The 70,916-nt window shown below is 37.0% G+C and overlaps 5 protein-coding genes across 11 annotated transcripts; 2 read left to right on the top strand and 3 right to left on the bottom strand.

Annotated features, from left to right (window-relative positions):
- Positions 1–213: 213 nt before the first annotated feature.
- Positions 214–7,100, bottom strand: LOC109067907 (ubiquitin carboxyl-terminal hydrolase 44). Its single transcript, XM_042743221.1, has 7 exons — positions 6,969–7,100; positions 4,804–5,065; positions 3,405–4,673; positions 2,290–2,485; positions 1,677–1,785; positions 1,389–1,594; positions 214–1,202 (listed from the first exon to the last, which is right to left on the bottom strand). Exons 2-7 carry the CDS (start codon positions 4,978–4,980, stop codon positions 1,072–1,074), a joined length of 2,088 nt encoding a protein of 695 aa, XP_042599155.1. The 5' UTR covers positions 4,981–5,065; positions 6,969–7,100; the 3' UTR covers positions 214–1,071.
- On the top strand, positions 7,049–14,806 carry depdc4 (DEP domain containing 4). Of its 3 annotated transcripts, none has more exons than XM_042743238.1 (9): positions 7,049–7,181; positions 8,611–9,010; positions 9,080–9,231; positions 11,111–11,303; positions 11,388–11,614; positions 11,716–11,858; positions 12,576–12,701; positions 12,787–12,865; positions 13,745–14,806. In XM_042743238.1, the coding sequence occupies exons 1-9, from the start codon at positions 7,151–7,153 to the stop codon at positions 13,942–13,944; spliced, it is 1,551 nt and encodes a 516-aa protein (XP_042599172.1). In that variant the 5' UTR covers positions 7,049–7,150; the 3' UTR covers positions 13,945–14,806. The 3 variants fall into 3 exon arrangements, with proteins under 3 accessions (XP_042599172.1, XP_042599164.1, XP_042599181.1); XM_042743230.1 differs by lacking the exon at positions 7,049–7,181 and adding an exon at positions 7,501–7,837 and having other exon boundaries at positions 13,745–14,803; XM_042743247.1 differs by lacking the exon at positions 7,049–7,181 and adding an exon at positions 7,868–7,963 and having other exon boundaries at positions 13,745–14,803.
- Positions 14,807–15,175: 369 nt separating this feature from the next.
- scyl2 (SCY1 like pseudokinase 2) lies at positions 15,176–31,796 on the top strand. Of its 3 annotated transcripts, none has more exons than XM_042743268.1 (19): positions 15,176–15,260; positions 17,821–18,016; positions 18,996–19,153; positions 21,317–21,461; positions 21,953–22,102; positions 22,252–22,473; positions 22,629–22,745; positions 22,894–23,019; positions 23,313–23,489; positions 23,931–23,942; positions 24,517–24,639; positions 24,820–24,933; positions 25,063–25,195; positions 26,876–26,994; positions 27,132–27,232; positions 27,368–27,446; positions 27,552–27,641; positions 27,773–27,892; positions 29,114–31,796. In XM_042743268.1, exons 2-19 carry the CDS (start codon positions 17,840–17,842, stop codon positions 29,753–29,755), a joined length of 2,805 nt encoding a protein of 934 aa, XP_042599202.1. In that variant the 5' UTR covers positions 15,176–15,260; positions 17,821–17,839; the 3' UTR covers positions 29,756–31,796. The 3 variants fall into 3 exon arrangements, with proteins under 3 accessions (XP_042599202.1, XP_042599192.1, XP_042599210.1); XM_042743258.1 differs by having other exon boundaries at positions 15,178–15,325; XM_042743276.1 differs by lacking the exon at positions 23,931–23,942 and having other exon boundaries at positions 15,178–15,325.
- Positions 31,797–32,632: 836 nt separating this feature from the next.
- Positions 32,633–40,237, bottom strand: si:ch211-244b2.3 (uncharacterized protein LOC557230 homolog). 3 transcript variants are annotated; one of them, XM_019084786.2, is made up of 13 exons: positions 39,956–40,233; positions 39,305–39,373; positions 38,286–38,329; positions 37,987–38,116; positions 37,689–37,839; positions 37,457–37,577; positions 37,229–37,328; positions 35,575–35,680; positions 35,329–35,434; positions 35,043–35,121; positions 34,390–34,453; positions 33,944–34,064; positions 32,633–33,865 (listed from the first exon to the last, which is right to left on the bottom strand). In XM_019084786.2, the coding sequence occupies exons 3-13, from the start codon at positions 38,293–38,295 to the stop codon at positions 33,804–33,806; spliced, it is 1,050 nt and encodes a 349-aa protein (XP_018940331.1). In that variant the 5' UTR covers positions 38,296–38,329; positions 39,305–39,373; positions 39,956–40,233; the 3' UTR covers positions 32,633–33,803. The 3 variants fall into 3 exon arrangements, with proteins under 3 accessions (XP_018940331.1, XP_018940332.1, XP_042599220.1); XM_019084787.2 differs by lacking the exon at positions 39,956–40,233 and adding an exon at positions 39,835–39,955; XM_042743286.1 differs by lacking the exon at positions 39,305–39,373 and having other exon boundaries at positions 39,956–40,237.
- A 446-nt stretch (positions 40,238–40,683) lies between these two features.
- On the bottom strand, positions 40,684–46,566 carry si:ch211-244b2.4 (uncharacterized protein LOC541512 homolog). The gene is made up of 10 exons (XM_042743307.1): positions 46,416–46,566; positions 45,553–45,680; positions 45,226–45,403; positions 44,021–44,171; positions 43,642–43,777; positions 43,341–43,452; positions 43,168–43,249; positions 42,746–42,854; positions 41,691–41,796; positions 40,684–41,513 (listed from the first exon to the last, which is right to left on the bottom strand). The coding sequence occupies exons 1-10, from the start codon at positions 46,447–46,449 to the stop codon at positions 41,452–41,454; spliced, it is 1,098 nt and encodes a 365-aa protein (XP_042599241.1). The 5' UTR covers positions 46,450–46,566; the 3' UTR covers positions 40,684–41,451.
- Between the last annotated feature and the right edge of the window lie 24,350 nt (positions 46,567–70,916).

Below are 70,916 nucleotides of genomic sequence, written 5' to 3' on the forward strand. Positions count from 1 at the left end.
ACAATTAAGTACAATGCAGCAGTTTTTACACAACAGTTTTATGAAGGATTTACACATTGAATGCAACAATTATGTAGGAATGGTTTACAAACGAGAAATTCAATCTGCTAATGTTTTATGAATAAATCCTTGTTTTCGGTTGTTCAAAAAATTATATCAAGACATGCAAATTACACTAAACCAAAAACCATAAAGAAAACAGTTGACGAGTTGTTTAGAAAAATGCAAAAATATTCTCCTTTTATTGAGGTAAATTTCTTTATGAATTGAGGTAACAATTTGCATAGTTTTACATCTATACCTGCTTGAAAGCGGAGGAGGAAAATGGATTTGAACAAACAAGATGTGGAAACATATGATATCCAAGCAAGTGTGTAAATTACACAAACATCCGATAAAGTGTACAGTCTACAGAGAACAGTCTTTAACGCCACACACAGACAGGGGAGAATATACAGCATACATTGGCTTTTGCTGGTGAAGAAATCTTTTACATTTTCCTGTAAAATGGGAAAAAAAATTGTCTACCCAAATACCAGGTATAAAGCTACATTCTGAGAAGGTGACAAAAAAATTCCTGAATCGAGTCTTGTTTAAAAGTCTCAACATCTTTAACCTGATCTGACTTGGCAGAGCACTTTAAAAATCTGGTTGAAGATATTAAAACACTTGTGATATGAAGAGAAAAAAAACATCCGTTTCTTACACCTTCTTTCAAACTGAAGCTACAAACATTTCAGGCTCGTTACACATTCACAACTCAACTTTGGTTTGTGGAAAACAATTGGGGATACATACAGACACTGACGAGAGTGTCATTAATGCTTCCGACTTGGACCAACTTCACTCTCTTCGTACACTCGCACAAACGATTGCTACAATCACTGCAAGAATGCCTCCTACCAAAATCTGTCAGTTGTAAAACTGTAAGGCATAAGTGTGCGTGACAAAAACATACACTCCACATTTGCTGTACACTAGAAAAAGGAGAAACACTAACCGTCTCAAAACTATATTAACAGAATGTACAAAACAAACAGTCTTTGTGGTTGACGGGGTATTTAGAAGGGGTCAGAGGTCACTGGCTTTGCTTTTGTCCTGAGAGTTTCTCTGTGTGTAGAAGAGAATGTAGGCCTGGGCCTTACACACTTCCTCCACGGCACACACACTCAGTTTGGAGTCGTTACAGTGCACCCAAAACCCTGAAAAGACAGAGGATAATGTGGTTTAGGATAGTTATGTCATGCCCTCTTCTGGTATCCTTAAACAAATCCTGCAAAAGTACTGTTTACACCTTTTTTATCTTCTAATAATGTATCTACTGCATTCAAAACCGATTGACAGACTAGGATATTCAGAAGTGGCAGAAGAAAAGAAGAATGTTTTACCTCCTTCTGTATTATAACAAAAGGCAGTGTAGTGGCCAGAGCCAAATCCCTTCCCATGATGCATGACGACAGCAGAGAGTTGGTAGAGGAAGTGTTGAGGGTGGGGTAAGTTACTGGAGTCTTTGCAGCAGTAGGGTTCCATGTTCAGCTCCTGCTCAAACTGAACATGGACGCCAATCTTCTCCCTGTGGTTTCGCCCCGACCACCTAAACATACACGCGTATGCATTAACATTTGGATGATTACAGCAAGCTCAAGCAGTTCAAGGTCATGTAAACGTGTGGATACCTGAAGCGTTTGAGGTGCAGCCTGAGAACATGAGGCAGTTTGTGAACCATCAGCTGTTTTTGAGCTTCAGTCAAGACCACCTGCTTTGAACAGAATCGCCGTCGTTTGCCTAAAGGGAGCCAAATGAAAACTTCAGTGCATCAAAGCATTTTTAAAGTGTGGGATTAACTCCTCGGGAGGAGCTTTGAAGCTTTGAGGTGAAACTTAAAAGTAAGGTGTGTTCTTCTGATTTTGTAGTGCTTTCTTTTAAGCCAGTTTAATGTTTAGACAACAATATATCAGCCATTAAAGTGCTAATACCCTGAAGAGTGTAAACACTGTGACGCTTTTAAAAATATTGCTGTCTTTGTTTGAGCAGCTTGACAACAACTTTAGGCTCAGCCAATGATGTGAGTTTCGGTGTCATCTGTTTGTCTGGCCAATCAACAGATGGGCACTGGTTAGTAACAGTGCTTTGGAAAAACAACAACAAAACCAACATTTACTGGTCACTACTTGTGCAGAAATAACACGCTTCACCTTTGAGTGCCATGATATCCCCTTCAAATCCCAGGCTATTTACTATCCTAGAGGTTTTCTAACAATATTGCATGTTAGTGTGTTTCCAACTCACTGTTGCAGTGGTCGCAAGCATATATCGCTCCCTCCAGAGCCTCGGTTTCTGTAAACTTGGCCAGCATCTCGGTCAATCCACACGAAACCTGTGCAGCATCCTTGCTGTTGCTGTGGTAACGTTCCGGGAATTCCAAAGAAAGATCCCAGAAGGGCTCTATTGTGTTTGAGCGATGGTCACATGCTAAACACCTCACCTAACAGAAAGAGGATTTTTAGAAAAACTGTATATGCGAAAAGTGATTAAGGAAAAAACACTCTACTAAGTATGTGAATGCAAATTAAATCAACCTTGCATATGCAGAAGCATGTGAAATTTGTTAGAATGCAAGCACATGGCTTTTTCAGTGTTGGCACAAAGGCACTGTAGTACCCTATACAGCACCCCTTGTGGCAACACTGAGAATGCAACATCCAGTGTGTACATTGTTCTGCTGTCGATTTTTTTTTGGCCCTGTCCCAAATGCCACCCTAATCCTTTGCTGACCTTCATTATTTCATGTAGACTTTTGAGTAATTGTTGTTCCTGTGCACTTTTGCCGAGCCTGCACTGACATGAGCTCCACAAAAGTGGAGCCTATAGCAGCTTCAAAGGGAGACACTTCTGAGCACCCTTCTGAAACCTAGAAATGTCAAATGGGACACCCCTATGGTAAGGGTGTCCAATCCTTCTTCTGGAGGACCATGTCCTGAAGATTTTAGCTCCAACCCCAAATAAAACACCCGAACCTGAACTTTCAGGCGGGTGTATTGGAGCACGGTGGAGCTAATCTCTGCACACCTTTGGCCCTTCAGGAGCAGAAGTGGACATCCCTGCCCTACTGTCTTTTTAGAATTCACAGGTACACCATTTGGGACAGAGCCTTTCAGGTGAACTACAGACAAGTCAGAAGCACAGATTTAAGGTTATGCTGACATTTGAATGTAATCAACCCCTTGAGAATGAAGGTTTGTTACCGCCACAGCAACGCAATGATATTTGTTAAGTATGTACAACAAGACTGCACCCTTGTAATCCATTGGCCAAGTCTGTGTACTTTTCATAGAGTTTGTTGATAACCTAATGTTTACATGCTAATCAGCTAATGTCATTGTGTGTGCATACAAAATCATTACCTGACTGAGGAGCTGGCCATGAAAGATTGTGTTGACCACGCTGAGCACCTGTTTGATAAGGTGTCTCTGATTGGCCGGAACAGTGGCAGGTGTCAGCGTTCTGGTCCCTTCCAGCTCATGCTGTACTTTATCTAAGAGTTCGCAAAGAAATTCCTGCGCATCCTGCTGCGCATAACCCCGGAACGCCGGGATCAGCTGCCACACAGAGTGCAGCATTGCAAACGGAGACACCAGAGCCCACTTGCCTGACCACATCACCTGGAACAGTGTGTGTAACTCGTGACAAAGCGAGATGTGTTTGGAGCTGGGCTCCTTGGGCTGTATGAGCTCCATGTTGCGTGAACGGGAGGCCCCTCCGCTGAGCCCTGGCCCCTGATTGGAGCATTTGGGCTGGGTCACGCGCTGAGTAGAGAGTCCTAACTTGCGACTGACCGCAGAGGCTAGCAGCTCCAGTGCTTGGTTCAGATCCAGCCTCAAAAAGCACTCCCGGAATACATGCAAGTGACTCAGAACCTGCAATATTGAGTTCATGTAGCAAGTATTGCCAAGGTTGCGCAAACCCGTGACTCCTGGAGTTACAGTGGGTCGCCGTTTGATAGGCGAATCCCCTGTTTTAGGAGGTGGGGCCCGGGGCCTTTTGGCCTTGGGTTGTGGACGGGGCCTCTTTTGAGGCGTTCTCTCTCTAGGAGCTCGTGGAGTAGGGGCGGAGACGCGAGCAGGAGCAGACCTACGCCTCACAGCTTTGATGCTTTTGGTTGACACTGCTGTGGTATCTGCAGAAGCTACCATTAGGCTCTGCCGACGAATGCGATGGCTCTTCCTCGGAGGTGCGCTTTCCAGCTCCTCCTTGAGCTGCCGTTTGAGTTGCCGCCTTCTTTCCCGTGCCTCCCGCTTCCTCTCCTCCTCTTCCTCCTGTTGCCGCTCCTCTTCCAGCTGCTTCCTCCCCCTTTCTGTTTGTGCAAACCACAAGTGGAACACACGGCCAATCAGGGCACGACGGCGGTGCCACAGTGCCGTGAACATGCGGTCCTCGTCGCGCAACTGCAGCTCCTGCGTGCTAGGTGACATCTGGTCTCCTGCGGCGGAGGACGAGCGCAAAGTGCGGCCACTGCGCGTAGTGACTTCATAGCATTGGCTCTTAATGGCACTTAGCGTGCTACGCAGCAGCTTCAAGTCACCCGTCGCATTATCATTCAGCACGTAGTCATCGCATAAGTAGCAGTATACATACAATTCATTCACCTCCAGGGCCAATGGGTGGTGCTGCTCCTACGAAACAATAAACTTCAGCGTGAATACAACATCGGAGAAACAGTCTTATAAAATTAGACACAATAGGGTAGATCATTTTTATGGATATTCACATGTTTATATCAACTAACTCCTCATTTAAACATACCTTAAAGTGCTGAAGCGCATGTTCTTCGATGTAGCGTCCACACGCTACATGCGAACAGCTGAGACATGCCCACACCGACTCGGTGGTGTTGCAGTCCACACAGTGCCATTTCTGCGGGTTCAGGATCGAGTGGTCCTGCGCGAGCCTTAAGCGACCCACGTGCTTACACCTGTCCATCACAGTCAGTCACCGCCCTCTTCACATCACCATGGTGACGGCAGCCAGCAGTGAAACCAGCTCCTCCCAAGGCATGATGGTTAATCTGCAGAAGAACAAAAAAAGTGCTTTTTTGCAGACGTATGCTTCATTTGTGACATTACATCTAGTCATAAAAATGTATAACAAGTACACAACTGTTCAAAAGTATAATTTTGATTAAGACTTTTTTTTAAAGGTATGGTAAAGACTTTTACATTGGTTAAAAATTCTAATAACTGCTGTTTGTTTGAACTTTTTATTCATCAAAGAACACAAACAATGTACTGTGGTTTCCACATGCAAATCGGCGCATTAGTATAATTTCTGAAGGATCATGTGACAGTAAGTAATGATGATGAAAATTCAGCTTTGCATCACAGGAATAAATTAAATTTAATAATACATTCAAATAGAAAACAGTTCTTTTAAATTGTGATATTATATTTTACAATATTTTTATACTGTTTTTATCAAATAAATGTAGCATTGGTGAGCATGAGAGACTTGTCTTATTTCAAAAACATTAAAAAGTCTTGCCACAAACTTTTAAACGGTAGTGTGTGTGTGTGTCATTGTTTACAGTGTATTCAGTGTTTTGTGAAACAGCAATCCCCTATCAAATGAACAATGAGATACACACAATGTACCTGAAGATATATTACAACAGCAGTTTAATAGAGCCATCATAAAACTATTGCGCAAGAACACGGTTGAGCCAATACTACAGGAGGAAGAATCTATTCCCGCCAAGCTCACACTCACACACAGACACAATAAGAGTGATCACATAATAAAAAAATTATCTCTGTACTTCTCCAACACAGTAATACCATGGTAAGGTGAAGTACACCATGATACTGAGTGACTACTGTATCCAGGTACTTCAAAGCAATTCAAAGAGTTTAATGGTATGTCCTATATATATATGATATATATATATATTATATATATATATATATATATATATATATATATATATATATATATATATATATATATGCATGCATGCACTACACACACACAAATGTAGTATCAAAAGTAATACCATGACACTACCATGGTGCATAACCAAATGAAATTACCACACTCCCACAGCGAATTATCACATTCAAATAACATGGTATTTTTTTCGTCACTCCTAACATATGTACCACAGTATTTACATGACATGCCAGGGTTTTTAGACATTTACCATGGTGCTGTGTCTACAAAACACGACAGTATCATGCTGCTTTAAAGAATAACGTTACCTGTAAATTAAATCTAAACCAAGGCATCGATTTCAAACCTGTAAACAGCAACTAATTAGATTAGCATGTAACCAACCTGGCTTAAGCAAATGTATGTCCCTTATTGGGCTCCATAGACGCCTGGTTATCTGTGTCACTACCATGATAGCAACCCGCTCTCTCTGGGCCCCACGTGTTTAACAGAAACAAACTAGCAGTCATTCTAGAAATACACCTTTGTTGACATCAGCCTTGTTTAGGAGGTTAAATACGCGAATAGCACACCGCTATTGTAAATGGCTTTGTAGAAGCTGTTAATGCACAGCCATGGCTTGTCTTTATCGCTCATGGTTTTATTCGAATTCGAGTCTGGGACTGTATTTAACCGAGGATGGACAAGCATATTGATCTCGTTCCACTAGCGTTAGTTAAAAACTATCGGTTTGACTTTGAAGGTGTTTAGGCGCGCGAATGGTGAATGAACTACCTCCTTCGTCACCTAGTTTGAAAGCCGACCGGGTCAGCGGCTGAGCTCAGAGCGGCTCAGCTAGTTTAGTGTCTCTAATCAGCCTGTTATAGAGGAAAGTTAGATGCTAGTGCGCTAATGCTAAAATCACACAGCAGTGAACTGAGGCTGAGGTGCTGGGCGGTTGAAATACGCTGATCGAGATTGATTTCCGCCGCTGGCGTGATCGCGATCGGATCGGAGCTGTTTGAGATCCGTGATATGTCCCTCACCTGATTTTTCGTCAAGCGCTGGTCACTTCTGTGGCACATTAGCACGCGCCATCTTGTCTACACTTGTCGCGTGGAGTGTCCCTCCGTGACGTCACGCCCGAGAGCGGGGACACGCGAGTCACTTTCACACAGTATCTTAAAATAAAGCTTAAGATATGATAAGAGAGTTCGGAAACACGTGAATGCTGCGAACCAGTTTAAACAGTGTCAGTGGTGAGTGATGTTTAGTCGGAGTCACCGAAACACTTCCACCATCATCTCAAATCTCACTCGTGTGGAAACGAAAGTGCAGTAAAAACAAACAAACTAAAAAAAAAAGAATCCACGTAATATGGGGGAAAAATCATCTCTCTACATTTTTTTTTTTTGTAAAATATTGTATTGTAAAAAAAAAATAAAAAATCCTTCTATTTCGCATATGTTAAAAAAAAGTAGATGATGAATGCATTGCGCAATGTAAATAATACTGCTAGTTATTTTGATAACTGTAGCATGGGAATTATTCATTCGTTTACATTTAAATTTGATAAATAATTATTCAACTAAATACTATTGTATTGTATTCTTAGGCTTGGTGGGCGTTATCATCTTATTTTTCCACTTTCCTCATAAATTATAACTGCGTTGTACACGGGAGGCGTAGTGGAAGAACAGGGTTCTAGGATCAGATGAATTCAAACAACGCACAGAACACGAGTTCAGTCTCAATGAACCGCGGCTGATCTCAGATCAGAGCACAGTCGCACCGATGTGCGTCACAGGATGGGCGTGTGACGCCATTTCCGATGCCGCGATGGCGGTGGATTTGACTCCGCGGTTCAGAAGACTGAACAGTCAAACCTGTTTTAGAGAGAATAAACAACTTTCAGGTACAAACAGATGGTTATATGAAGTCCGTATGTTTACATAGACAGTGAATTTTGTTAGTTAACTGCATGTTTCCGCTATTTTGATAACGAGCTAAAGTACGCCAAACGAATCAAGATCCTTATCAGGTTATTCAGTTGAGCTAACGTAGTGTGTTTTACTGCGCTTTTCGTTGTTTATTATGTTTTATTTATGAGTGTGGTCCTTCAACATAGTTTTAATATACCTAATTTATCTGAATGTAAATGAACCGAGTCCCTTTTGTGCTTGCTGGTCAAATATAGTTCATGTGGTGACATATCGAGTTATATATTTATTGGTAATGCAAATATTTAGCAAAATACAAACAATTCATAACACTGTCTATTTGCCAGCTCGGTTTTTATGGTTTTCTGTGTTTTTGGAGACTCGAATAAGCATAAATCTAGCAGAATATTGGATAAGTTTTACATTAAAAATGATAAAGTAAAAACAGAGTTTAGTGTATACAATATATTGGTTTATTTATAGTTCACTGAGTCTGTTTTTTAATATTTTTGTTTAAACGGGATATTTCTGAGTCCTTATTAACCCTGTAAAGACTAACGTATTGTAATATTCAATTACAATATATTTAGAAGCCTGAGAGAGGAATGTATCAAATATAATGCAGTAGGTTTGTAGTATGATTGTATTTAAAAGGTTACAGCAATATATCAGATGGTGGTACAATGGTGTATTGGTGCTTTTTTGTTAGTGTTTGAAGACTCTCTCGTTTTGTCCTGATGCATGTCAGGTTTCTCTGGGCCCTTCAGGGCCACTCAGTTGTGGCAGAACATCATCGAGGCTCTGCGGACGCAGGTGGAGCTCCGACCCCACAGACAGCACCTACGCGTCTATCAAGACTGCTTCACCGGCTCTGAAGCGGTGGATGTAGTTCTGAGCCACCTCATGCAGAACATCTACTTCTGCTCCAGCGAAGTGTCCCGTCTCAAAGCTGCCAGGCTCTGCCAGGCCTTAATGGAGTCTAGAGTGTTCGAAGCCATCGGTATGAAGCTCTTCAGACGAGACAAAGAATTGACCTTTGAGGACTCCAGCTGCAGCCTCTACCGCTTCCTGGACGGATCGACCAAAAAGACATACAGTGAGAACCAGACTCCAGACAAACAAACTGGAAAGAGGAAGACCACTTCGAGGTAATTACATTTGTATCATCGGCACATCCGAAAGTTTACTTTGCAGAACTTAAGGTTGTATCTTTGTAGGTTTGGAGAAATGCAGACCATCTCCAACCCCTTGGTTCATGGATCATCAGATAGAAGAGTAGAGAGACTACTGAAGAATATAAACCTGCACCCATCTGTGCCCTCTGATCTAAATCGTGCTGCAATTTCCAACAGCTTCCTCTCAAAAAAAGGTAAAACTCCACATAATTTAGATTTTTAAAGGGTTACTCCATCCCAAAATAAAAATTTTGTCATTAATCACTTACCCTCATGTCGTTCCAAACCTGTAAAAGCTTTGTTCGTCTTCGGAACACAATTTAAGATATTTTGGATGAAAACCGAGAGGCCTGTGACTGTCCCATAGACTGCCAAGTAAATAACAGTGTCAAGGTCCATAAAAGGTATTAGAGTTGTCATCAGAATACTCCATCTGCCATCAGACGTGCAATCTGGGTTATATGAAGCGACGGGAACACTTTTTATAAGCGAAGAAAACAAAAATATCTACTTTATTCAATAATTCCTTTGTCAACAGTCTGCTCTGTGTCTCTCCATATCACCGTATGCTGTGTATGCTCTTCTGTATCATCTGCGCCATAAGGATGCGCTGTTTCTACGTGTATTTAGCTTTGATTTGAAATAAAACAGCGCATCCTTGTGGCACGGATGATACAGAAGAGTATACACAGCATACGGTGATATGGAGAGACACAGAGGAGACTGTTAACAAAGGAATTATTGAATAAAGTCGTTATTTTTGTTTTCTTCGCTTATAAAAAGTGTTCCCGTCGCTTCATATAACCCAGATTGCACGTCTGATGGCAGATGGAGTATTCTGTATGACTTTCATACCTTTTATGGACCTTGACACTGTTATTTACTTGGCAGTCTATGGGACAGTCACAGGCCTCCCGGTTTTCATCCAAAATATCTTAAATTGTGTTCCGAAGATGAACTGAGCTTTTACGGGTTTGGAAAGACATGGGGGTAAGTGATTAATGAAAAAATTTTCATTTTGGGGTGGAGTATCCCTTTAATGAACATAAGTTCTGCCTTTCATTCCATTTATATTTAAATAATTTTGAACATACAAAATACACTTTCCCCATTATATTATATGTAAATAAGTTTAGAGTTTGGTTTATTAAAAGATGTGGCCTTATTATGTTACATCACAGGGCAACACAATAGCTGTTTTTAGGGTTCTGATGTAGTCTATTGTGGTTTAATGTCTGATGTGGTCTCTGATGACATCTAAATGGGTCTAAAGAGGTTCATACAGAGTCTGATGAGTTTGTAATGGATTTTCAGGCTTTCTGAGGTAGTCTATTGTGGTCTAACGGAGTCTGATTTGGTCTCTGATGAGATCTAAATTGTTTGGAATAGGTTTAAATAGAGTCTGGAGTGGTTTCTTGAAGGTCTGATGTAGTGTAATGGGTTCTAAAGGGGTTTAATATGGTTTCCTTTTTGATGTTGTCTATTGTGTTCTAATAGAGTTAAATACTTATATTAAAATACTATATCTTTTTTTTTTTTTTGCTATGTTACTGAAATTGGTTCTGAAAATTGTTGTAATGTATATTTAAGAGCTCATATTAAAGAGCTGATTTTTTAGTTAAGTCATGACCATTAAACTGTATGTTGTTAAAGACTTATGTATAGGAATATTTTACTTTAGGGCGTGATCCTTGTCTTTTATCCCTGCTGTAATTAAAATTAAAAATGTCCTGGAAAATGATCACTGAGAAAGAGTGGGAACCCTGTTTGAGGTTTAATGGGGTCTGTCTGCTTTTATCATTGTATTGTGTTTATCGTTCATAAAAGAACTGCAGGTTTGTGTAAAGAAATGCATATAATTATTTTCGATTAAAATAAATTATTTAAAGATAAAAACAGTCAAATATAACATTTAAGAAGATTGATTTTTTTTTTTTTTTTTTATTTTTGTTCCATTTACAAGATGAGTTTTAGCCATTGACAAGCCATTAGACAACAGTGCAGAAGGATGCAAGAACATGCCATTTGTGAACAGCCTTTACTAGCTCTCTTCTCTTCTTGTGTTTGTCTCAGTGGTACGGGACGTTTGGAGGCAGCAGGCGTTACTTCAGTTGCTACAGGTGGTTGAGATCTCTATGCTAGACTGTATTCTGACCTCACCTGCCAAACTGGAGCCCCTGCGCTCGTCTCTACGCAACCATAGCGACCTGGTCATCTCCAACACCTGCCTGGATCGTGAAGTGTCAGAAAGTCTCAGCCTGCCTGAGTCAGTGCACAGCACTCGATACCACCACATTCAGATCCGTGGTTCCTGTGTGGGTTCACCTCTGTGTCATTTCTCTCTTTGAAGGTTGGACTCTTGGCTGATGGCAGCAGTGGACTGTCTTGATCTGTTCCCAGATCAGTTAATCGTTGTTGCCAGTGAGCAGCTCGTCCAGCAGAATGCAGCATCCGGGGAGGAGAAGCATAAGAGACTGCTGTTCGACACCATCGCCAAATATTATAACAGCCCCGAGAGACCTCCACTACTGTTAGGCCGCTACACAGACATCCAGACTGGGATCCTAAATCTTTTGGGTAAATGTAAAATCCAGTGGGCTTATGGGATACTAAAGGTGCTTGAAATCATTTGTGTTGGTGGCTGTTTGTTCTTTATAATGATGTGCATCCTTCATTAGATTGTGGGAGAGGTGAGGATGCCCTGAGAGCAGCTCAGCTCTGTCTGCAGCTGCTGGAGTCCACAAGCAGAGACGAGTTACGCAGACTGTTGGGTTTTATGGCAGCCGCTGCGGATAATGAAGCTTTCAGGCTGCACAAGCAGGTAAACAAGAGTTCTATACGTATAAACAATTCATTTTTTGTTTTTGGTGAAACAGTGGATATTATTCCCTTTTTAAATAAAATAAAAAATTACTGTAATTTTTTTTTGTATGAGCATAGAAATAGTTAAAGATAAATGTAGTTCTCTGATTAAGTTCTCCTTTAATCAATTTAGGAATCTTTTATAAATTTATGTATTTACACAAAAATAGTTAATGAACTATCAGAATTGATCCTTTAATATCTCTCAGACTTACCAAGGTTGTGTAGTTCTGTATTTTAAATTGTCACATAATCCTTCAGAAATTAATATAATAAGCTGATTAGCTACTCAAGAAACATCTTTCATATCATTATCAGTGCTGAAAACAGTTGGACTGCTTAGTTGAGTGGAAACCACTGTATTTAACCACTGTGTTTAGTATATTTTCTGGATTCTTTAAGGAATATACAGTTGCATTTATTTGAATTAGAATTTTCCTTGTAACAATGTAAGATTTTTCTGTCACCTTTGATCAGTTTGATTCATCCTTGCTGAATAAAAGTGTAGTTAAGAATGAAATATGTTGTACTGACCTCAAACTTTTGAACTAGTGTAAAAGTTTCTAATAGCTGTAAATGTAAATCATGTCTTGGCCAGTTTTTTTTTTTTTAACATGATTGATTTTAGGAAAAAATTTTAAATGAATAATATAAATGCACATTTGTGTTGAAACAGATTGAGAACCGGGCTTTGGTTAGCAAGACGTTTGTGAAGGCTGTGATCCAGAGTAAAGAAATGACTCGTGTCCAATGTGAGCAACTGCTGCTGTTCCTCATGGATAATCACACACAACTCTTTAAGGTATGTCCCTTTTTTACTTCTACATGGTCTCTTAAAGTTATATGCAACTCATGGAATATTATTCATTTTTCTTTCATATATCCAGACACCGCCGTCATTAATTGAAGCTGTGAGGAAGACACTACAAACCTTGCAGCAAGGGAGGGATCTAGATAATGTAGCATGTAAGTTCACTTCCAATCTCCCTATAAAACTGATTTCTGCATTGATTTGATTTAAAGGGATACCCCACACCAAAATGAAAATTTTTGATACCTCCATGTCGTTCCAAACCCGTAAAAGCTCAGTTTGTCTTCGGAACATAATTTAAGATATTTTGGATGAAACTGAACCTCTTGTGACTGTCCCATAGACGGCCAAATAAATAACAGTGTCAAGGTCCATAAAAGGTATGAAAGTCGTCGTCAGAATACTTCATCTGCCATCAGACCTGCAATCTGGGTTATATGAAGCGACGGGAACACTTTTTGTAAGCGAAGAACGCAAAAATAACTACTTCAATAATTCCTTAGTCAACAGTCTCCTCTGTGTCTCTCCATATCACCGTATGCGGCGTATGCTCCTCTGTATCATCTGCGCCACAAGGATGCTGTTTCTACATGTATTTAGCTTTGATTTCAAATGAAAGAGAAACAGCGCATGAGGCTTGAGACACAAAAGAGCATACACAGCATACGGTGAAATGGATAGATACAGAAGAGACTGTTGAAAAAGGAATAGTTGAATAAAGTCGTTATTTTTGCTTTCTTTGCTTATAAAAGTTGTTTGTTTTGCTTCATATAACCCAGATTGCACGTCTGATGGCAGATGGAGTATTCTGACGACGACTTTCATACCTTTCCTGGACCTTGACACTGTTATTTATTTGGCAGTCTATGGGATAATCACAGGCCTCCCGGTTATTATCCAAAATATCTTAAATTGTGTTCTGAAGATGAACGGAACCTTTACAGGTTTTGAAGGACATGGGGGTAAGTGATTCATGAAAAAAATTCATTTTGGGGTGGAGTATACCTTTAACATCTCCTTTTTTGCCTTTGCAGTGTTCACATTCTGCCAGCAGGTGTCGCTTCAGCAGTATGAGGACAACAAAGATAAGGCCACTCTTGATAGTTTAAAGCAGTTAATGCATCATATCGCTCACAGTGACGGACTGTCCGTCAAACAGAAGAGACGACTGGCCAAACAGTTCCGGAAACATCACCCAGGGATTTTCCTCCAGCACTTCTTTTCTTCATTCTAGAAAGCCACGAACACTGGATAAAAACACGAAAGTCATGAAAGTTAGTGTTTTATTAATCTGGGAGTTGTTTGTTAGTTGAAAGGATTTCGACACTCATCTGAGTGGCTTCATCAGTTATAGGACTGTGAGAATGTTCCCGCATTTTTATAGAAATCCACAGATTAGAAAATTGTTCCTAAAGTCATAGGACTGAGTTTGTAGATAGATGACTTCATTTGCAATTAGACTTTGATTTATACAAGCAGAACTGTTATTAGAAGTATTAATATAATCAAGAAACTGCTAATCACTACTGTACACTACATAGATTTCTTCAGGTGAGTCAATATGCTGTTTTCATGAGCGTTGAAAAGGCAGCATCATCTTGAACATCTCGGTGTAGAATTACTTGAATTGTGTGATTTGCTCAGGTTTTTAAAAGCTATTAGAAATAGTTTTAGCTGCACTTGAAATTGAGAAATGGATAACTTTGCCTTAAAGGTAGAGTTTTCAAATGATGCCGTTTTCAGGTGAAAGATCACTTATTATAATTTTTTTTTATTTTTTTGGCAATGACTGAGCACAAATTATTTTAATGAATATTGACCTCATATATTACTGTGCTCTGTGATTTTACTGTACTTTTGATTTTCAAGTGGATTTGTATTGAAAGATGTAGCATAGCATGGTGTTACTATGTATGTATAAGGCATTATTATTCAGAAAGACAAAGGGAAGTTTAATTGCTGCAATTATTTTAACTCCACAAATGCATGGATGCACTGGATTAATTGTAGTGTTGCATATTAATGGTATTTATTCATTAAAAATTGAGCAGAAAGTAAATTGCATATTGGTACATTGACTAATCATTGTAATTGCATTAGATTGATTTTTTTTTTTAGATGCACTTTAATTTTCTGATATTTTAAACTCATTAAAATGCATTCAAAACTCACATTCTGACTCTTGTTTTTCTTTAAACTCATTAAAATGACTCACATTCTGACTCTTGTTTTTCTTGTTTTCTTTTTATTGTTTGATTTCAAGATAATCCGTCTACTAAGTTTTCATTAGGGAAAGGGGCAAATAATAGCTTTATTATTATTATTCTTATTATGACATACGGTATTTGGGTCCCAAACAGAAATCAAATAAATCTCAGCAAAAGGTGAAAGTGATTCCGTATATAGATAATATTTTGAAAAGCAGGACTTTTATCATCGCTGTTTCTGCGGCGGAAGCGTCGAGTTTTTCCTCCGGCTTCACACCGCGGAATCTCTCAGGTGTTTTGATGAAGTGTCATGGAGGCTGTTAGGCACCAGCACTGCTGACGGGTTTGTCACTGTCTAAATCCTGCTTCTAATCTCTCAATCTCACTGTCAGCTCCTCTAGTGTAAAGGTAAGGCTGAAGTCTCCGTGTTTATGATCTGGATACTGATCCTGAAACTCTTTTCGAGTATGAATCAGTTCTGTGTAGCGACGCTTCACTCCATTAGCATTAGCCTGTCGTGCTTTACTATTACACCGTGAAGGAATTAATATGTTTCTGTTTTAGCGGATTTCTCATTGATATTCGATACATAAGTGGCACTTTGAGGTTCTGTTGCTTTGTGAAACATGTAATGTAATGTTTACATTGGTAGCTGTTGTCTGCTGACTGTCTACCTTGACAGCGTTTTAGGCTTCATATATAATTCAAGCTATTTTTCTGTAGGAGCTTGTTTGGTGAAAAGCTGGTGTGAGCTAGATTTTGAGTGTAAACGGAAGTTTATTGTGTCAGTAATGAATGGAGTCTTGTTGACTTGTTTCATTGAGTCTCCACCTGTCAGGCGCTCATTCATTAAATATGTTTCACACCTCACACCCTTCCTTATGACGCCACTCCGTCTAACAATCACAGAAATTAATAATAATAATAATCACAATAATAAAAGTATATATCAGTAAGATTACAAACATTCATAATAATTCAGTCTCATATGATGCCCTGGTGTTTATTATTTAAGGGTTTAATTTCAGTCTAGTTTGTTAATATATGTGGTGATACTGTACCTTATGTAGTATAGTTAGTGTTATTTTAGTATAATTGATATACTGTTTTAGTTTTGTACATGTTGTTGATTATTACCGGTATATATTTGTGTAATTACACTGTAACAAGGAAATCTTATGTCCTGAAGCTTAACTCTAAATGTAATTTTAGTTTTAATTATAGAGCTTTCATTTTTATTTTATTATTATTTATTTTTATTTTAAGTTATTATTGGTATCACTATTTTACATTTTTTTTATGTGTTTTATTAGATTTTTTTTATTTTTATTGTACATTTTAAAGTGTTTTTTTTTTTTTTTTCAATTTAACTTTTTAAGTGGTTGTTAATGTAGGGGTGTGTAAGTATAATATTAATAATAATAGATGTTGATTTATTATTTAGTATGCAGAAGTTGTTTTTAATTTAGCTTAGTTTTTATGTTACTGTTTTATTAGTTTTGGGTTTTCTGCTTAGAATCCAGCCAACTAAATCCAGAGCCAAATTAAAGCAACCATTACAAGAGACTGTTTCACACCTGCAGCTGACAGAACAGTGGTTTTCTTATTTCTCGTCTCCTGCAGACTCTCTGAGATGCTGTCAGCGTGAATACTCGGTTTATTTTGAGCCTGGGACACTTGGACCCTGCTGAAAATCCGCAGTGACAGATTTTCAGATGTGTTTAGGCCCAAACTTGTCATTTTATTTCAGCAGTAGTCTACTAGTCTGTATAAAGAAATGTATCAGGTTTAAAATGGGTCGTTATCTTTGAGTTGTTCTCAGAGTGAACATTTAGAGTGAATAAAGCCTGTTAAGACTTCTGCTCGGCTGTCAATCAAGCGGACCTCTGGACAGTTCAGAGGTTTGTCAAAAGATCAACACAGATCTCTGTTTTGGTGGACTGATATTTCATTTTTAAAGCATCAGTTCACCTCAAATGATTTTTTTTTATTCACTTGTTACAAAGCACTATGCGTTTCTTCTGCGGAACACAAAAAATTATTATTGAAAAGTGTTTTAGTTTGGTTTGTACATAGAACAATATTCAGTGGGTTTTAAAATGTGCATCTCTTTGCTTTGTACAGATATTTTTGTGATTTGAACAAACTCTTCCATAAATAATCCAGTGTACCAGATTACTGGTACATAAATCATCCAGTGTTATTTTAGTATTATTTACATACTATTATAGTTTTTATTAATATTTCCAATTAGCTGTTGTTCTTATACTTCATTTTACTCTACTAAAGCATAAAAATACCATAATATGTTTTCAGATATTTAAAAACATGCTAAGTTAACATATTTGTTTATCTGAAAAACAATGCTACAGTCAGTTATTCTCCTTCGAAAATGTGCGTTCCGGAATCTCAGACTTTGTTTTGGTTTGTGAAACCTTCCCACGTATTTAATTTCATTCATCATCAAGTGCACTCGTTCCTGTTTGTGTCGTCAATCTGGCAACCTGCGTGTGCGTCAAGTCTGAGGAGGAGGGGCCGGGGTGAAAAAAACCTTCTCCAATATTTTGAATTTGGACTGCAATACCTAGTTCAACCACTCGGTGACAATTCTACATACAGCATCTTTAGTGATTTATTATACTATTCAGTATTTAAATATATATATATATTTCCCATTATTAGACTAGTTTATTTAATTCTCATTAGTAGTTGTAGTGCTTCAACCTAAACTAAGTGAAAAGTGTAAAAAAAAAAAAAAATGTTAACAAAAATGTTTTAATACTGTAGTATTAGTTCCTAGTATTGTATCCAGTTTGCTGTCTTTGACCAACAAGAAGCATGACAGCATGATGAAATGGGCTTATCTCATAAAGCTCATGTACTGTTTGTACTTCCTGTTGCAGGTTGACAGCCAGTAAAATCATGGAGTCCATGCTCAATAAACTAAAGAGCACCGTCACCAAGGTGACGGCTGACATGACCAGTGCTGTCATGGGCAACCCTGTCACGCGGGAGTTTGAGGTGGGCCGACATATCGCCAGCGGGGGTCCAGGAATGAGCTGGAGGATCTACAATGGCACCAAAAAATCCACCAAACAGGTGTGTGGGTTATCTATTATAGTAACTTCTGTCAGTATTTTTCATATAGATCACACATAGTATAACATGACAATGTTTGATGTTGGTAAGTTGTTTACCGTGAAAGTGGCATTCTTTAGTTTCAACCTAGAAAATGCACTGCACAGTTTTATTGAATGATGCAATTGTCATGACTTTACACAATCTTGCGTTTGTTGATCACATACATGTGTTTTTGTGCTTTTCTGTTTATTCTGTTTATGTCACCAAGATAAAAATGGCTAATACAGATGTGGGTTTGTTTGAAATTGCAAATGATTGGAAGCATCACAGAGAATGGGTTGAATTATTAATAAACAAATGTGTTGTGAGTTAAATGTTTGTTAAATGTACAGATTTTACGAATTAAATAATATTTTTAATACATTATTTGTTGAATGTACATATGTACAGATATTGCAAAATAAATATATATGTAAATATTTTTCATTAAATTTTTTTTGTTGATTTTGCAGATGTACAGATTTTTTATAAATAAAGATCTAATTTTTTTTCATAATGTTTTTGTTGAATGTACAGATATTATTGCAATAAAAATATGAATGTAAATATTTTTTCTCTGTATTATTTGTTGAATTTGCAGATGTACAGATATTTTTGCAAATATAATATAATGTACATTTTTTTTAAATAATATTTTTTGTTGAATGTACAGATATTGTTTCAGAATAAATAAAAATCAAAATATTTTTATATAAATTTTGTGGAGTATATGGACATTGATATGTTTGCAAAACAAATATAAATGTAATTATTTTTAATAGATTATTTGTTAAACGTAAAGTTAATACTGCAGATGAAATATACATTTAAATATGTTGTAATAAACTTTTTGAGTTTAATTAATAGATTTCATTTAGGTTTTTTTTTTTTTTTTTTTTTTTTTTGCTTAACCATTGAAATTTTACACTGCTACAAATTTGCACTCTGCTTCCCGTAGGAAGTGGCAGTCTTTGTGTTCGATAAGAAGGTCATTGATCGCTATCAGAAGTTTGAGAAGGATCAGATCATTGATTCACTGAAGAAAGGAGTTCAGCAGCTGACCCGGTTACGACATCCGCGTCTCCTCACAGTACAGCACCCACTGGAGGAGTCCAGGTGACAACACAATGCAAACAAGCATTAACCCAGGCTACGACACAAACTGTGTTTTAAAACCTAGTGAGCTGTCAACATGGACAGCATTTTGGGCAGCTTAGATGAAAATGTTTTCAAGGTCAGCTTATTACTTTTTGAAGCCAGAGTGTTATCATCACCTCAATGAAAATGCACTTCATTTCTTATCCACTTTGATTTAGTTTCGCTGTGATGCATGACTCTGAAGCTTCAGAAGCAAAGAATCCACTCTCGATAAAAGAGTTCAGAGCTTTTTCTTTATTTAAGATTTGGTTCTTGTGCTAATACAATCAATATGTGTCTGTGTGGAGGCATGAGATCAAAAGCAGCAGTTCGTCTGAGGAAAATCTCTCCGGAATAATACATGGATGTCTTAGGAGATGTCAGACTTAAGCTTCGTTCCAGAAACTAGTCTTGCAGTCTACAGTCTACATGTTATCCTAACTAAACACAATGCGATACGATTCTGTGACAAGCAGTTTATCTGTACACACCCAGACGTGACGAAGCTACAAGACCCAACAAAACCGATTACAAATCACAGCCAATCAGAAGAGCATATGAGCGGGCTGTCTCACACTTGCAATGAAATAGATAAGTGACATGATCAATTGAATACATTTAAACCATTTTGCATTTTTTTTAAAATTCAAAATCTGTGACTGATAGAATCCTTGTCATAGAACTTTTTCTCATCATGACAAAACGCATATCGTTGGAAAGGCTACATACTTAGTGACTATTTTGTGGTAGAAGTAATACTGTGACAGAAATGTACACATTTGTGCCTTGAAAATGCATTAAAAAAATTTAATGGAGTTTGGGTGTCACCCGGTGGCTATTTTTGGTATAGCACCAACGAAGCTTGATTTTTGTGATGTCAACTTCAAATTTGGAATATAACGTAGTTATATATGGTTTTGATTTTATAGCAATTTATTACTTTATTGCCATGGAAGTCATACACAATGATATAAGAACTTAAACGACACTGAACAAAATTATAAACGCAACACTTTTGTTTTTTGCCCCCATTTTTTATGAGCTGAACTCAAAAATCTAAGACTTTTTCTATGTACACAAAATATCTATTTCTCTCAAATACTGTTCACAAATCTGTCTAAATCTGTGTTAGTGAGCACTTCTCCTTTGCCGAGATAAACCATCCACCTCACTGGTGTGGCATATAAAGATGCTGATTAGACAGCATGATTATTGCACAGGTGTGCCTTAGGCTGGCCACAATAAAAGGCCACTCTAAAATATGCAGTTTTACTGTATCGGGGGTCTGAAAACCAGTCAGTATCTGGTGTGACTACCATTTGCCTCACGCAGTACAACACATCTCCTTCACATAGAGTTGATCAGGTTGTTGATTGTGGCCTGTGGAATGTTGGTCCACTCCTCTTCAATGGCTGTGCGAAGTTGTTGGATATTGGCAGGAACTGAAACACATTGTCCTATACGCTGTGTGATAAAACTGCACATTTTAGAGTGGCCTTTTATTGTGGCCAGCCTAAGGCACACTTGTGCAATAATCATGCTGTCTAATCAGCATCTTTATATGCCACACCTGTGAGGTGGATGGATTATCTCTGCAAAGGAGAAGTGCTCACTAACACAGATTTAGACAGATTTGTGAACAGTATTTGAGAGAAATAGGCCTTTTGTGTACATAGAAAAAGTCTTAGATCTTTGAGATCGGCTTGTGAAAAATGGGGGCAAAAACAAAAGTGTTGTGTTTATAATCTTGTTCAGTGTATTTTAATATTATACAAGATGCAATCAGTACCTTTGCTGTCAGTCACAACATAGCAGGAAAAAACATTAAACCTATATATTATATACTATAATGGATGTTAATGTAGTTATCGCTGTAGGTACCCCTATATTTTCATTCTTGGAGTGAACATTGATCATACATACACACTACACCAATTGCGTTCCTTTAGTAAATTTGGTGATGAAACAACAAAGTGGGCACCAATAAACAATGTTGCCAGTGGGTGCAATTCATTGTTGGGCAGTTCCTGCCTCGCAGTTAGTTCCAGTAGTCTGACATTAGCATGTTGCTAAAATGTTGCTTGAATGTTATCTATTTGTCATTGCTGTTCTCACTGGATGTCTTTGTCTCTTGATCTCTAGAGACTGTCTGGCGTTCTGCACTGAGCCCGTGTTCGCCAGTCTAGCGAATGTGCTCGGCCAGTGGGACAACCTCCCTAGTCCTGTTCCCACAGACATCAAAGAATACAAACTCTATGACGTTGAGACCAAATACGGCTTACTGCAGGTGAGACTCTAAAAATCTAAGAATCTAAAAAAAGAGGTCCTTTTTTCTACTGAGGTGCTGGAGCCTTTCAGACACATGTAAAAGTGAAGGAAAAAATGCAGAAACTACAGCTAACACACATTTTTACTCAATATTTGTGTATAATACAATTTAACAAATGCCTAAATATCTTATATCTTATCTATATTTTATAATTAAAATTTAGCTTCTTCTTAAAAAGAGAAAACTTTTTTTTTTCTTTATTTACAATCAACATTATCTTGTATAGGACCAAAAATAATTGCATAAATTATTCCAACGTGATGTTTTATTATAATACACTAATAGTTTTTGTTGTTAGTTTAAATAAATAAATATTAAGTATAATAAATATTATTATACAAAATACTATTTTAAAGGCAGTGCAACAACATCTACTATTTTGTTTTAGTTTTTTAGCTAATTAAATATCTTTTTTTTTTATCTTAGTCTCTCTCTGTTTTCTCTCTCAGGTCTCAGAGGGTTTGTCGTTCCTTCACAGTGGGGTTAAAATGGTTCATGGTAACTTGTGTGCAGAGAACATCATCTTGAATAAGAGCGGAGCCTGGAAGATCATGGGCTTTGACTTCAGTATCTCCTCTAGTAACCCGTCTGACGCTGAGGTTAGAAACAGGCATTATTGTCTCTAAAGTCCCAGAGAGCAGACACAATGCAGTCTGAACACTCTCCGCTATCTCTGTTCCAAACTTGAGTGAGCCGTCTTGTTGTCTTCTGTCTTGTAACATAGATGTTATGTGTTCCTGTCTTTTAGCCCAAGTATGTTTGTAAAGAGTGGGACCCCAATCTCTCGCCTCTCTGCCTCCCGAACCCAGAATATGTCGCTCCTGAGTACATCCTGTCCGTCAGCTGTGACGTGGCTTCTGATATGTACTCCCTGGGCGTGTTGATCCACGCCGTGTTCAATGAAGGCAAGCCCGTCTTTAAGGTCAACAAGCAGGACATATTCAAGAGCTTCAGCCGACAACTGGACCAGGTGAAGAGTCCAAACAACGCATTTCATACATTGAGTAGTTTTATACTGTCAGTGAGGCTATTCCTTCCACATAACTGTGGAATTAACTTTCTATTTTATGAATAGTATTAATAATTAATCAATTAAGAATAAATGTGCCTGATTCTTGTGTGTAGCTGAGCCATCTAAGTCCAGGAGTATTGAGTCAGATCCCAGAGGAGGTCAGGGATCATGTGAAGATGTTGCTCAACGTCACCTCCAACTTGCGTCCAGACGCAGATCAGATGACGAAGGTCAAACCTTTCTCCCCTTTAAAAATAAAAATAAAAATCTTTTATTGCAGTATCTGTACTGAATAAGAATTAGCATTCATGATGTTAACATGATTGTGTAAGACTGATTGAGAGTAAAATTGACATTTCAGTGTACATATGTGCTCAGATTCCCTTCTTCGATGATGTTGGAGCGATGACCCTTCAGTACTTTGACTCGCTTTTCCAGCGGGACAACTTACAGAAGTCTCAGTTCTACAGAGGTCTCCCAAAAGTTCTGCCCAAGTTGCCCAAGGCAAGAACAAATATTTGCCCAAAGTAATTCAGCATGAAAATTGAATGGAAATGGAAAATGGAACATATAATGCAATTTGCAGTGCATTCAACAAGTGAAACTAGCAATAATGGATTTAGATGGATTGTGAAAAATAGGCTTTTATTATATACCAATAATTTTTTATAGACCTTATGCAGCAAAGAAACAAGTGCACAGCCACTTTATAATATTGTCTTTGAACTTCCGTTTTTGCTGTAGCTCTGTATATTTCTATTTCTAATCTAATTGCTGTTTTTGTTCTCTCTCCTCAGAGAGTGGTAATATATAGAATCCTCCCGGCACTCACGTCTGAGTTTGTGAACCCCGACATGGTTCCGTTTGTTCTTCCAAATGTGCTGCTCATCGCTGAGGAGTGCACAAAGGAGGAATACGTCCGCCTCGTTCTCCCAGACCTCACCCCAGTTTTCAAACAGCAGGAGCCGGTACAGGTACATACAGATATGTTACTGATCCATCCCCCATCCCACTCAGAGCATTCTGTAGCAGTAAAATCAATCTATGTAATATCACACAGTCATGTATAAAAATATTTTGCAACCTCACAAAACCCTTCTGTCATCCACTCCACATACTAGCTCACACACTCTAGGACAGGGCTGGGCAACTTTGGTCCTGGAGGTCCTGAGTTCAGCTCCAGTGACCCTGTGTTTGATTAGGGTTGGAGCTAAACTCTGCAGGACAGTGGCCCTCCAGGACCGACATTGCCTAGCCCTGCTCTAGGACTAAGCTGCCTTTAACCTTTCTGGCCCTGTCCTAAATGGCGCACTTTATGTGAACTTGCAGTCTTGTGGACTTGCAATGGCTGCCGCATGCCTGTGTAATCCATAAGGTTCAAATATGTTATTACTTTCTCTCTTTCATGCTATCAGGCCAGCAACATGGTGAGTGAGGTTTGAACGTTTGTCTTTGTGGTAGTTTATTTCATCGTAACATTTATATTATCATAAGTATTTTGGCTGCCCTTGTATGTTTCTACTGATATTTTAATGTGGTTTTCATGAGTATGTTTGGTTGTTGTTTCTGTTTTGTTTTATTTAGCTTTGTTTTATTTTTTGTTGTTTCGAGTTGTTTTTATTTATTTTTATCCTTTTGTTTAGCATTGTTTTGTTTTGTTTTATTTAGCTTTGTTTTATTTTTTGTTGTTTCGAGTTGTTTTTATTTATTTTTTTCCTTTTGTTTAGCATTGTTTTTGTTTTATTTAGCTTTGTTTTATTTTTTCTTGTTTCGAGTTTTTTTTTTTTCATTTTTTCCTTTTAGGCATTGTTTTTTGTTTTATTAAGCTTTGTTTTATTTTTTCTTGTTTCAAGTTGTTTTTCTTTTTTTTTTTTTTTTTTTAGCATTGTTTTGTTTTGCTTTGCTTTCTCTGTTTTTTTTAGTGTTTCATATCACTATGTTGGTGACATGGTTGGCCTTTAGAAATCAGATTATTTCCTTGATTCTCTTTCATATATCCAGATCCTGCTGATATTTCTACAAAAGATGGACCTACTTTTGACCAAAACGCCTCCTGAAGACATCAAGAACAGTGTTCTGCCCATGGTGTACAGAGCAGTGGAGGCCCCCTCTACTCAAATACAGGTGACCACACCATAAACTTGGTATAAAAGTATTTTAATTGATAATTATCTTCAGTACCATTTAATTGATGTATTTTGAGGCATCAGTGTAATTTGACACCCGAATAGCTGAATCATTTATTAAGACATTTCAGAATATTAAAGTAGAACATGTGTTTTTTTTTTTTCTTTTCCTAAACAGGAACTTTGTCTGAATATCATTCCCACGTTTGCCAATCTAATCGAGTACCCATCTATGAAGAATGCACTTATCCCTCGTATCAAATCTGCCTGTTTACAGACATCCTCACTAGCGGTTTGTGTCATTATGCCTCTTATGTTTCCAAGTCACATAAGTGAATGTCAGTGAACGGTTTGGAAAATGAGTAATTAGGTTTGTTTTTATAAAGGAAGATTAATTTCTCCATTGGTTGTCTTTTTTCAGGTGAGGGTGAACTCTTTGGTGTGCCTAGGCAAGATCCTGGAATACCTGGATAAATGGTTCGTCATTGATGAAATTCTACCATTCCTGCAACAAATTCCATCCAAGGAACCAGCTGTGCTCATGGGCATTTTGGGTAATTCATTTTTCTTTTCACTTGACTCTTCACATTTTTTTTTTTTATTTTTTTTTGTGGATGACTGAGACTTTCTTACATGAAGTTAAAATAAGTTTATATATACAGTGGTGTGAAAAATTGTTGGCCCCCTTCCTGATTTCTTATTTTTTGACAGTGACATTGAAGTGACATACAGCTAAGTATGGTGACCCATACTCAGAATTTGTGCTCTGCATTTAATCCATCCAAAGTGCACACACACAGCAGTGAACACACACACACGGAGCAGTGGGCAGCCATTTATGCTGCAGTTGGGAGCAGTTGGGGGTTCGGTGCCTTGCTCAAGGGCACCTCAGTTGGGTATTGCTGGACCGAGACTCGAACCCACAACCTTAGGGTTAGGAGTTATACTCTCTAACCATTAGGCCACGACTTCCCATGTTTGTCACACTTTAATGTTTCAGATCATCAAACAAATTTAAATGTTAGTAAAATAATAACACAAGTGAACAACATGCAGTTTTTAAATGAAGGTTTTTATTATTAAGGGAAAACAAAATCCAAAACTACATGGCCCTGTGTGAAAAAGTGTTTGCCCCCTAAACCGAATAACTGGTTGGGCCACCCTAAGCAGCAACAACTGCAATCAAGCGTGCCACTCATCTATGCAGAATTGTTGTAATTCAGCCACATTGGAGGGTTTTCGAGCATGAGCCGCCTTTTCAAGGTCATGCCACAGCATCTCAATAGGATTCAGGTCAGGGCTTTGACTAGGCCACTCCAAAGTCTTCATTTTGTTTTTCTTCAGCCATTCAGAGGTGGACTTGCTGGTGTGTTTTGGATCATTGTCCTGCTGGAGAACCCAAGTTCGCTTCAGCTTGAGGTCACGAACAGATGGCCGGACATTCTCAGTGAGGCCTGCAGTTCTTGTTGATGTTGTGTGGGGTCTTTTTTTGGTAAACAGCAGAATTCATGGTTCCATTTATCACAGCAAGTCTTTCCATTAAAGGTCCTGAAGCAGAAAAAACAGCCCCAGACCTTCACACTACCACCACCATATTTTACTGCTGGTATGATGTTCTTTTTCTGAAATGCGGTGTTACTTTTACGCCAGATTCAATGGGACACACACCTTTCAAAAAGTTCAACTTTTGTCTCGTCAGTCCACAGAGTATTTTCCCAAAAGTCTTGGGGATCATCAAGATGTTTTCTGGCAAAACTGAGATGAGCCTTTTATGTTCTTTTTTGTCTCAGCAGCGGTCCAATGAGATTTTTCCGTCTTGGAACTCTGCCATGCAGACCATTTTGCCCAGTCTCGTTCTTATGCTGGAGTCATGAACACTGACCTTAACTGAGGCAAGTGAGGCCTGCAGTTCTTTGGGTGTTGTTGTGGGGTCTTTTGTGACCTCTTGGATGAGTCGTCGCTGTGCTCTTGGGGTAATTTTGGTCAGCGTGGTCTTCCGGGTCTTTTGGTGTTGTCTCTCTCTGGGAAGGTTCTCCACAGGTCCATGTTTTTGCCATTTGTGAATAATGGCTCTCACTGCGGTTCGCTGGAGTCCCAAAGCTTTAGAAACAACTTTATAACCTTTTCCAGACTCATTAAAGTGTGACAAACATGCAAAAAAATAAGAAATCAGAAAGGAGAACACATTTTCACACCACTGTATATATATATATATATAATGTGCTATTTTTCAGGCATCTACAAGTGCACTTTCACCCATAAGAAACTGGGCATCCCAAAAGAGCACCTGGCTGGAAAGAGTTTACCACATCTGGTGTCACTTAGTATTGATAACAACCTTAACCTTAACCAGGTGACAACACGCATTCACTTCAGGGTGTTTTTGTTCATTCACAGAATATAAACTCCATTCAGTGTCACTTCAGCTCAGTTGCATAGATTCTGTCCACACACATTTTTAAACTCTTTTCTGTCTCTGATGTGTTTCAGTTTAACTCTTTCATGGCTGTGATCAAGGAAATGTTGAATCGCATGGAGGCAGAGCATAAGACCAAATTAGAGCAGTTGCACATCATGCAAGAGCAGCAAAGGTGCCTTTTTAGTTATTTCTCAGTTCATTGTGTTTATTCCTTCTTGTAATGCAGTTTTATTAATAAACATTTTTTTTTTCTTTTATGTTGCATTCACAAACAGTTGTTGAGTAATGAGTATTCTGTCCCTTTCAGGAGTTTAAACATTACAAACCACATGAACCAATCAGAAGAGACTAAGAACACACCCAGCCCAGCCACACAAGTCAGAAATGTGAGTAAATACATTTGCTGAATGTCCCGCAACCAATCCCCAGCTTTGAAATGTGGCCATGCTGTGAAATTAACTGCAACTGTCATTTTCTTTGCTGTCTAATAGATCGATGAGATCTTTGGTGGCAGTTCAGGAAGTGCAGGTGTGAATGGTAAAGAGAGCGGTTCCTCATCAGCTATTTCACAACCCTCACGAGTGAGTGCGTCTTAACTATTTATGATATTTTGGCGCTGCATTGCTTAACTACGTGTTTTTCTTGTAAAGCTTAGATGGTTGTTGACTTTAGACCTGGTTGATGTGTTAACTGTTGTTTGTGGTACGTTCAGGTGTCTCTCACCTTGGAAGAAAAGCAGCGTTTGGCTAAAGAACAGGAACAGGCTGCCAAACTAAGAAGCCAGCAGCCACTAGCTCCACAGAGCATCAAACCAGCCACAACGACACCTCAGGTAACACATACACTGTACAGAGCTCTCATTGGAAACCTATTGTCACTTTCACTCATGGATTTCTTTTTTGTGTGTGAATATAACATGCATTTTTTAAGCCTTGTGCTTGAACCATGTTGTTCACTCATTGCATGAATACATGAATACAATGGGTCCTGTGTACTTGTGACCTCTAAATGGGAAAATGCTATTAAATGTATCACAAAGACTATATGTGTTTGAAGCTAGTGATAACAGAATCTTTATAGGAAATGGAGAGTCACATTTTGCTGGTTAAAATATTACCTTTATTGTTAAACAGCGTGGTTTCTGAAGTAAAAATCAAGCCAGTCTCAATACACTCTGGATCTGCTTTTGTATTTGAATCTTTTACAATATGTTTTCTTCAATCTTTTCTTCAAATGTACTGTTTTTATATAACCACTGTCTGTAGATGTTTTACTTTTATGGTTTTATTTGCTTGCGTATTTTTCAAATCTTTAAAGTAATTTTAGTTAGTAATAGTAGAAACGAAATTGCATTGGTGTTGTGTTGTTTATTTAATTTAATTTAAAGGTTATATAACACAAAGAACAATGTTATAAATGTACATTAAATAACAAAAATGAAACCTTTGCTAAATTTACAATGTAAATAACTGTGGAAGTGTGTCATTATGGCCTGTGAATAGTATCCAGTTTGATTCTGGGACGTGCATACTATAACCAAAGACTATAGAATACCCAAGACATGTCACTCGTATAGTTTTGAATGGGGAAAAATGCAACGCTCAATATGGCCGCTCAATCGCAGGAAGCCCCACCTTCTGAATGAAGGAGCAAATCGCTAATCGGTAAAATCAGCGCATCACTGCAGCTGCTGTTAGAAGCGTCTCGGTTGCTATAGAAACAGTCAGCGTTCTGAGACGTGCGCTCAGGACTGCGTATGCGTACTAGCTGATCTAGACTGAATAACAGCTTTTATAATGCTATTTTGAGCAAAATAAACAATATTTATGACACAGTTGCTCTCAGATTTCTTTGGTGATTTCAAATATGAAATTTAATCGCAGTTTTGTAGATTATGATGTTTCCCCATTCAAAGAGATGGGAGTTGCATTTGGATGCCCAAAAGGCATTACAAAGATGGCCACCGAGTGACATGACTTGTCTTTAAGGGACTTTGCTATATCTAAAGAATGTTTTTATTTTTATTTTTTTACATATATCTTTTATTGTTCAAGCGAAAGATCTGACCAGCAGTCTTATGAACACCATGACATCTGTGAACAACCTCTCTTTGAACTCTGGGACCAGAACGATACCAATGCAGGGCGGCACCATATCCTCTACCTTCCCAGCTGGACCCACTATGGGTGGAATGGGCACTATGGGCATCAGCAACGGTTTTAACTCGCCCATGGGATTCCAGACGGGAGGTATGGGAATGGGCATGAGACCCGCTGCTCCTGGCCTTTATGGAGGCATGGCTACCACTACCAGCACTCCCAATTTCAATGCCCTCACCCAGAACCAAAACCAAAGCCATCCCAGCAAGCCCACAGACATGTCAGCCCTAGACTCCCTCTTCACTTATAGCAAACCCAAAGTCAGTATGAACCAAATGGCCCCTAAACCGGCCCCAGGAGCCATTGCACCTTCCCCATGGCTCAGTCAGTTTGGTACAGGCCAACCTTCCCAGACTGCACCCATGCAGGCGACTCCGATGGGGATGACGGGAGTTCAGGGTGGTTTTGGAATGCAAGCAAACCCGTTCTTCAACCCTCAGAACTTCTCGCAACCTGTGGCCTCCTCAACAATGAACACTGGGATGATGAAGCAAAGTGCTTCAGTCAACAACGATCTTAAGGACCTCTTCGGATAAAACATTTTCCTTTCGTTCCCGTTCCCCCTTGTGTGGGAATCAAAACGAAACAACATCAGCAGCGAAGATGACAGTCAAAATTTGGTTGGACGGTTGGACATGGTATCCTTGAAAGAGTTTAAAACAGATATTCTGGTTTGTTTTGTCTTTTTTTTTTAGCCTTTATCAATGGTGAGCCTCCTGCAGACGGTCAATTTATCTCATTGTGTGAATCAAAAGCAGACAGCAGGCACCAAACAAACATCATGGGGCTCTTCTACTGAAACCTACTTCAGTCCTTGCATTCGTTGTATCGTTTGACTCAACAGTTGCACCAGAAAAGCGATTCACTTATAAAAGGAGTAACAAATGGGAATAACAAACTCAAGCACTTTTGGTTTCATTTCCTTTTTGCTTGAGCCTCACGTTCACCTCGTGTCTGAATGAGTCGACTTCCTCTACCAGAACAAACATCATCAATGGCCTCAGGATTTGCTGTTGTGCTGATAGTGTCTCGCTAAAGGAAGTCTCTCAGTTGTGTTCTCCCTTCTCTGATATACAACAATCATGCGAGAAGTAAAGAAAGAGCTGGTGCAGTCCATAATTCGTGTTCTTTGTGTATATATTGTATCTGGTGACTGTTGTTTGAGTTTCATTCTGATTACATGATCCACTGAGGTAGAATATCTTAAAGGAAGAGCACTGTCTTCAAATTGTAGATGCACTAAATGTAATGGCGCTAAAAAAAAAAAACAACTGAAGGGTTTGAGATGTTGTCAGTACTTTAAAGCGAGTTTGTTTAAAACTTCATTCATGAGACACCAAGCTGATTTATTTTTTGTGAATTTGTTTGCTAAACTCTCTCTCTCTCTCGAAAAAAGGTAATATTTCATCCCGAAATCAAAAGACAAAGTCAAATATGCAAAATTGCAGGGTAAATCATACGTTACTGTAATACAATAGTAAAAACCTTTTTTAATCAACATATTTCTACATTTAGCACAATACTTAACTACTTTCATCTTCCTATGTACAATTTTCATTCTGTTATAATAATATTTTTTTTCTGTTACGGTAATGAGAATGAGTTATTTTTTCACATTATGGGAATGAGAATGATATAAAAATCTACACATTATGAGAATGCGAACATTTTTTCACTTTATGGTAATGAGATTTTTTTTTTGTTTATGTTTCAGAATGAGAATCGGTGGAAAATTAGCTTAATTGTCAAAAATGTCAATGTATAAAGTTAAAAATAGGCGTCTATATGCAAAATATACAATTTGCGCATTTAGATTTGGGGATAAAATATGCATTTCCTAGAGCTATTTTGAAAAATTGCAGCTACATATGGTATATTGTAGTATTAAATTGAGTGCACCATCTTGTATACGACCAAGTTTTAAAAGAAGTGTGTGTTTCATGATTGAGGCTTCATGCATTTGTTTCCCTTTTGGCTCTCTACTGTTTTTTTAAACCTGTATTATCATGTAATTTTGTGTTTCTTGGGGACGTTACAGATCATGCCATGGCGTTAAATTTGGTCCAATTTTTGTTGTTGTTGTTGTTGTTTTGTTTGTCTGTTTTTATTTTATGGGCAGTTTCCTGTTGTAGGAAATTACCATGTTATTCCATATCATGACCAAACAGACCGCTGCAACACAGCAAATCACCAAAATGTGTATTATTTCTGGAAAAAACATGAATGAAGTGTACAGTATATAGAGGTGAACTGCCACTTTTTTTTTAATACTGTTGCAAGTGAATCATTTTCCTGAGGAGAATCTTTAATACCCAGACAGCTTTTATTCAAAGGGAATGCTTTTTCTGGTTTTATGAATGAGAGGCCTTATGTGGAGAGTTGTGCAATAACAGGTCTGTGATGGAGATTGTGAAAATAACTTTCTATGTGAGTGTTTCACTACATCCAGTTTTCAGATTGTCTAAATTAATGTAGATAAAACATCTGGATTGTTTTAATTTAAAAAAAAAAAAACTGGATGGTTGGAAATGTGAAATGTGATTTTTGAATCGAATAAATTGATTATTTAAAGGGAAATACCTTTTCACTTCAGTCATTTTTATTTTTATTAAAGCACGCATTATTTTTAAGCATATGGCATCAGATAGTTTATAAGTATAAAGAATAGAAATCACTGTTTTTCCTTATTTTCTGAAATATATGAGTAGAAACCATTAACAGTTGGTCCTCAGTTAGCTAGTCTTTACTAAATGGTAACTAAATTGAAACAAATCATCAGACTGAGACAGCAAATATTCATTAGTGGATCTTATGAAGTCTGTCTAGAAAAGTGCAGATCATGTTTCAAGTCATATTTTTGTAGAAGAAAATGAACCTATTTGACGACTTTTAAAATTAACATTGTTTCCATGACAGATAAGAACATTTCAATAAAATGATGACAAAATATATATAATCCATACTTTTACTTTTTGCAAGTGTTAATAAAAAAACATTAAAAAGAAGGTTGTGCTTCATTGGCATGAAAATAATGTTGCAACTCATTAAAAGGGACCTGGACGTGTTCTTTATGAGAGTCATCTTCATTTGTATATGAAGAAAATAATTTTAGCAAATTCTTTTTATTTGTTGAGTAAACAGAAATACATGGACATAACATTTCTTGATATTCTAGTTAGTTAGTTATAAACATACAAGTCATGAAAAACTTTTCCCCCTATCTTTTATATATATTTAATAATATACAATTTCTCCCATAAAATTAACTGTCAGTTTAAAAAAAAAAAATAAATTGTACAGTGTAACAGAGACAGTGGTGTGCCAACTGCTACAAGGTGTTCAAGCAGTAGCGGCACCCCTGCTCTGGAGGTACCAGCCCATGGAGGCGTGAAAAAAATGACGTGACGTGCTGATGAAGTCAAAAAGTTTGGTGTTTATTCCAAAAAAAAAAAAGTATCAAAAGATACAAAAATAGAAAAAAAAATTCAAAGTTTAAATGTACAAACAAAACTTTTGGCTATGTCAATAATTTGACCCAAAATTCCAGCAAGCAGCTTCTCCGACTCACTCTACGAGCCCCTTACAAGACTGAGAGAAATTCTTAAAAAGTATATGCCCCTCCCACTTGGACTAAACCATTAAGTAATTGACGGTAACAAATAAGTTCAAGAAAGACAAAACAAATAAATAGCGATTTAACTTTAACAAAGGCATAACTATTAGAACCAAAAAAATATACAAAAATATACAACCATTTCAAACAAAACAAACTAAATTCATTATTACCGTTTACCAAAGAATCAAACAAACACCAATCTCCCCCTCCGGCATGAGACCAATTAAGTGTGCCTTCTATTGGCGGGAAACAGGTATTTTAAAAATGGTGGCAATGTGGTGCCCGGGTTTCTTCTGTTTGTTATGAGAAAATGTTCCAGTACGTAAGTATGACTGTTTAATTTATGTAAGTGGATGATTGAAAACAATAAACATTTAACATGGTAACCGGTCTTGTTTGTATTCTCAACAATACACAAATCAACGACTCAAAGTGTTAAACTAAAAAAAAATGGTGAGAACAGTATTAACACTTAAACAATACACAATCAATGACACACACACATACCTGGTGTTAACTGATGTTACATTGCGCAAAACAAATATGTGTTGTTGTATGAAAAGTGTATGTATGCACAGTGTGTTGCGTTCTCAGTCCAGTATCATAACCACAGTCTCTAGTCACAGTGCCCCACTGTGACATACAGACATGAATGTTGAAAGCTGTCATAAGACGTAATGCACAGCAAATGCAATCTTCAAATCATAGTAAATGCACTGAAAAGAAAATAGAATAAAATACTGAAATTGTTTCAAGTACATAATCACCATGAAAACCATTATTTTATGGTAATTAATAAAACAATATAGGCACATAAGTTAGCATGGACAAACTGAACATAATTTTGCTTTTTTGTATGGCATTTTCTGAGAATGTCCAGCAGACAGTGTGTGAATCAGCATCCTGAGATTATTCATATAAAGCTACAAGTAAATATTGAAGTAAACAGAAGACGAGGCAGTGAGCTCTTATGACTGAAGGCGGCGTACTGGTCTCCTGGTGTTAGTAGACAGGTTGGTCTGGGTCATGCCTGCAACAAAACACACGTGACGTCACGTACTTTTGTACTAAATAACATGCCTTTCTGTTAGTGTGTGCATTCACACACCTGAGAAGTCTAGCTCATAGCTGAATCTGCCCGCTCTGAATCCCATTGTCCCAGTGGAGTCCTGCTGGTACTGCACTTCAATATCTTGACTTGACACACTGCAATGTCCCTGAGAACCACCCTACACAAAGACAAAGTCCAAAGCAAAAGGTGTGACTGTCTTGGTGTTGTTGTGCAGGAATACAGGTCAAAATGTCTCAGAATGCAGGCAGCATGATGGCCACATTATTATTATTGTTTTTTTTTTTATTATTTTTTGTTATTATTGTTTTTTTTTTTATTATTTTATCACAAGATATATCTTATATTGTAATCGTCACGATCCATTAACTAGCAAGCTACCACCTAATAAGCACCCAAAATACCACTTAACAACTTCTGCAACCATCACTTAAGATTAAAAAAAAAAAAGTATGTAAAAATGAGTTTTGTAAAGGTTTATTTACTTTCATATAATCCTTCCATTGGCCATCCATGTCCATGAACTGCCAGTGAGCTTGAGACAATGTACTGCGATGAGAGAACAAACATTAAAAAAAAGTATTTATTGTAATGCACACATAACATCAACAATAAAACCAAAGTTTAATTTTTATTATTATTATTATTATTTACATTTATTTAATTTATTTTTTTAATTTATTTTTATTTTAATTTAATTATTTTGTTTATTTATTTTTTACATAATCAATTTTCTAAATATATTTTGAGACTTTCCATACAATGAAATGTATGGAAACTTGTTTTTTTTTTTTTTTTTTTTGCCAGAGAATAAAAATATAAACAAGGTAAATGCAACTTGACTTTTTTTTTTTAAATTCTTTCTTTTTTTTTGCAATTGATTGAGTTTATTTTTAATTATTGTTTCTTTTTTTTTTTTTTTTGTATTGATTTTGTTTTTATTTATTTGTTTTTTTTTTTTTAATTTTTAGACACCTGACTGCACACGCATGCATCATACTGAGATGTAAGATGTAAGAATTATTAGACATGAAAAAAGTCATAACTGTTAGATAAATGGTCAATAACTTTTATTCATTTATTCTGTAGAGGAAATGAGCTTCTGCAGAAATGTCCTCTTTTATGAATGGATTAATACCTGTTTGTTTGCTGGATTCCACTGGCGATTCTCCTGACAGCTCTTTTTGTACCATATTTATTGTTCACTTGATACATTCCTGCAGACATGAAGACTATATAAATATACTCAACAATAGATAGTAACCTTGACATCATGTTTTCAACTTGTAACTTATTTCTCTTCTTCGGAGACATTCTCTAGCAGACATTTTAGAACAAAAGTCCTCTGCTTTTTCCTTATGTTAGTAGTACACTGCAGACTTCTATTTCTGAGGGTTTTGTCATAATGTCTTATTGTATCTTACCACCGAAGTAAAGCGTGTAAGAGAATCGTCTGGCAGTGAATGAAACTTGGCACTGCGGGTTGAGCTGATACAACCTCTCGATTTCCGCGCTATCCAATGAACATCCCTGTAGACACACAAAAAGTCCAATGAACAGTTAGGTTTAACATCAAGTTGATCAATGAAAATATCATTTGAGAGAGTAAGTGGATTTGGATGTGACAACACTGTTGTCTGGTTGCATATACTGTAGATACTAGAACTCACTGGTTTCTGGTACTCAGTCCAAATACCCTCATCGCCCATAAACTCCCAGATGTGTTGAGAAGAAGAATTTGTAGGGTTCGCGGAGGGAGATGCCAGAGATGGTGAACTGCATGTGATAAAAGGAAATCAAAGGCTTTTGATACAAATACCATTTGAAAGATATTGGGTATTCTTCATGAAAAATGAGATGAAGGAATTGTCGATTAAAACATACAAATAGTTCATAGAACAAACAGTTGATTAAAAAAATTTACATAATTGTAAATAAATCTAGAGATAATTTTTTTTACTAAGAATTTATAAATAATTTTGTAGGTTGACTTCTTGAAGAGTGTAAACTCTGGGACACTAAGAATTAGTAAAAACTTTCTTGTTGCATTAAATTAACGTAAAAATGTTTTGGTTACACTTTAGTATTAGGACTAGTTGCTTATTAGTATGCCTGTTATTAACAAATTGGCTGTTTATTAGTACTTATTAAGAACATATTCTTCATGGCCATTTTCTACATCCCTAATCCTACCCAATACTTAAACTTAACAACTACGTTATTAACTATTAATAAGCAGCAAATTAAAAGTTTATTGAGGCAGAAGTCGTAGTTAATGGTTTGTTAATAGGGAGAATTGACCATTGTTTTTACAAAAATTTTTGATTTGCATATTGGCTCTCTGAAGAGTGTGTCTATAAGAATTCTTAAAAACCATTCTTACATAAATGTCTTACTTTTATGATTAAACGTATTGATTTCTTAACATAATGATTACTTAAATGACAAGAATTGTGAGAAGTATAAATACTGTTTAACAAATGATTTGTCATGTAATTGTTAAATTTCATAGTTTTATGAACAATTAATCTGTAGGTTAACTTTGGGGAAGAGTGTACTTTCTGAACACTGGGGAGTTACTCATTCAGTTTATGCAAAAATCTTCCGAACAATTTATACATAAATTTGTATGTTGGGATCCTGTGTTAGTATAAGAATTTGTAAAATCAAATTAAGTTTATGTAAGAATACTTTTATGAACAATTTATAAATAAATTCATTGGTTGGGTTCTTAAAGAGAATAAATACTGCAATGCTGTTTGATAAACAATTCTTAAATGCATTTAATTTTACGAAAAACAGTTTTAAGGAATATATTTGTAGGCTGACTTTCTGTACGCCGTGGAGCTATAAAATTTCATCAAAAATATTCGTACTTAAATCAAATATTCAGTTTACACTACAAAGTTTTTTACAAACAATTTATACATTTTTAGTAGGGATGCATGATAAATATCAGCACGATATTTAATGCGTATCTCGTCAGTAAAGCCGGTTCTGTAATCAGTGGTAAATCTCTACATGTGCGTGCTTTCAAGTGGAGCAGCATTTACTACACAGAGCCGTTGTTCAATGACAAGCTATGCAAAACATGCGCAAAACATGATCGTGGTTTTGTGCAGCTTGTCAGTGAACAAAGACTCTGTGTAGTAAATGCTGCTCCACTTGAAAGCACGCACGTACGCAGAAATTGAACAGGTGTTCCTAATATTCCTTTAGGTGAGTGTACATAAGAATGAATTTTCAGTAATGTACATTATACGGTTTCATGAGCAAAGCCAAACAAGAGGCCATAAGTCACAGCTAGAACTAATAAAGTGATACCTGTTTTGATTACTGCTGTTGTCTGTTACTACTTCATTGAATTTTGGCCGCCGTCTCACTTTCCTCAACATGCGTGTGGACAGATTGGTTTGAGTCATGGCTACAACATTCCCAAAAAAAACAAAAAACAATTTCAAACACAGACAAGTTAGTGGCTTTTCATTTCAAGAGGGATACACTTAAATATTGTGTCGTAGCCATGAAGGTCAACCTCATTTGTCTACTTACCAGTGAAGTCCACCATATAAGTCATGCTTCCCACAGTAAACTGAACTGAGCCCCTTGGGTTGCTGTTGTACTTCTGCTCTAAATAATCACTTCTAATCAAGGATGACCTCCCATCCGATCCCTACAGAAATTAGAGAGAAGGCTATAAATGTGTGTTATATTTGGTGTATGCTGGTTTAACTGGCAGCTACATTATTCCAAATAAATATAAGAAATTTCTAGTACCACTTACCTGAGATCCATATTCACACCAGCGATGGTTATCTTTGTAGTACCAGCCCATTACTTCTTTCTGGTTGTATGACAGCAGCGTATTACGCCGTACACTGAAGTTAACAAGAGGTCCGTCGACTGTCATTTCATCAAAGTCAATATAGGCAGGCCTGTGCAGTTCATGGAAAAGGTATAATTTAGTATTTAATAATCTATTCATTATTTACCTGGTAGTGTGTGATGATGATGGTAATAATAACACTTGATACTTAATATCAAAATGATATTTGTAATGAATTTGTTGAAGACCAACTCACCCCATGTTGAGGTTGATGGTGATCCCATTTGCCCCTGGCTGACAGTAATGGGCCTCGATGACAAAATCATTAAAGATCGAAACCCACTTCTGTCCAATAAACAGCTGCCACTCGAACTGATTACCTGAGGCTTTAAATGAATGGATGAATGACAGACTGAATGAATGAAAGAATGAATGAAATGAACCAATTGAGCAAACGGTCAATCAATCAGTATGGAAACAACTTTGGGAATGTTCTTTTCTCCTACTAAAGAAACAGAAACCAACATAAAACGATTAATAAGCCAAAAGACGTACCTGTTGCCATGTTGTTTGCTGTTATCTCTCTCTGAAGTGTTTCCCTGAAGTGAGATTTGAATATAAACATTAAAACTTTTATTGTTCTATTATATAAATACTACTCTTAGCGTCTTAGCAAAAACAGTGTTGGGGAAAGTTACTTTTAAAAGTAATGCATTACAATATTGCGTTACTCCATAAAAAAACTGTGTGAGTTGCTAGTTAAATTTTTTATTTTTGAAAGTAATGCATTGTTACTTTTATGCTACTTTTTGTCACCTGGGCTGGGCTTGCTTATACAGTCAAGCCAAAATTTATTCAGATACCTTCAACAATTCACAAATTATCACAGTTTATTCGTTATTGTTTAGAAAATGGTAATGACAAGAACTCAGAGTTAAACTGTGTCAGAACAAATTAATCTTGATAATGTCACATAACACTTAGGCAAAACATGGTCAGGTCAAAATGTCTGAATAATTTTTGGTCCCAAATCTTTATCAGTTTTACTTGTAATCCACTGGATGGAGAATTTTTGGGGTATAACATATCACAGTTAACTTAATTTTGTTATCCTCACTTACATAAATGAACAAGTGACCTGCACCCACTAGTAAAAAACAATAATATAAAGAAAATAATAATTTAATATAAAGAATAATTTTTTATTTGACTGTATATTTTTTTAATAACAAGAAACCCTTATTTCTGTCAACTCTTAAAGGCCCTTTCACACCAAAAGTGAAATTAATAAACCTCAGTAAGTGCCTTTGCACCTCACTCCCAATTTCTCTCAACACTGGGACAGGAGAGGTGGCAGTGAATAAACGGATGGGAAAACAAAGTAACTTCCATTACTTATTTGAAAAAGTAACTTAAATATTTTGTCTAATATTAATATTTATTTTTCATGCGTTAACCCCCAACACTGCAGCAGAGTGGGCTATGTGAAAAATACCATACTGGATCAAACTGAATCAATCTACAGTCACACGGTTCATAAAGGTAAATTACTGTAGAATAATTTTGTCACCTACCTAAAGCATAAGAGCTGTCATCACATTTAGGGTCCTAACTTCATAGCTCGTCTTGCTTAAATTCATCTTCTACACAAAGAGACATAAATCATTTGCATGAGATATCAGTAGAACTTTGCCATTTTCTATAGCGTTTCCTGTTTCCAGTTTGACTAAAGTTCATTTTTGTAAAGATTATAAATGTTATATCAGAAAACGTGTTTAAGTATTAGCTAGCAGACTGCATAGTTCCACCTCAAGATAAAATAATACAATTCAATAAAATATGTTGGGAAAATCAGAAAGTAACGCGGGGTTGACTGTAACAGGGTTGGGTTGACTTATTTACATGAACATGAAATAAACCATTAAAGTAACCATCCATTAACCATTTTCAAGTAACACTAAAGTGATATTCCATTAACAATGAAAATATAATACATGCTTGCCGCGAAATCTAAGGGCTCAACTTTTTAAATAAACGTCACTTAAAATCGAAATATGTAAACAGAGAGAGAGAGAGTAAGAAAGTAAAGTGCAGCAAATCGTACCCGTTTTATAGAATGACCCAACATTACAGCTGTTACTGGACGCTTTCAGAGTTGTTAAGTAGTCTATAGGTCGTGAAATTATTCATGTGAAATACACGAATGATTAGCCTAGTCTACTTACCACATATAGTACATAGACCCTGGAATACAGCGATAGCATATTAAAAAACTAGAAAATGCATTCGTCAAATAAACGTATCGCCGAAATTTCTGCTAGGATAGAATTTAAAGTGCTCCAGAGTCCCCGGCTGCGCCTCTGACCCAGTTTCGGTTTCCTTTCAGCTTCTTGACTCGTGATTTCCAAAGCAAGCTTCACTACGAATGAATGCAGTGTGAACAAACCGGATGGTTTGTGCGTTGTGGCTGGCGGCAATTAAAAAAGATTCAGAACTTAAAGCAAGTTTTAAAAGAAGTGCATGTGTTAAATTCCTTTTATATTTTGCTCTCAAGTGTATTGGGTTGTGACGTCATTTCCAACAAACCCAATAATGATTTTAGTAAAACCTACTTGTTTACCAGAAACAAAACCGTGAAGAACTTGCTTGAAATATGAGATATTTTAGAGGAAAAAAACAAAAACAAAACAAAACCAAGAAAATCAAGGTTAATACTTGTATGGAATTTTTCCAATCAAGTTGTAATTATTTACCTGTGTATATAATATACATAAAATACTCAAATTAAGCCAAGACTAATGAGCCTGTGGTTTTATTTTAAACATTTTTATAACAAAATTTTTGTAAGTTAATATGTGATAGAAATTATCCTGTGATTGGAATTCATTAAAATACTCTATAGAAACATGTTATTTGGTGTATATTGTATGTGTATTAGTCAAATAACTCCACATTTATCATTTTATCATTTTATTTTCATCAATTATTGCATATAAAGGCATCCATATGACACTACAGACACTTTGCATATGGCATGTTGTTTCTCAAGTAAACAGTTCAGTTTGTAATTAAAACCCCCAGTAAAAACAGGTTCACCCAAGTTATTGTTCATAATGTCATAATTTAGGCATTTGATGCAACATTGATTCATTGTACATTTTGCATATTGTAATGCAAACAAATGCTCGTGTGTAAATGCTTAAGAGGGAAAATGAAACTGTTCAGCTGGAAAAAGATTCACAAGCAGTGTGTAAACATTGGTTCTCAGGTGGTTACTAACAGGCACTTAGAGTAAATACTAGCAAAATGATGCAGTATAATTGTTCAGGCACATTGGTTAGTAAGAATAATTATAGAATAACCAAAAATGATAGCAGTTTAAAGTATGTAATTCTTTAAGATAAATAAAAATAAGCTTTTCCCCCGCACGTTTCATATTTGTCTTCAAGTTGATGTGGGAAGCAGCATTTAAAATAATTCATATTAACTTAACATGTCAAAATACCTGAATAAAGACTTTGAATTTCTATTTTCCACAGGCAGTTTACCAAATAAGGCTATAATTCCAGATAAAACATTCAAAATCACAATCACTAACATTCTTATCAGCCAAAATCACTAAATAATGTTTTGTTTAGTTCCACTCCAGATTCGACTCTTATTTGCTTGTTTGGATCTTGAGTATCAGCCAACATCTTCTGCAAGAGCTTGAGCACCCATTTTACTTTAACACACGCCTGACCTTGCGTTCGGCCTGTGTCCTCTGGTTAACTTGACTCATCTCTGAATGAAAAGAAAGAGAGAAAACAGCATATTTTATCATATTCAGATCATTACTTTCATCATGCATTTTAAAGTTTGATTCAAGAAAAACCCAAAGATCATGTGGCACCTTATATAAGAGACAAAAGGAAACATTTGATAAGTTTTGCAATCTTTCAAAAGTTTTTGCTGACATACTTGCAAAATCCAGAGAGTAACTGTCACTGTTCACAGTGAAATTCATGGTTGTTTGGTTTTGTTGGTAACACCTCTCAATGTCAGCACTTGAGACTGAACAACCACCCTGTTGAAAAACAATATCAAGATCAGTGACAATGACTTTAATCTCCCTGTGGCCATAAACACAGTAGTCAGTGTCATGAATTAAGGGATAATGTACATTCAGTCCATAATTATCGCAAACTAAACCCTTGCAGGGCGATCAGAACTGGTATTGTATCTCCCTGAAGGGCTTTATGTTGCAGTAATTACTGTTGAATGTACACTGTATCCCACTTGTTACACGGCTATCAAATATTACATGGTCATGAAAAACTTGAGTTAAAAATTCCATATATACCATTTTTTATATAATATTACTTTTCAGCTGGGAGCTAAACACTAGATTGAGCATTTAAGACAGACCGCTGCTGCACAAATAGCATATAAAATAACCCGTAGCAGATCTATACAGGTGGAGCTGGGGAAGGTGGAGGGTTTCAGAGGAACTCTGAAAGTGTGCTGCAATGCTCAAGCGAATGCTAATCAGCCATTTAAATGTAAAGCAGCAAGCTCATTGGCTGCGTATGCAACATGAACCAATCAGCTTGCGATGGTCATTTAATGCTAAGAATATCATCAGTTACGTTAAGGATACATTAGCCTGTGCCATCTAGAGTTTCATGACAGAACTTGGGATAGTTGTTAGTTGGGAAGATGTTTTTTCTACTGTCACTAAACAAATTATTGTTTCTAATGTGCTGTTTTTAAAAAAGAGAGCCACTAGAGGTGATATAAGAGTCACTAAAGTAGCACCGGTATGTTGCTATCAACAACGATCAAATATATTATACAGTTTGACAGTCATTATTTAAAATAAGATTAAAATCAATTACTCGAGAGCTGTTTAATTAAAAATTTAATTGAAATTGTTGAAATTAATTGATACACATAATTATATACATTAAAAGTCCTCATTAGCATGTTAAAAAAGCATTGTGCATTTGTTTAAAAAATAAGAAAAAATGTTTTACCGTGTTCTGGAAGGTGTACCACTGACTTCTCCCTTTAAACTGCCACTCTGGAGTTTTATTTGTTGAAAGGCTAAACATGTTTTTTAATTGGGAGGTTATTCCACTTAATCTGTTCAGTGAGAACAATACGCCGTTAGTAGTGTTGGTTATGTGTTCATCTTTTCACAATAATGCAAATATTTGATTGATTGATTTTCAAAATGTGACTAATTTTGCTTCTGTAATGTGACATTTTTGAATGAAACAATATTCAATGAAAATAAAAAGCAAAGAAAGAGACCCAAGTCTATTTATCTAGAATTGACTAAATGATGAAAAGTGGGCATTATATGAATAGCACTTTTTATTAACCTAAATTAGATTTGATTTTCATAAGGCAAAGAGACAAACAAGAATCAGTTCAGTAAACTCTTCATATTTACCCTGCATTTTGAGATGGTTCGTATTTAGGGCGGCGTCTAACCCGCCTCTTACGGCCTGTAGATACATTTCTCTGATGCATTTCTGGAAAACACAAACACGTTTATGAATGTGACCTTTCTTGTTTTTGGAAAGGTATTTAAAGGAAACACATGTGGGAGAATACAAAACAAACCTTTAAAGCTAATCTCATACTGGGTAGAGTCGACGGCGAACTTGACTGAGCCACTGCGGTTGTTTTGATACTCCTTCTCCAGTTTTGAGCTCTGAATTGGACTGGCTTTGCCCTATAGACACACATACAATTAATAGATAGTCATTTAATATAATCTTGTTCTTGTTTGTAATCAAACTCATTTATGCTAAATACTTTTATATTTATAGAATCTTAAACAGTAAGATACAGATTCATCCTTGATTTGTGATAAAAGCAGCCCATCGTGTTTTTTTTCCATATCCATTAATGTAAAACTCACCTTCTCTCCATACTGATACCAGCAGTGGTCACCTCTGTAATACCATAGCCATTCTGTATCTTTTGCGCTCATACGCCGCACTTTAATATTTTTTTTCTTAAGAACTCTCATTTTAGTGAAATCAATAGAAATAACCCTATAATGCAAAGGAGAAAGAGAACAACATGTCACATAATTCCTTAAAAACTATATATACTATATAGCTGGAATAATTAAGTTACCAGCACAGAATAACAGGGGATGTGTTTTATGGTATGCTACAGTGCACAGGAACGAAATGCAGGAAAATAATGACAGAGTTTTAATTTGGGGTGACTACTTTATCTTTAAAATATCTTTTAATCTGGTACACTCAAGTAAACAATAAAACTGCACATACCCAGCTTGGGTGTTATAGATCTTGATTCCTTTAGTGTTGGGGAGTGAATATTGGGCTTCTAGAATGTGATCATTGGAAATGTTCTTCCAGCCCTTTCCAAGATTCAACTGCCATTTGTAAGGCCCATCAAATTCTTCATCAGTCTCTATTTCTGATTTTAAAACGATAAAATGATTAGTGAAGCAGACTAACTGAGTAAACTATCAAACATACAATGTGCAATGCCATGCGATGCAAGGGTGTAAAATATGAGTGATTACACTTATTACTAATACAGTGCTCAAATATGATTGGCTGTGCTGTATATAATATTCATTTGAGTGTTGCTATTGTTAACTTAAACTATTCAAAAATTATTTATTATTGTAAATTAAAACAATTAGATTAAAAACTTAAAAAAAAAAAACCTGACAATTAATGACAATTAGAAATGCTGCCTTGCCAACTAACTGAACAATCATTTAAGTGCTTAAATTTCTTTATATAATTTCAATAAATATTGAAAAGAAAAAAAAAAAAAAAAAAACTGACCAAACTACTAAAACTTAAACTGAAAGCTAAAAATATGAAAAAAATTATAATAATGATATATATATGTATGTATATATATAATACATATATATGTATATATATAATGTATATATATATAATAATAGTAATTACTAAATAATAACGCTGATTCATTAAACAAAGTCAATGAAATAGATTTTTGGTCTTATATCTAAAATGACACATATATTATATTATATTATATTATATTATATTATATTATATTATATTATATTATATTATATTATATATAACAATTCATTTCAGCAATTAGTTCAGAGTGCTAAAATAACCTGGACACATTCCCAGTCAATAACATCATTATGTTATATATTATATTATATTATATTATATTATATTCGCCATTTAAAGATTCCAGAAAACAGGTTTTTGGTTTAACATGGAGTGTGTGCTTAGGGCAAGTGTGTTGTAAAGCCAAGAAAAAAATGTGCTTTTAAATACTTAAATGAATTAAATGTGAATGCAAATACTAGATATAACAATTATATTACATATGGAAATATTTTTACTTTAGTTTAAGTATGTTTTGTGCATGATACTTTGACTTTTCATTGAGTACTATTGATACAGTACATTTTTAATCAATATATATATAAAATATATGAGTATACTTTTACACCCATACACACACATACCTGCAGGTCTGCTTCTTCTTCTATCTTGTCTTGACGATGAACTCTGAACGTTGTGGTTGAGACGACACCCGGCACCAAACTTGCACGAACCCTTCAGGAAGTCACTGCATATGTGCTCATTCCTGCACTTGTCTCCATATCGGCAGCGACCACGATTGTAATTCATACAGACATTCCGCTTGAACACAAAGCATCATAATTGGTTAAGATTTAGGCTACTCATCTATGAAGCTGCAGCTGCATTCACATTCAGTAATATGGTTCTCTTACTAATCATCTCTTTTTACTAGTCATCTGCTTTCATTTGAAAAGACTTAAGAGATATACCTTGCTAGATGTTTGTGTATCTTCTTCACTGTCAGAGCCAGAGCCAGAATCGTTGGCTGCCTCAGAATCTGTGTCACTGTCACTGTATTCTGCGCTGCTTCCACTAGACCGCTGGTTGCTGCCTTCATCTAGAAAGAGAGAAGAGCTCTTTATTATTATAAGAACACTTTTAATCAATATACAATTTAGAGAAAATGATTTAGAGGGCTTGACAATTCTTTTTATTTTTTTATTCTTTTAATTCAGTAGGTCTGGATCAGTGGATTGGGGAAACCGGGGCTAGTTGTCACACAGTAAAGGGCTATATATCTTTTTTTGTTAGCCTTTATTTGTAGCCTATACGTTCCTTTACTTGTATGTTGTATGTCTATATTAGTTCATATCGACTACTATGTCATATTTGTGTGCATAAAAGCAGTAGTCAGTTGCAACAAAGCCCTTAAGTTAGTAAAACCCTTAAATAATACCTATACAATTTTAACCAAGGGTGGAGTAACTTGACTGATCAACTTTAAAGAGGTTTTTTTTTTTTTACAAGTGGGCGCTGGTTCCCATTATGTTTTTTACAGTACAGACTTTGACTTTCCAAAAGTAAATATACCCCTGAGAAATTTCCACTAGAGTAAAACGTTTGACAAGCGGCCTCTTCTAGTTTTAGAAAAATACTATTTCGAAATGAGAATGACACAAAAAATGTGAAAGTGTTGACCGAAACCGCAGAAAACCTGTAAGATCGCCGCAATACTTGAGACTGAAAGACTGCTGAAAAGACTACCTTCTCTTGGCTAAGTAGGCCTATAGACAACTTACATTGTGTTTCATTTGATTAGTTGATATTGGAAAATAGCCTGTATGAAACTCACCCGAATCCTCTTGATAGTTCGAAGCCATATTCATAAATGAAACACGACTTATATTCTTTCGGTTTCATTTCCTCGTAAACATAACTGCACGCAGGCTATTTAGCTAGGTTTTGTTGTTGTTGTTGTTGACGAATTAGTATATTATTTCAAAAGGCAATAAGTCCACAATAATTTTAACTAAAAAAAAAAAAAAAAAAAAAAAAAAAAAAACTTAATACTGTAGTATAAATTATTTATTTCAAGTAGGCTAGTCATGTAAGCACTGGCGCCATCAGTGGGCAGTACCCGTAAAAGCAAGCACATTTCTAAACTTGGTCAATATAGGCTATATACAGGGTGCCCCTCTCTGGTCTATGCATCCCTGAATTACTTTTATCCACTGTGGGAATAAAAACATCCCGCAAACCCGCTCTGACTTCTCGATCTGAATCAAATGATTCGCGATACGCGCTTTGAGGTCCCGATCTGAATCAAATGATTCGCAATACACGCTTTGAGGTCTCGATCTGAATCAAATGATTCGCGATACACGCTTTGAGGTCTCGATCTGAATCAAATGATTCGCGATACGCGCTTTGAGGTCTCGATCTGAATCAAATGATTCGCGATACGCGATCCAATTGTATCGCTTCGAAACAGTGAATCATTTAGCCACGCAATGGTTTAACTGATTCGGAGTTTCAAAAAGCTCCGTTGTGTTCTTTGCTCGCTTTTTTCTATATAATTTGTAACATTAAATCATTACAATTAATAGGCCTACAATGTTTTTTATTAAACAGATCACACTAAATACAGTGTCCGTCGTAGGCTATACATTTTTTTTAACAAACCGCACCCTGGCTCTATATTATCATACATTATATATATATATATATATATATATATATATATATATATATATATATATATATATATATATATATATATATGTATGTTTTATAACATGAATGATGTTTTCTGTAAAACAAAATGCTAACTCTCAAAGCATGACATAGGCCTACTTTACGTTTATTTTAATTGAAAGTAGGCTATTACAGCACATTAAAGGCCCATGAGAGGCGGTGACGGGTATTACTTATAATTTGTAGTCTGTGACTGATTCAAAATTACATGACAAAACTTGTAGTTACTAGTTAGTCTACATTAAACATTTTAGTTAGGCTAATATAATCGGACTAGGCCTACTTTTTGATTAGCCTACTTATGACCACCTAACTTATTTAGCCTATCAAACTGATTTAAATATGATACTCTTGTAGTATACTGATACAAAAATACAAAGAGAAAGAACATATATTCCATTTGTTGTTCCACAACATGAAGTGCATTAAAGGGTACTTAAAGTAAATATATTATTTGAAAAAGAGTGAAAGAGGTTCGGCTGACAAAAAATGTTCGGGATCGGGAATCCCTGGATTACATGTAGCTTAGCCTACATTAGAAATAATGTGAATATGAACATTTTAATGTGTTATAAAGACAAGCCTGCTCTTTTATAAATTAAAAAAGAAGTATGTGCGGATAGTGCGCCTCTCGTTTTCAAACCTTAAAAAGTGTTCCGTCTGGGCCTAACAGAGACTGGTCGATTATACATGAATTAAGTTCCTTGTGTTTAATGTTTAATTACTTCTAATGTCTGTTAAACGAGTTTAAATATAGGCAATATGTATGTCCTACGTATTAAAAACAATATAAAATAGGCTATGCTGTAAATGATATAAAGTAAAATAAAGGAAATCATGCAAACCAGTGGTTGTGTGTAATAGTTTACAAAAGTTTAGAGGATTTAAGTTAATCTGTAAACATTAATTCATGTACGTATGAAGTAAAAAGGTAGCTATTAGGCTGTAGGCTAATAAAAATGAATCAGCCCATGCTGGGTTAAGAAATAAACAACCTTTCGGTTAAAGTTAGCACAAAATGTGTTCTGTCCCATATTTACCCAGCTCTTGGGTTAAAAAAATAACTGAAATTGGGTAGTTTTTGATCCAGTATTTATTTATGATTTTTTTTTTAGAATTTTGTGGAGCATAATTTCTGAGATGCATAGTTTGGCTTGGGCTTAACTTGTTTGGAAAATAGTTTAATTAGCGGAGCAAAATTAGACAAAGTAACTGGGAAAATGAATAATAATTGATAATTATTACGACCATCATGGGAATGTAAACAACAACAACAGTACTCCACGTACTTCTTCAACCGACCACTAGATGGCAGCAGTAGTAACAGTAAAACTCCCCTGCAGTCATTCACAGTGCCACAACTGCTCATTCAAATAACACGCATGCATTTGATATTCAACCATGTTGCTTGTCTCACTTCTCATTGATTTTTCTGGAAGATGTTTTGAATCGAACTGGTGGTGATCGTGGAAAGGAGGTGTGACTTACCTGACAGGAACAAGTGCCTGGAACACAGTATGTTTTACATTTTGTTGACAAACATTTGAAATCCAAATTTTCATATGTATAATGTAAATCTAATCTAATGTAATGTTAAATCTGAGTTCCGAAGCAAAACCAGTTTTCTGTTCTGTTTTTTCATCTCAGGACATGCTGTCAGTTTATAAAAGCACTGGACACATATGAAGACAAAATGAAAAGCAATATTTAACCAGTTATGGTAGTGATACATTCATTTGACTTTAGGTCCTGAATCGATGTTTAAGCCAGAAGTGTGGGATATAAACTCATGATTCTGAGCTGAGGGGAAAAGAGAGAATGACGAGTTGATTTTTCTTGTCAGAATTGTGAAATATAATCTCAGAATTACCTTTTTTTTTATCATTTTATTCCATGGCTTCCATAGACCGCTAACTCAACAAGATTATTTATTTATTTTAAAGAAATTACTACCTGTATTCAGCAAGTTTGCATTAAATGAATCAAAAGTGCTTTTTTATATTTTTACAAAAAAGACAAAAAATCTCTTTCAAATAAATTATTTTCCTTGGAACATTATATTTATTAAAGAATTCTGAAAAAATCTTTGGTAATAGGAAATATTTAGTGAGCATTAAATTAGCATATCAGAATGATTTCTGAAGAATCATGCGACACTGAAAACTAGAATTAAAAAATGGAATAATTGGTAATTTAGAATAATTTTAAATTTAATTTATTTTAAGGTGTATTTTTTTTTAGGTGTATTATTGTTTTACTATATTTTTGTTTTACTATATTTTACCTTGGTGAGCATAAGAGACTTCCTAAACATTAAAAAGTACCAACAACAAACCTTTGAACAGTTAGGTGTAAATTTCAGGCTTATAATTATTCCTCATATAAAGCTATCATATGACCTCAGAAGATGTATGCAATTTTTCTTTATTGTAAATAAAATAAAATAAAAAGTTTTAAGTTTTGTTTTTCACTGAATTTAATTCACACAGGATAGCAAATCTTAATGCATCATGTTACCTTGATTTTTTACTTTTCTCAACAATTCTTTTTTTTTTTTTAAGTAGACTAGATCAAAGTTAACAATATTCCTAATGAAGCACATAAATGACACAAATAATGCATAGAATGGATAATGTATCTGCCTTTAAATTCCATTTATGAGTTGCCCAAATTAAGTGGTAAAGAACTAAATGTAAAGTATTTGGCTCCAGGATAAGGCCAAGGGACCCCTATGGGACTACTTAATGGATGAAAATAGCTACAAGGCAGGATTTGATGCTCAGGGTATCCTAAAGAAGTGCAGATGGAGATGGAAAAGGAGGAGGGTTTTATTATTAAAACCGTATAAAATATTAGAATAATTTCTGAAGGATCATGTGACACTGAATGACTGCTGAAAAATTCAGCTTACCATCACAAAAAAAAAAAAAAAAAAAAAAAAAATCCATGTAAATAAATAAATAACAATTTAAAATGTTAAAATAGAAAAGTTCAATTGCAAATAATTAAATTATAATATTTCACTAGTAATGTTTTTACTGTATTTGTCATCAAGTAAATGCACCTTTGGTGAACATAAGAGACGTTTTTTCAAAAACATGAAAAAAATTTGACTGATAAAATATAAAGTTTATTATTTGGGAAAATAGGTTTGGGGAAGTGCCATCTTGCATGTTTTGTCAGAGGGCCAAGGGCATATCAGTGCAGGGTTTTATTCATGAGATCTAAACATCAAGGACTTCTCGGTCACTTCCTGTTTCCCGTGGATTTTCATAGTTTGTAGTCCATTTGTTTATTAGTTCCCCTTGATTAGTCTCCCCATGTATGTCTTGTTAAGCTTGTTAGCCACCTAAGTGTATATACTGAATAGACGAGGGCTGTGTTCCAGTTCACTTTTAGACATGCACTCGTGAACTTCCCTAAGCACTTACCCTTGGGGGAATCCCCGCTGCCATTTTGAAATGCGTTCCATTTCGTCAAGTGGACGAGGAAGTTTACACGGACATACCATCGACCCCTCGATTTTGACTGAGGGAGCGATTCTGCTTCATATGCTGCTGCACACTTCAGGCCGCTCTATAGACCACAATGCAACACGACTATGACATCATCGCAGATCGTTTAATTTATCCCCACTCCAAACATCTGCTTCATATGCTGCTGCACACTTGCAACACGACTAGAATGACATCGTAAGGGAAAAAAATGTCGCAAATCGCGTTTCCAATTCATTTATCTGCCCACTCCAAACAATGACGTACATCCGAGTAGGGAAGTTAGCGAGTGAAGGGCATAAAAAAGTGAACTGGAACGCAGCCCTTGTTTCCTTTGTGCTTTGTTGAATGTGAATGTGTTGGTGCTCTTTTTTGTTTTCCATTTATCCACTCTGTGTGCCCAAGCAGTCTTTTTTGTTAAAAGCTATGATAATACTTTATATTTATAACAGCCCAAGATATTACTCAAGGAGTTCCAGTAAATGAATACCGACAATTTATTGTCCCATACACTATGATATCAGCAGTTCATTTGATTGATTCAATGACTAATATACTGACTTCACTGAAATACTTGAGAAACTTTGGATTTCAACAAAATTTATGGACACATAAAGGACAGTTGTTTAATCTACATTTGCTATGAAATGATCCTATCCAATGATAGCCACACACCTTTATAAACATCTTTAAAAATCAGTAGCTGTGATTTCACAGAGGGCATAGGCTTCTGCCGTTCTCAATAGTACTATATTGTATTACACACTATCAGCGGTTTTGTATTATTGTTGGCAGTGTGCCTTAAATTATTTTCTCTCTGGCACAACACAGTGGCCTAAAACATGCAACTACCTCAACAATGTATAAAAAATAAAAATAGAGTAGATATACATAGAGAATGACTGAATGTTAAAGGTGTGTGTGTGTTCAAGAAAGAAGGATGTTGTTGTGCATGCTGTGGCACAAGTATTTGCAATTATGCATGCTGTTTGCCTGCGAGACGCCGTGATGGTGCATGAATTCAATCCAGTGTTGTAGGAAATCTTGCTGGGTGAATATGAATGTCTGTGAAAGTCTAACCGGATCTGTCTAATGAGGTCTATAAATATTCCAAAGACAACCTGCCTTAATCCCCCGTATCCCTGTGAACCTCACTCTCACTCACGATTTTTCCATCCCTGAGTAGTGTGATCAATGTGATCCTAAATAGTGTGATCCCTTGATCTTTCAAACACACACAGAATGTCACTATCTGGGTCTTTATTCAACTGTATGCATTTTGGTTTTGTGGAGTTTTAGAAAATGCATATTTTTTTACAATCTCGCCTGTCTACTAATAATCCTCAAAAGTGCAAATTTATGCAACAGGAAAATTGTCATATTTACTCTTCTTTTGTCTGAATGAAATTAAAAATTCTTACCACAGTCAGTGTTGCCCAAGTCTGTGGTTTGGGCTACTTTTACACTGTTGCTGTGGGTTGGATTTTTAGTCTGTGGGTTAAAGTGATCTTTATGGAATGCAGTTGTGACGGAGGGGATCTCCAAAGGAAGGGAAAAACATGGTTGGGCTAGTTTTGGCAATGTCAAATTAAGGCAAGTCATTTCACTTTCAGCAGCCATCTTTAAAATGCATTTCGGGCAGCTGTTTCAGTCACACAAGTACAGCTCCTATCTCATTGAATGAAGAAACATCAAATTCTCCAAAACTGTTCACCAAGCTTAAATTTCATATTTGAAATCACCAATGAAATCTGACAACAGCCATCTTAAAAATATTGCTTCTGATGCTGAAATAATGTTTAAAAAGTTTATTTTTCAGGCTAGACCAGCCAATGTGCATATGCAGTCCTAAGCGTGTCTCAGAACATTGACTATAGCAACCGGAGCTTCTAACGGCAGCTGCAATGACTTCACCAATTAGCCATCGGCTATTCTATTCAGAAGGCGGGATTATTCCACCATATTATGTGTTGCACTTTCTCCCATTCGTATGGAATAGGAGTGCGCTGTCTTTTTTTTTTGCAGTTTTTTTGCAGACCCTGGCAACCCTGACCACAGTACAATTTCCATTAAATTTTTTATGTGTTGTGTTCAGTAGCATTCTATGATGGAAATGACATTTTGAAAAAAAAAAAAATTGGGTTAAAATGGACTCATTCGTCTTTGCTAAAGCTTATTTCATAGCTAGCATTTTACTTGTGTATCCTAAATACAAACAATTAAATAATCGCCTATGTTTACATACTTTGTATAATGTGACAAAATTACTGCTTGTTTGGAAACTACACAAAATTAAAGTTCCGACCTGAGAAGACATAAATATACTTAAGTTTTGGTGAATTTGTGACAAATTGGTGTGAATTAAAAAAAAAAATACCGTGAAGGTCCACCCCTTAATCTAACCCTCAGTTGGGTGAAAACATTGTATGAAAATGTATTAAATAGATTGTACAAATTCATATGACTTTACCACCAATTTGACAGCAGAATAAAATGGATATTAATTGCCATAATACTATGTTGAAAAGTGTCCTTGAAAAGTAAAAATGTATCTTTTTTCCCTGCCTTTTAGGCTTTACCTTTTAGACAATTCAATGTGTTAAAGGTAAAATGTTGGAAGTAAATTGGAGCTAACTGAAATAAAATAGGCTTAAGTTGAAGTACAAAAAAAAAAAAGACTAAAATTACACAGAAAAAAATAATGCTCATAGTAACATAAAAAACACAAAATTATGGAAACTAAAATGAAAACTGAACATGTAAAAATGAGAGCTAAAATATAAATAAATATTAATTGAATAATACTTAAATAACACTCACTTACTTAACATTTTTACAGTGTTGTTTAAAAGACTGAACTGAGGTAGATATTCAGAGTATCTTCAGTCAGGAATCTCTGTCTTTCTTTCTCATTGGCAAACATTGATTCAGTAGAGAGTGGCACAGATTAAATGAGTTGATTTACTTCTTCCTGCAGCATTTGCTGATACTTTTAAGTGAATTGATTCCTGTGAGTGCTGGCCTTGGAAGGTCAGACTCTATGCACAGCTTACGCTGTTCCCTCTCCAGCACAAAGCCATTCTTTTGGAGGGAATATTGGCCTGCGTCCACCACTGCTCAGCTTTCATTGGCTAAGAGCTTGTTGAACAGGGACTGTGATTTGCTACCTGCCAAATAAGGGTTTTTTTCTCCCTGGAGAGACAGAAAGAATGAGTGAGTGAGTGACACAAAGAAAGAGAGAAACTGAACTGAACATGTTTGGGGCTTGAGATGACAGTGCAGCTCAGTGACAGAGAGAAAAATGAAATCAGGGTTCAGCACTGAATGCACATATATACACGAAAATCTAGTGCAATAAAACAATTTCAACCTGCTTACACTGATAAGGCACACAAACCTCCTGTTTATAATGACACATTATTCTGTTGCTCTGACAGGATGGAGTCTTTGTGATACTTGAAGAATTGTTTCAAAGGGTTTTAATTTAACAGGATAAAACAAAAGTATCAATTTTACTGAGATATTATTTATTGTAACACAATGTCATTATTTAAACTTGAGTCATTTTAAATTACTAGCACACCTCTTATCAACAAGTCTTGGAGGTATTTATTGGAAATATTCACCATTTAAGGTTTCATTCATGTAATTGTCACACAAAGGGTTACTGATGAGATGAATAAGCAGTAATAGAGATGCCTGAGTTAGCAGACACCACTAATTTCAATGAAATACCACTAATTATGGTGTGAATCATGGTGTAAAATGACTGGCAAAGACATTAAACTTTGAAATCATACTTATCAACTTAAATTATATGGATGGCGTGCTTTTAGTAATGATAGGTATAACAAAAACGGTCTGTGCCACCAATGCCAGAACATGTAGCAAGTGTACTTTACTTCTTCATCAAAGCAACTGTAAGTATTTGTGTTGTTATGGAATAAGGGATTAATATAATATAATGTAATATATATAATAAAATAAAATATAATATAACTGTCAGTGTTGTGGAATTGTGTTTCCTCTTTTTACCCCGTATTAGTTTCTGTTTTCCTTTTTTGGTCAAGTTTCCTGTTCCTGCCCTCATTGTGTTAATTTTTATCCAGCTGTGTTTGATTAATTATCTCGTTTGCCCCTTGCATTTAAACCTTGTGTTTTCCTGAGTCTGAGTTGGCTGTTAATTGTCATCCAAAGTTCCAGTGTTTGTATCCGATTGCTTTTTGGATTAAATTCTAGTATTGTATTCTCCTCGTTCCTCCGAGAGTGATTGTGACAGAACAGCAGACTGTGACAGTAAGCGGTGCCCCTTCTACCCGTGTGTTTTTTGTTTTTTTAATTTTTATTTTTTATTCCTGTTTGTTTCTCTCCGCCCAAACGGAGGAACGAGCAAGTTTCAGTGCCATGGCTCGCCCGATAATCTATGCGAGGGTGTTCGTGCCACACGCCCTCACCAGCTCCCTCAATGAGGAGACCCTCTTGACGCAGTTCCGGCTCGGGATAATGTACCATCTGCCAATGGAGCTCCCAGACACCACCAACCTCAACTGGAAGGAGATCCTGATCCAGAACCCCTTCAACTAGGGCTGTCACGATATTAGATTTTTCATATCACGATTATTGTGGTCGTAAGAATTCACAATATCAATATATAGTGATATCAATAGAAACCTTGGGGGGTGGGGGGGGAGATATCAGTCAAATAATTTTTTACTTTGAGTTTTTCTTTTTCACCCAATAAACATAAGGATACTGATCAGCTACTGTAGGGCACAAGACTCTGGCTTTCTCTGTCTTCTTTGAAGCTACTATGAAATAACAAGAGAGAAAATACTCAAGCTCAACAGAATGATGAATAAATATTAATAACACTTTACAATAAGATGTCATTTGTTAACATTAATGTATTAATTAACATGAACAATACATTTATTAAACAATTTATTAATCTTTGTTAATGTTAATAAAAATAGAGTCATTCATGTTAGTTCACAATGCATTTATGTTTACAAACACAACTTGTGATTTTAATAATGCATAAGTAAATGCTGAAATTAACATGAACTAATATGAATAAATTCTGTGGAAATATTGTTCATTATTATTTGTTATTTATATATGTTAACTAATGTTAACTAATGAACCTTATTAAAGAATGAATGTGGATGAGGCATTAAGTGCATGGCACTGAGACCAACTTAACATTTTACAAGTTTAATGTAGCGATGTGGTCCCTCAGTTTTTCAAGATCAGTTTTAATCGTGTAACTGTTAATAGATCTGAACAAAGAAATAAAGTGTTACTACGCACAGTCCATATTGATTGCAAAAAAAATAAGACGAGTAAAGAAAACGCGGTACTTATTTAAATAATCACCCTTTACTTAAATATATGAAGACAGAAAACCGCTGTTAACAGGTTAATATAACTTTTCCCATTCTATGACTAGTAAAATAATGACAACTTACTCTGCAGAACACGGTTCTCCTCGGAGTAGCTGTGAGCGCTACATCTTCTTCTTGTGTGACAGTGTCAGCGTTAAGGCACAATACTGCCACCTGGGAGCTCAACCAGGTACTGGCACTGGAGTATTTAGATGTGGTGTTATCATAAGAGAAAAGTTTATTTTAAATATTGCGGTATATCGTCACACACTAAATTAACACAATATCGATAATTGCTTTGAATATCATTGCTTTTTGAATATCAACTCCGGTTCTCCGTAACCGTGGAGGCTGAGCTACAGGGGCTTTATCGACCGACCCAGGCCCAACGTGGCCTCACCCTCTTGGGTATGGGAGTAAGGTGGTGCCCCCCTACTTTGGTTCTCCGTAACTGTGGAGGCTGAGCTACAGGGTTTTTTTTGAGTGAGGCATGGCCCAGGTGGCCTCACCCTCTCGGGCATGAGAGTAAGATGGTGCCCCCCTACTCCTGTTCTCCGTAACCATGGAGGCTGAGCTCCAGGGGCTTTTTCGAGCGACCCAGGCCCAACGTGGCCTCACCCTCTCGGGCATGAGAGTAAGATGGCGCCCCCTACTCCGGTTCTCCGTAACTGTGGGGGCTGAGCTCCAGGGGCTTATTCGAGGGATGCTGGGCCCGAGTACCCAACTCCCTGTCGGGGGTGATGCCAGACTGTAGCCCCCATTGTCCGAGAATGGATACTGAGCTCCAGGGGCTGTATGGAGGGATGGCCAGCCCACGTATCCTCACCGTGGCTGGTGTGAGGCGAGTCGAAGGCCACCCCCCACCCGGGGGTACTTCGTTTGCGGGGTGACCAGTGGCAGGTTGTAGGCCCCGGGGCCTCTTCGGCAAGAGGGCTATCCAGCGAACCCTCATCCTTTTTGGCCTCGCTTGGCAGGGTGGAGGCCCTAGAGGAATTCAGGGTAAAAAAAAACAACTAAGTCGGAAAGGAGGGCTTTGGCCAGACATCATCCTTTTTTGAGTCTATTGTGAGGGTGGGGGTAGGGGTTGTGGGGAGAGATACACAGCCAATGTACCCTCACACTGGCTGGGGTGAGGCAAGACAAAGGTTCCCTTGTCTGGGAACGCAAACTGAGCTCTAGGGGTCGATCAGAGAGATGCCTAGGCCACGTACCCTCGCCGTGCCTGTTGCTTGTTGGATTCAATTCTAGTTAACGTATTCTCCTGCGTCTCCTCAATCCTCGCAGAGTGATCGTGACAATAATATTAATTTTTTTTTTGTGCACGCGCTCTGAGATGGAGTGGAATGCCGACAAGTAGCCCTACACTTTTGACTTAAAGGCCCTTTCACACTGGACGCGGCCATCGGTGGAATCATAGCACAGCTGCCTCTTTCTATCATAGTGGAAGAGGTTTGTGCAGTTAATGCCTTGTTTATACTTTCGCCTACCTCTACTCCAATGACTGTGTGCTCCTACCTAAACAGGTGCTGCTTTTTTGACACTTGCTTGACACTTTTTACACTTGCTTGTATAATTCTGTGAAACGACAGTCGAGCGACTCTGAGTAATTGTTCTCCAAACCATCAGAAAGCAGCATTGAGAAGACGTATTTGCTGAGTAGTTTGTCAAACAATCATTTTGTGAGAGGTTTATGAATAAATGGATTTCTTCACAAATAAACTGATAATGTTAGGGGTCATTTTGGAGGATAGGCTCCATGTAAAAATGTGAAAGTACAGTACGTAAACCCACACAAAAGAATCAAAACGCAGTAAACTTGAGATTACTTGTGACATTAGAACAAAACATACTGTATGAATATGATAACGTATGTATAACACAAAACTGAACAATACTGATTATTGATTACAATACTGTACCAACACTGATGAATGGTACAGTACACCACAAAACATCTTCAGCATTTGGTTTTATTGTTCAAAAAAAAAAAAAAAACATGGAGCAAAATGATATTTAAATAAATTCTAATTTTAAAATTTACATTTTAGATAAACTTTCTAATTTGAATACACTTTATATACAACAAAATAAACTTTGCATTAAATATATATATATATATATATATATATTATCTATATATATATATATATATATATATATACATATATATATATATATATATATTTTTTTTTTTTTTTTTTGTAGTTATATATATATTTTTTTATTTTTTTTTTTGTTTAAGAAGGGAAGAGGTATGTAAAATGGAAACAGAAGTTCCATTTTTGTACACATCTTAATTTTTGTTGCATTCAGAATAGGTTCAGATAGATTTCAGCCTATAGGGATGCCTACATTGGATGGCCAGTTTCAAAGTTTGTATTTTCAAAATGCAAAATACTGTATTTGTATTTAAATACATTTTTTCCACACAGATAGGATTCCAATCGGATATGAACAAAAATTGGATTTGGACTGACAGTCTGAACAAGGCTTCTTTTCAGTGCAGTTAAAGACTTCAGTGAAGGAAAACTAGCCAGTGCGGTCAGAGTTGATTAGTAGTGCATTAAAGAATCTGCACTTTCACAAGCACTTCCAGTAGAGAGAGAGAGAGAGAGAGAGAGAGAGAGAGAGAGAGAGAGAGAGAGAGAGAGAGAGAGAGAAAGAAATTCTTTGTAGTCCAGTGAGGACAAATGGTTATAATGGGCCGTTTCTAAATGACCTCTGTGACCCGGGACACTCCTCTGGAGAATTCACTGTGCCAAGTGCCAGAAGCTGCACATGGTTGAAACAAGGGAAGATGATGTAGGCAGAAGGCAATGGGGGGCAGAAAGAGAAAGTACACCCAAGCGCACCTGTCAGTGTTAGACATAATAAAGATGAATGCCAGTGTATGAATTGCAAGCATCTGCTCCATTGATCTCACTTAACGACTAGATGAATTTCTACCAAATCTCTCTAACACTATAGCAAGTATCAATGTATACAGACCACCCAGAGCAATTAGCTTGGCCGGAACGGACTAGTAATAACAGAGTAATGCCCTATAGCCACCCAGAATACCCTAGCAACCAGATAAAATTGTCAGAACACCTTTGCAACCACACAGCAGTCCTTATCAATTCTGCATATTTTACATTTAAAAAAGCCACCTATTCTGTATTTTTTGTTGCATTGATTTTTTGCACCAAAAAGAGTCCAAATTTAGAATTCGACTTTGAAATTTGAATTTTGATTTAAGTTCTGTATGCAAATGAGCTCTGTCCTGATTGGCTAACCACTTGTGTACAGTTGTAGCTCACAGTCATTCATCAGGGCAAACAAAGTTGTTGAATTTGAGTATGTATGTTAATGAGCTCATGACTGTGATGTAATAACTGTAGGGGTGTTTACATGACATAGTTTTCAACTAAAATTTTTAAATTTGTATGCTTTTATGCATTTTGGGCATTTATTTACACGACAACAGCACGCAAACTAAAACAAAAAAAAAACGCAATTTTTTGAAAACTGTGACATCATATGTATGCGCAGTACATGTTCAGTCTATAGTAATGCATATGTGCGAAGACACGTGGTGTTTCTTTACAAAGTGACATCGCCAACTACTGGCCTGGCATGCATAATGCAACATTTTTAGTCATTTTCGCAGATTTGTGTGAACGGTGATCACTTTGATGTTGTTGTCTGTACACAAAACATTTAAAAAATGCCAAGGAAATATGTTTCCATTTTTTAGTACATCGTTGTCTTGTAAATGCACCCTAAGATGATGTCTGAATAACCTGGTTTTGCAGCTTAAAGGTGTACACATTAGTGAAATTTAGACTAAATTTTGCCAGCAAAATTGACTCACTCCATTGTCCACTGTCAGTTGTGTAGAAATGCATGAAGCACCACTTACACAGAAGTCACTTTCAAATCAAGCAGCATTTTGTTGGTCAAAATGACAAATTTGTGTGGCCGACTTGAACACAGGAACTTGCCCTCACATGAAACTCCAGATTGTGTGGATTCCTTTCCTTGATTTTTAAGGGCACAGACTCAATTTTTTTTTAGCTTCATAATATGATTTCATCCAATCAGATGATATTAATATTGAACATGTTTGCTATTTTGAGTCAGTTATCATAGTAGATCATGTATCAGGTCAGACTACGTTTACCCATTCAAGACCAGATCCAAATGCGCTTGTTTTTTTTTTTCTTTTCTTCATTGAAAACAATTACTGCAGTCTGTGTTTTTTGAAAGGAGGCAGGTTCTGTGTGTGATTTGGTTGTGTTTTGAATGACTTGAAAGTATGGGAGAGTATGATCCTTAGTGGCTTAGTACATGATGCCCAGTTTTTCTCTGTAACCATTTACAAAGTCAAGAAGTCTTTCATGCCTAGTGTTTTGAAATCTGTTCAGTAAAAGTCATGTAGTGAATTAAATCCCTTTATGTGCATTACAGCTGAGTTGGATCTAGATCTTCAGGAGGACTCCCTTGATGACTCTAATTTTAGCATCATTTTACCTCTGTTGGCCTGACAATGACTGAATTATAACGGTCCACACTTGGGACGCCAGATAATTGCCAGATTAGTTGCCAGAAGATAATGTGGCCTAGTAGTTTAAGATCTGAGCTTCTAAACCCATGTTACTCCTGTGGAAGAAACTGTACAAAAAGACATAACTAACATCCTTTTTTTCCTCACAGGAGTGACATTTTATTCTTGCATATATGCATATAAAAAAATGTTTTTTTAAGACGAGAAGCCCCAACTCCTAGGTATACTGAAAACTAGTGAGTTTAAACCACAGATGAGGATGGAGGAAACAAGTACTAGACAGCTGTCTGAATATTATATTTAACTAAATAACTTGAGCAACAAGCTGAGCTAAATAAATGTCATTTGTTTTTGTCTAGTAACATAGGTGAATGCTAAATTGCATATATGAGTAACCAGTTCTGTTAGAGGAAAAATTATGCAATTAAATCTTGCTTGTTTGGAGACTTGTCAGATGTACATTGTCTCGCCAATATAATTTCCAGTCAAAACACATTTCAAACTACAGGACTGTTGACTCGTTGACAAGTCCAGATATTTAGCATGCCACATATCACATGGGCATCGGCTATGCATTGGCGCTTCTCTCAGATTGCGACTTTGATAACACACACTATGTGATTATTGCTTGCATAAACGAGAACCAATTTGCCTCCAATTTCAGGCATTTGTTGGCGATTTCCACAAAACTGTTGGCGAGTGAAAACATGGCTAAAATTGTGCACTGTGAACCCGGCATGAGTTGTCTTCTAGGATCTGGATTGGACACCTCAGCACTAGAATTTTCATGGGTTTTGATGTGACTGTGTGCAATTTATATAAAAACTAACCGTCAATATGAAAACCAATACTCGAAAATGCTAAATCTCTTTTGGGTTGGAGGATTACAAACCAAACAGGTCTGTTTTTTATTACTGATTTTAAGGCATTTTAGCCCTCAGAAGTAGAAGTGATTACATGGATAACAATGTTGAAATTGCTGCTGTAGGCCTTTTTCTGTTATGGCATTAAGAGTGGAAAGCAAAGTAAGAATTTCTTTGTACAGGAAAACTTGCATATGACAATAAAGGCTTTGAATTTTGAACTTTGAGTGTGTCACAGTGGTAAGAAAGCCATGTTCTTATTGTGAGTGTATGCCAATGTTATTGGAAAATTAAGGTTAGGAATCCTCAGGGCTAAGAGGGGTGTTACTGTGGATCGTTCAGCTTGGCCTTGTTGTATACAGGTCCTTCTCCAAAAATTAGCATATTGTGAAAAAGTTCATTATTTTCCATAATGTAATGATAAAAATTAAACTTTCATATATTTTAGATTCATTGCACACCAACTGAAATATTTCAGGTCTTTTATTGTTTTAATACTGATGATTTTTGGCATACAGGTCATGAAAACCCAAAATTCCTATCTCAAAAAAATTAGCATATTTCATCCGACCAATAAAAGAAAAGTGTTTTTAATACAAAAAAAAGTCAACCTTCAAATAATTATGTTCAGTTATGCACTCAATACTTGGTCGGGAATCCTTTTGCAGAAATGACTGCATAAATGCGGCGTGGCATGGAGGCAATCAGCCTGTGGCACTGCTGAGGTGTTATGGAGGCCCAGGATGCTTCGATAGCGGCCTTAAGCTCATCCAGAGTGTTGGGTCTTGCGTCTCTCAACTTTCTCTTCACAATATCCCACAGATTCTCTATGGGGTTCAGGTCAGATGAGTGTGGCAGGCCAATTGAGCACAGTAATATCATGGTCAGTAAAACCATTTACCAGTGGTTTTGGCACTGTGAGCACAGGTCGTGCTGAAAAACGTGGATCTCCATAAACTTTTCAGCAGATGAGCATGAAGTGCTCCACTCCTGATAGCCATGCACTGACCCTGTGATAGAAACACAGTGGAAAAAAAACCAACACCAGCAGCTGACATGGCACCCCAGACCATCAATGACTGTGGGTACTTGACACTGGACTTTCAGGCATTTTGGCATTTCCTTCTCCCCAGTCTTCCTCCAGACTCTGGCACCTTGATTTCCGAATGACATGCAAAATTTGCTTTCATCCGAAAAAGTACTTTGGACCACTGAGCAACAGTCCAGTGCTGCTTCATCTAGCCCAATTCAGGCGCTTCTTCTGCCGCTGTTTCTGGTTCAAAAGCACACGCCTGTGCACGGTGGCTCTGGATGTTTCTACTCCAGACTCAGTCCACTGCTTCCGCAGGTCCCCAAGGTCTGGAATCGGTCCTTCTCCACAATCTTCCTCAGGGTCCGGTCACCTCTACTCGTTGTGCAGCGTTTTTTTTTGCCACACTTTTTCCTTCCCACAGACTTCCCACTGAGGTGCCTTGATACAGCACTCTGGGAACAGCCTATTCGTTCAGAAATTTCTTTCTGTGTCTTACCCTATCGCTTGAGGGTGTCAATGATGGCCTTCTGGACAGCAGTCAGGTCGGCAGTCTTACCTATGATTGCGGTTTTGAGTAATGAACCAGGCTGGGAGTTTTTAAAAGCCTCAGGAATCTTCTGCAGGTGTTTAGAGTTAATTAGTTGATTCAGATGATTAGGTTAATAGCTCGTTTAGAGAACCTTTTCATGATATGCTAATTTTTTTGAGATAGGATTTTTGGGTTTTCATGAGCTGTATGCCAAAATCATCAGTATTAAAACAATAAAAGTCCTGAAATATTTCAGTTGGTGTGCAATGAATCTAAAATATATGAAAGTTTTATTTTTATCATTACATTATGGAAAATAATGAACTTTTTCACAATATGCTAATTTTTTGAGAAGGACCTGTACATGAATTTTTAAATAAATGTAATATTCTGTTTCATATGGAAATACATTGTAGTAAAGATGTATTGAATTCAGTGAAAGCCTTCTTTAATTGCATTTTTGGTGCAGTGGAATTTTATCACAAAAATGGAAATGTTATTGATTTTGCACAACCAGGATTTTAAATCATGTGTGTCATTCATTAGTGGTCTGTATTCAGGCAAAGCACAGATAGTTTTCTTCTTAAATGGTATTTGAATGGTTAACCTTTTTCATAGCCAGCTGGAAGCAAGCAACTGTGCTTTCACTGAAATTAAACACAGTAAAAAATCCAAGCTAATGTAATATCATTTAGCAGATCAAGAATAAATCAAGTCCAAGTACCCTTACGAAAAAAAAAAAGTTTATTCAAGTGTGCTTCTAAACTAAAAAATAGGAAAGTATACTTTTAGTCTACTTTTTATGTACTCGGAAATGGGCTTTATGTACTTCTCAGAAATATACTTTAAGTATATTTGACTTAGAAAAAGTCTAAATATATTTGAGCTGCTGTATACTTGTGCTCCTAAAATCTGTGTTTTTATTGTTATACGATAGGGGGCGCTAATACACATCTTCTGTACAGAATTTCCAAAAAACACAAGTGAAGAAGAAACTGAAACAACAGATGCTAACAAGATCATCAGACATAAAACAGTATCAAATCTGTGTAATGTTATGGAATAAAATGTTGACCAATGAAGAGGTAATAATGACTGTCAAGCTCTGGGGTGTCTATCTACATTTTGATTATTATTCTGAATTCAATTCATAGTCTTTTTTTCAGCTTTTTGTTCAAAATGTTGTTTATTTTTTATTTTTAATGAAACTTACCTACATTCAAGTTTAAGAAAGAATGCATGAAGCTAGAATAAAATATTTTTGTTTGCAAGCAGATACCCTGTTCTTGCTTTTGATGTTTTGTATGTTCAGTTTTTCATAAAACAAAATATATACAAATGAATACCTCAATGTGACCCTGGACGACAAAACCAGTTGTAAGGGTAATTTTTTGTAATTGAGAATAAATAAGCTTTCCGTTGATGTATGGTTTTTTAGGATAGGGCAATATTTGGCCGAGATACAACTATTTGGTGTCAATTTTTATGAGGGTGCAAAAAAAAAAAAAAAACCCAGACAGACAGACAAAAAAAGTAAATCGCCTTTAAAGTTGTCCAAATGAAGTTCTTAACAATGCATATTACTAAATAAAATTGTTTTAAAATATTTACAGTATGAACTTTACAAAATATATTCATGGAACATAATCTTTACTTAATATCCTAATGATTTTTTGGCATAAAAGAAAAATCAAAAAAAAAATTTACTATAAAAAATCATTTTTATATACTCGCAAGTGGGCCAGTTTAGTCCCAATGAGTATTGAAATAGTACACTTACAAGTATACTACTAGTACACTGTTATTTGTATACTTACTACATAAAGTATACTTTAAAAATAATATTTAACGTAAGTATACATAATAAAATAAATGAAGTATACTACTTTTAGGTACATATAGAAGAGCTTGTCTTATTTTGAACGCTATCATTTACCATTTCTATTCATTTCTATGGCAGTTACTCTTAGGCATTCACTTAAACAGTGGCAAAAGCCATGTGAACCACATTAAAATGACATCCTTTCATGTTATGCTATGATATAGGGGTTTTTAGATGTGGCCAGTTTCATGACAGGCGCTACAAATAAGGTAAATAAGGTATAAGGAGTCTGGTGTGTAGTTTAGCTTTACAGAAAGCCTGATGTCCTGTTGAATTCTGTTCCCCTTTTAGCAGGAGAATATTATATAAAGACTACATTATATAATATTATAAAAGGACTATTCAGTGTCTCACATTTCAGAATGGATATTTGGTATCTTCACAATCACAGAACTATTTGGCAGAGCATTTGTAATACATTTTTGCTTACAAGTACCACTAACCGCAAGTCAGTGAATGATGAACAATTGTTTGTTAATCTGACAATTTGCATGTGTGGTTGATCAAATTGACTTTGAAACCGCAGCCATTATAATGTAAACACTCAGGATGGTTGTAATAGCAATGCATGGGTAGACTGAGGACAGTATAATGGTTTTGCATTTCTGTGCCTAAATACCTCTATAATGACCCGAGAGTGCTCATTAGGGGAACAGACTAAACTGTGGTTTTAAAAATGGCCCAAAGGATAATGCTTGCTAGATGGGCCACAAACTCACAAAGGAAATTTGCTAGGCCACATTTTTTTCCCTACACCCCATGATGCTTTGTGTGAATAAAGAAAAAGTATGCAGTGGACTGAAAAGATCTCTTGCCACATACATTCTTGTTGTACTATGTATAAAATACAAAGCGTTACATAATTTTCCTGACATTTGCTTGTCGTTCAGTCAAACTGACAGATAAGGATTTGTAGCACAACCTCACACTTATTTTGCAACAATGCCAAGGTGTTTGATTGTCACAGATATTATTGCATTCTGGTATCATTTAAGAATGATGTTAGGATGGAAGTATAGAGATGTCTGTTGAAGGACCTTGATTTAACTCTTAGAATAACTCGATAAGACATAGGAATGACTTGCCTTGCAGTACAGTATGCATAGTTCTATCAGTTCAGTATACAGGTCTGTTGATCTATGTAAGACTTTAGCTAGCAATACTTCCTCCAACCACTAAGGGTAGCCTACCATGACCAGCAGTATTGCTCCCAGCTACAAGGCGGTGCAGGAGGTCTGTTGCCTGCAAACTTCCTCCCAGTTGCCAGGGGGCAACCATTGGCAAGAACTCTGTTGTACTTAGCAATCATTGTTGATACTCACCTGTGTAGGGCCTATTTGTTCAGTCTTGAGCCTACCTACCTGTGTATCCTGTTGCATATCTTGAGTCTATTGTAAGCCATTGTGCTTGTTTTATTTTTCCCTTTTTTTGACTGTTGGAAGCTTTGCTTCTGGTTTTGTTTGTACTTTGTTCCTTGTTTTTGGATCTTCTACAAGTAAAGCTACTTGGAGTTTATACCTCTCTTCTCCTTGAGATTTTGTTATTTCTCTGCACTTGGGTCTAAATAAATTGGAGTTTATTATATGTGCTCACCAATCAAGCTACCGCTATTCAACATCATGAACGGATACTGACAGAAATACTTCAGCGTTTGAACTCTCTAGCTTTGCCCCAAAATCCTCCGTCTCAGGAGGTTCTTGAGTTACCCACGCCACCTCCCATCCTTCCTCAACCTCAACCAATTCCAGCGGTTCCTCTTCTTGAGCCCAGGCTACCACCTCCTGAGAGATATGATGGAAATACCAGGGGCTGTCGAGGCTTTAACACCCAATGCTCTCTAGACTTCCAACTTCAACCCAGTAGTTTTCCTACTGAGGGCAGTCAGGTGGCTTATATCGTCACCTTATTAACCGGATGAGCTTTGGAATGGGCTACGGCTCTCTTGGAATATCGTTCACAATTCACTTCTGATTTTGAGCAATTCCTATCAGAGATGAGGAGGGTCTTCCATTATCCAGGAGGAGGAGTAGGAAATGACCAATGATTACTTCAACTCACTCAAGGAGCACGCAGTGTAACAGAAATGGCTATTGAGTTTGGTACTCTGGCAGCGGAGAGTGGCTGGAATGAACAGACTCTTCAAGCAGCATTTCATCAGGCTCTTGGACCTGAGCTAAAAGATGAATTGGCTTTCTGAGATCCTACACCTAACTTAGATTCTCTCATTGATGTCACCATCCGAGTCGATAACTGAATCAGGGATAGGAGGTCTGAGAAACAACAAGACCGAGTCATAGCCTAAGCTAAGACAGTCCAGTTCAACCTGCTTTCCAGCCTCTTTTCACATAGGAACCCATGCAGCTTGGGAAAATTGCTTATCTCAATCTGAACGGGACAAACATATGAGGGAGCAGTGATGTCTGTACTGTGTTGAACTGGGGCATTTTCAAACTCATTGCTCTGAACTTGTGGGAAAAGAGATTTCTCATCCAGAGAGAGGGGGGCTGAGACGAGAGAAATAACTGACCCCCGATCTTCAGCTGGATTTTGGACAGTGATGCATTTCTCCTGGGGCAATCGTTGGCACAAAAGTTCATGGACAATACTCTGGCCAAGAGCTGGAGGATACCACTAATAACTCTTTAGGATAAGCTCACTATAACATCTTTAGACAACAACCCTCTGGGGTCCGGCCAGGTAACACACTGTACCATCCCTTTTTCAGTTGAAATAGATTCTCATCAAGAATCACTGTCTTTTCTCATTATAGACACACACGTATTCCCAGTCATCCTTGGCTACCCTTGGCTTGTTTCTCACAATCCTCAGATTGACTGGCCAACTAGCCGTTTCACCAGATGGAGATGTGCATGTCCAAGGTCTGGAATTCTTTCATCTCCTGAGTCTTTTTGGGGGCCTAAACTACGACTCTGGAACCAGCATGAGTCAAATATGTCAAGAACTAATTTACTAGCCGTTCCTCAAGTCAAACTAACACCTCCTGTTCTGATTGTTTCTTCTTCTGACCTCGATTTCCCCAGGAATATGTCTATCTCCAGGATATGTTTAGTAAATCCTGGGCCGATACTCTTCCTCTCACCGACCCTATGATTGCGCCATTGAATTGCTGCCAGGAACTTGTCCTCCAAGAGGTAAGACTTTTCTCGTTGTCACATGCAGAGAGGTCAGCAATGGATGATTACATTTGTAAGGCACTGTAGAATGGATTTATTTGGCCTTCCACTTCACTGGCAGGGGCTGATTTTTTTTTTTTATTTTTGTGGGTAAGAAGGATGGAGGTCTACACCCATGCATTGATTATCATGGCCTAAATAACATCACGGTGAAGAATCAATATCCACTAACACTTATGGGTACAACCTTTGAACTTCTCCAGGGTGCTACCATCTTCACTAAATTAGACCTCTGGAATGCATACCATCTGGTGAGAATACAGGAGGGGGATGAATGGAAGACGGCTTTCAACACCCCTACAGGGCATCACGAGTATCAGGTGATACTAGCTAATGCCCCGGCCATCTTCCAAGCCCTTATCAATGATGTTCTGAGAGAGATGCTCAACAAATGTGTGTTTGTTTATCTCAATGATATCTTAATATGTTTTATTTTATCTCTTTCTTGGGTTTCATCCTGTCATGTGGCAGTGTACAGATGGATCCCAGCAAGGATTGTGCAGTCCTGGAGTGGCCCCACCCTGATTCATTGAAACAAGTCCAAAGCTTCCTGGGCTTTGCCAACTTTTATAGGAAATTTTATTCGAGAACCTATCACAGCTCTCACCAGGAGTTCTGGCACACCCTTCCAGTGGACAGAGAACGCTAACCAGGCGTTCAAATGACTCAAACAGCTGTTTACTTCAACTCCCATATTGACCCTACCAGATCCTGAGTTACCATTTATTATTCAGGTGGATGCATCGGACGTGGGTGTGGGAGCAGTACTGGATTGGGGTCATGTCGCACCATCATCTGGACATCCAGGGGTCCTAAGAACCCTGAGGCGGATCCAGTCTAAGTTTTGGTGGCCCAACATGGGAACTGATGTCCGGAGAATGGTTGCTGCATGTTCCACTTGTGCCCAGAATAAGGAACCTAGAGCCCTCCCTAAAGGTAAAATACATCCCCTCCCTATCCCGGTTCCACCCTGGTTCCACATATCCATGGATTTTGTTAGTGGCCTACCCAACTCTCAAGGTAACACAGTGATACTTGTTGTAGTCGGCAGGTTTTCTTAGGCATGTCATCTCATTCCTGCCTCTAAAATTTAGAATTTCTCATGCAACATGTCTTTAGGATTCATGGGTTTCCTCAGGTTATGGTGTCTGATAGGGGTTCCCAGTTTACCTCAAGATTCAGAGTGCTATCTTTGACATTGTTAAATCTTTTGTATCTTCTTTTTGATGTATAATTTATTTTGAATTTGTGTATATTTTGATTTATTTGGTTATCTATTTATTTATTTTTCTTTTTTGTGTTATTGTTTATTTTGATTTTGTGTTTTTTTTTGTGCAGTGTCTTGTTTCTCTCGGCACAGTGTGGGTCTGCCTGGTGGGTTGGTGGGTGGGGGGTATGGCCGCAGTTTGGATTGGTGTCTCATATTTTGTATTGTACTGAAATGTCTGCTTAATAAAAACAATTGTTCACAAAAAAAGATTCTGGAAGGCTTTTGGACGTCTATTCGGTTCCACCATCAGTTTGTCCTCAGGGTTCCATCCTCAGTCCAGTGGCCAGACAGGAGAGAGTGAACCAGGAGATTGAGAAAACCCTCAGGTGTCTGGTCTCGAACAACCCGAGTATGTGGAGTTCCCAGCTGGTCTGGGCAGAATTTGCCGATAACACCCTCCATCACTCATCATTGGCTATGTCTCCATTTGAATGCCAGTTTGGGTTCCCCTCCTCTCTGTTTTCTGAACAGGACCTTCAAGTGCAGGTTCCAGCAGTGGCCCAGTTAGTCCGGAGGTGACAGGGGGTCTGGCGGAGAGCTCGAGCAGCCCTGTTAAAGTCATCCCGAGAACAACAGAAACAGGCCAATCGATGTCGGCGGATCGGTCTGTCACTCCGTCCGGGGCAGAGAGTGTGGCTTTCGACTAGAAATCTTCCATTGCGCCTTGAGTCACGGAAACTAGGTCCTAGATACACTGGACCTTTCAAGATTCTCAAGAAAATAAACCCAGTCTCTTACCGACTCCTATTGCCCAGGTCTATGCACATACACCCCATATTCCTTGTTTCATGCCTCAAACCTGTCATCTACTCTCCTTTGTCTCCTGCAGTTAGACCACCTCCAGTTCCTCAGATGGTGGAGGGGCAACCAGCTTACTCCGTGCAGAGACTTTTGAACATGCGGAAAGTAAGGGGAGGGGTCCAATATTTGGTTGACTGGCAAGGCTATGGTCCAGTAAGACTTTAGCTAGCAATACTTCCTCCACCACTCCTACCATGACCAGCAGTATTTCTCCCGGCCGCAAGGGGGCACAGGAGGTCTGCTGCCTGCAATCTTCCTCCCAGTTGCCAGGGGGCAACCATTGGAAAGAACTCTGTTGTACTTGGCAATCATTGTTGATACTCACCTGTGTAGGGCCCTATTTAAGTTTACCTTTAGCCATTGTTTTTTGTTCAGACTTGAGCCTACCTACCTGTGTATCCTGTTGCATATCGTGAGTCTATTATAAGCAATTGTGCTTGTTTTATTTTTCCCTTTTTTGACTATTGAAAGCTTTGCTTCTGGTTTTGTTTGTACTTTGTTCCTTGTTTTTGGATCTTCTACAAGTAAAGCTTCTTGGGGTTTTTACCTCTTGTCTCCTTAAAAAATTTTTTATTTCTCTGCACTTGGATCTCAATAACTTCC

The sequence above is a fragment of the Cyprinus carpio genome, chromosome A4, assembly GCF_018340385.1.
Source record: "Cyprinus carpio isolate SPL01 chromosome A4, ASM1834038v1, whole genome shotgun sequence".
Taxonomy (NCBI): Eukaryota; Metazoa; Chordata; class Actinopteri; order Cypriniformes; family Cyprinidae; genus Cyprinus; species Cyprinus carpio.

Coding starts and splice junctions, on each gene's coding strand:
- LOC109067907 (XM_042743221.1), bottom strand. CDS start 4,980: ATGGACAGGTGTAAGCACGTGGGTCGCTTAAGGCTCGCGCAGGACCAC. Junction 4,674..4,803: donor ATGCGCTTCAGCACTTTAAG/GTATGTTTAAAT, acceptor ATTGTTTCGTAG/GAGCAGCACCACCCATTGGC. Junction 1,203..1,388: donor TTGTTATAATACAGAAGGAG/GTAAAACATTCT, acceptor CTGTCTTTTCAG/GGTTTTGGGTGCACTGTAAC.
- depdc4 (XM_042743230.1), top strand. CDS start 7,717: ATGTGCGTCACAGGATGGGCGTGTGACGCCATTTCCGATGCCGCGATG. Junction 9,011..9,079: donor AAGAGGAAGACCACTTCGAG/GTAATTACATTT, acceptor GTATCTTTGTAG/GTTTGGAGAAATGCAGACCA. Junction 12,866..13,744: donor GGATCTAGATAATGTAGCAT/GTAAGTTCACTT, acceptor TTGCCTTTGCAG/TGTTCACATTCTGCCAGCAG.
- scyl2 (XM_042743268.1), top strand. CDS start 17,840: ATGGAGTCCATGCTCAATAAACTAAAGAGCACCGTCACCAAGGTGACG. Junction 22,103..22,251: donor GTAACCCGTCTGACGCTGAG/GTTAGAAACAGG, acceptor CCTGTCTTTTAG/CCCAAGTATGTTTGTAAAGA. Junction 23,020..23,312: donor TTCTGCCCAAGTTGCCCAAG/GCAAGAACAAAT, acceptor CTCTCTCCTCAG/AGAGTGGTAATATATAGAAT.
- si:ch211-244b2.3 (XM_042743286.1), bottom strand. Junction 37,578..37,688: donor GGTGTGAATATGGATCTCAG/GTAAGTGGTACT, acceptor TAATTTCTGTAG/GGATCGGATGGGAGGTCATC. Junction 37,329..37,456: donor TTATATGGTGGACTTCACTG/GTAAGTAGACAA, acceptor GGAATGTTGTAG/CCATGACTCAAACCAATCTG.
- si:ch211-244b2.4 (XM_042743307.1), bottom strand. CDS start 46,449: ATGAATATGGCTTCGAACTATCAAGAGGATTCGG. Junction 45,681..46,415: donor GAACTATCAAGAGGATTCGG/GTGAGTTTCATA, acceptor CTCTCTTTCTAG/ATGAAGGCAGCAACCAGCGG. Junction 43,453..43,641: donor GGTATCAGTATGGAGAGAAG/GTGAGTTTTACA, acceptor GTGTGTCTATAG/GGCAAAGCCAGTCCAATTCA.